A 72,089-nucleotide genomic window follows, 5' to 3' on the forward strand; every position below is an offset into this window, starting at 1 on the left:
TGACAGTAGTAAACTTTGAGTACACAACTAGTTTACATCTATGTTTTCAGTTTGTACCGCAAGCATGCTAAAAGTGAACTTATAGGTATACTGATAGTTTACTAATTAAATACTTTTTTTTATGTATTTTTAGTACACTTTGAAGTATAGTCTCAGTACACTACTAGTTTAGTAGATTCATACAGCATGTAAACTATATAAGTGAACTTTACATCATACTTTAAGTATACTACTATGTCCTTATTTAGTTATTAATTTGTATATATTCGGTTGTATGAATATCTGAACAAAACATCAAAAAAAAAATCTGCTGGTAAACAAAAACATTTGATTCTAGCTTCATGCATTCTTTTTTATAAACACTTGAATGTGAGTACATTTCATAAATAAAAAATAAATAAACAAAAAGCTTTTGAACAAAAAGCTAAAAAAAAGACTATTGATAATACTTAAAATGTAGATGGAGTTGATCAACAGCCCAAAGCTTGACAGTCATTATTTCCTCTTCATAGGTCAATGTTTTATTCCATAACGTTACACAGTTTTCCATATCTATGGTTTTGATGTTGTTTTCTGTCTGATGATTGTGTCAGATTACATGAGGAAGCATCTGTTGTTTCGGTTTCTTCTTCACTTGTGTTTTGGAAATTCTCTACAGAAGATGTGCAATAGCAGCCCTAGCCTATAACAATGAAAACACAGATTCTCAGAGCACAAATATATTTAGACTTTTTCCTAAGTGTAAGTCAAGTATATTAAATGTAATTTTAAGGTGACACACTGCAGGTGAATAGGGTAAAACAAACAAACAACAAAAAAAACCCCTAATAGTTATCCCCTTACTTACTTAGTTGATTGATTACATTGATAATTGCAAAAGAAAATTTTTGTATTACAAGTTTTCTAAAGTGTTAGGTTTAAATATGCAAATGAGGTATTATTTAATAATGTATGTGCTAATTTGCATGCATTTCTAGTACAAAAATCTAAACACTGGATGAAGTCCGTTTCAAAATTCTTGTTTAATTTTTTTGACATATTAGAGCCAGATGTTTTTACAGAGAGGATTTGGGGTATTTTGTCACAACATAATTCAAAAAAAAAAAAATTAGAACAGACAGGAAACACTATATATATATATATATATATATATATAGTGAAAAAAATATAAAAAATATATATATAAAAATATATTAAAAAAAAAAATATATATATATATATATATATATATTTATTTATTATTATTATTATTATTTTTTTTTTTTTTTTTGGGGGGGGGGGGAATAAAATGTTTAAAATCAAGCAAATTATATATAAAAAAATCCCTCTGTGAAAACCTTCAGGATATAGACAGGAATAAAAATGTGAAGTTTGGTGTGTGTAAGAGCTACTGAAGTGGAGATTTATGGCTCAGAGTAGGAGAAAAAACTCATTTTGAGAAAACAGCTTTTTAAAATATGCATTGTAATTGAAATCTATTGACACAAACAGATAAAGTGCTATAAAAGAAACACTGAACACTGTTTTTGGGGTGTTTTCTTTACACTAGTCTAAAAAAAAAGGCTTTATGAAAAACCAAAAAGTCCTAAATCTCAAACTTGACAGCTGTATATTTCTGAGAAGTACATAAAAAGTAGACTGAAAATATACTTTCCTATTTTAGTTGAAACGAAGTACTAATAGCATGAATAAACTACTTTTTCATAAGGGTCAGTCTGGGCTCATGTGGTTTTTATTTTATTCTGCAGGTCAGCGTTTAACAGCAATGTCCGTGTGGCATATGAGCTGCTGACGCAGGGCGTCCCGAGTCGTCTGAGCGGGCGTCTGTATTCAGAAATGCTGCGGTGTTTGTGCAGCGAAGGCGGTCTCTCGGGCTCCACCGCCGCTCCGCTCCTGCGCCGCATCCAGAGCCACGACTACGAGGCCGTGCCCTTCGAGCTCTTCCGGCAGGGCGTCCTGACCTGCGCGGTGTTCGCCGACTACATCCGTAAGTCTCAGTGTCTGTACGCGGCGGTGGCCAGTGCTCCGGATCGTCCCGCAGAGAGGACTCTGTGTCAGGCGGTGCTTTCCACGCTCCGTGAGGCTCTGGAGACGGCGGACGGCACCGACGTGGCACGATATCTGGAGGCCAGTGCCAAAATATCTCCTGCTAAAGTGGCGCAGGCCATGGCGGAGGTTCATCCGAGAGCGCAGCGGCAGGACGGTCCCACGATGGACGCGCAGGAGTTTGAAGACGCCGCCGCTGCGCTCTTCATCGCTCGAGTGCGAATCGTCACATGAAACCTCTAGGAGTTTTGCATGGGTCACTATTATTGAGAACGAAGCATATTGCACAAACAAGTAGAAAAAAAAAGAAAATGACATCCTAAACAGATCTGTCATATTGCATTCAAGTTTTTACTTTTAAGGCGAGACACTGCAGGTGAATAGGGTAAAAAAATTAACTAATAGCTATCACCTTGCTTACCCAGCTGATTGATTACAGTGATAATTGCAAACATTTTTTGTATTACAAGTTTTCTAAAATCTTAGGTTTAAATATGCAAATGAGCCATTATTTGATGAAATATGCGCTAATTTGCATACATCTCTAGTACAAATATCTAAACACTGGATGAAGTCAGTTTGAAAATTCTTGTTTTGACTGAATTATTTTTTTGACAGTCTCAAAACTTTCTCATATCTCATTTTGTCACTGCATAATTCAGAATAAACTTAAAACAGACAGAAAAACATGTATTTTTAACCATTTTTGTGGAATAAAATGCTATTATGTTTTATATATGAACAAATCCCTCTGTAAAAACCTTCAGGATATAGACAGGAATATACATGTCAAGTTTGGTGTGTCTAAGTGCTACTGAAGTGGAGATTTATGGCTCAGAGTAGGAGAAAAAACTCATTTTGAGAAAACAGCCTTTAAAAATATGCATTGTAATTTAAATCTATTGACACAAATAGATGAAGTGCTAGAAAAGACACACTTCACAGTGTCTTTTTGGTGTTTTCTTTCCACTAGTCTGAAAAAACACTTTATGAAACACCAAAAAGCCTAAAATCTCCAACTTGGCAGGTGCATGAAAAAGTGTTTTTGCCTGCAGTGTCTGCCCTTAAGTTATTGTTTCCACACTGCAAAAAATGCTTTTCTAGCTTAGATTTTTTTGTCTTGTTTCCAGCCAAAATATCTAAAAATTCTTAAATCAAGAAGGATTTTCTAGACAAGTAAAAATTATTTTCTTGTTTTCAGAAAAAACTAGTCAAAATTAAGTGAGTTTTTGCTTAGAACAAGCAAAATAATCTGCCAATGGGGTAAGAAAAAAAATCTTATTTCAAACAGAAAACAAGATTATTTTTCTTACCCCATTGGCAGATTATTTTGCTTGTTTCAAGAAAAAATGCATTTAATTTTGACCTTTTTTTCTGAAAACTAGACAATCATTTTTACTCATCTAGAAAATTTTTCTCGATTTAAGAATTTGTAGATATTTTGGCTGGAAACAAGACAAAAAGTCTAAGCTAGAAAAGCATTTTTTGCAGTGCAAATACATGATGCATTGTTCAAACATAGACGTTTTATAGATATTTAGTCTTGTTTTGTGGAAAAAAATTGCGAAAATAGAGGAGTTTATGCTTAATACAAGAAAGGACAAAAAAAATAAACTCTTGAAAAGTCTTAATTCATCCATCCACAAATTAAGACCTTAAAAATCTTTAATCAGAGCAGATTGTTTTATATTCATGAAGTAGTGGCATTTAATTTGGCATGTATTGCAAATAATCTAATTTTTAATTTTTAATTTAATTTAATTTAATTTAATTTAATTTAATTTAATTTAATTTAATTTAATTTAATTTAATTTAATTTAATTTAATTTATACATGCAATTTATTTGTTTGGTATTTTGCCTTGTTTTCCAGTATAATATCTAAACGTCCATAAATTTAGAATTTATTTACTGGAGAAATGACATATGAAGTCTTATATTCAAAAATGATCAATGTTTATGCTTAAAGAGTTTATGAGTTTATGCTTAAAAAAGCAAGTGAGTAGAGAGAAATAAACTTAATTAATTCTTTTACAAAATAAGGCCTTAAAAAGATCTTAAATGAGAATAGACGTCTCAAATTCATAATGTAGTGGCATGAAATATTGCATGCATTGCAAAAAAAAAAAAAAAAAAAATATATATATATATATATACACACACACACACACACACACACACACACACACACACACACACATATATATATATATATATATAAAATATAAATTTTTTTTTTGCAATGCATGCAATATTTAATGAAGTTCTTAGCAATGCATATTAGTAATCAAAAATTAAGATTTTATATATTTATGGTAGGAAATGTACAAAATATCTTTGTGGAACATGACAATTGATAATTTTGACCCATTCAATGTATTTTGGGCTAATGCTACAAATATACCTGTGCTGCTTAAGACTGGTTTTGTGCTCCAGGGTCACATATATGTAACCAAACATGTCCTGGCATTAAATATTGTATGTATGCATTGCAGTGCAAAAAACATCTGTCTCTGTATTTTTGGCTTGTTTTCTAATACTAATATCTAAACATCTTTAAATCAAACAAAACAAATAAAGTCTTGTTTTCTGAGAATTTATCGAAATTAAGTGAGTTCGTGGTTAAAACAAGAAACTTATTTCAAAGTGAAAATTTTATATTGGCAGATATTTGTTCTTTGGCATGAACTCACTTAATTGGATAATTTCTCAGAAAATAAGCTTTAATATCTTGCATGTTGATATAAGAGTTTTAAATATTTGTAATAACATATATGTAAATGAATGTATATCAATAGAAAATGTTATAAAATTAAATCGCAAATAAACACTAGATTTTATCACTGTCCAATGGAAACACCTTTGCTTTTTCAAAATGAACTTATATCTTAGCTTCTTTTTGTAAAAGCATGAAATATGTGTGATGAATTCCCTAAAACAATGGAATCGTGTATCTTTCAATGTGCATTAAAAAGGTTTTAAAAAGTCTTCATCTGTCCTTCCACAAACGAAACCCTTAAAAAGATCTTAAATCAGTCAGAAAGTCTTGCATTGATGGAGTCGTGGCATTAAATGTTGCATGCACTGCAAAAAATAAAATCTTTCTTTTGCCCTGTCTCCCAGATCTAAACATCCTTAAATCCAGATGTTTTAAGGATTATGAGATGCAAAAGTAAGATATCAAGTCTTGTATTCTGAGAAATGAACAAAATGAAGTGAGTTTATGTTTAAAACAAGAATCTGTTTTGATCTTGTTTTAATCATAAACTCATTTGTAGCACTTACTAAAAATAAAATAAGGCTTGTTTTGTTCTGTCATTTCGCATTTCGAGTAAGTGCATGTTCATTTAAGAGTTCTTAGATATTTGCAATGGAATACAATATTTGTAAGAAAATGTATTTATCGTTCTGACGGAAATGCATGTAGTTTCATGCACTTTGCTCATTGGCTTCAAAGTCAATCATGATTTTATCTTGTTTCTAGCTGAAGTCTAATTTCAGTTTGAGAAACCTCAGTTCAGGAAGTGTTTGCAGTTTATTTCTGTTATAGATATCTGAAAGTGTATCGGTTCCCCTTTCAGTATCCAGATGACGAACCACAGTTTCACAGATAACCATGCACCACACATGAACTCCTCTATCTGTTGCATTTACAATTAAAACAAAGTTAGGGACATTTTAATGAAAACAAATGCAAATGTGCACAGATAAATCATTCACATCCACACCACAAAACCAGTCTTAAGTCGCTGGGGTATATTTGTAGCAATAGCCAAAAATACATTGTATGGGTCAAAATTATTATTTTTCTTTAATGCCAAAAATCATTAGGAAATTAAGTAAAGATCATGTTCCATGAAGATTTTTTGTAAAATTCCTACTGTAAATGTATCAAAATGTAATTTTTGATTAGTAATATGCATTGTTAAGAACTTAATTTGGACAACTTTAAAGGTGATTTTCTCAGTATTTTAAATTTTTTTCAACCTTCAATTCCAGATTTTCAAATAGATGTATCTCGGCCAAATATTGCCGTATCCTAACAAACCATACATCAATAGAAAGCTTACAGGAATACATCTCAGTTTTGTAAAATGTAACCTTATGACTGGTTTTGTGGTCCAGGGTCACATATAACAATGAAAACAGATTCTCAGAGCACAAGTATAGCTCAAATATATAAAGACTTTTTTTAAATGTCGTCAAGTACACTTAAATGTAATTTCTAAGTACATAAAAAGTAGACTGAAAGTACTTTCCTATTTTAGTTTAAAAGAAGTGTACTAATAGCACACTTGAATAAACTACTTTCTTATAAGGGGATGGCAGAATATTATGTGCTCTTTTGTGTTTATCGCACATTCTGGGTGTGTTCAGTTTTGTCAAGATTGATGGAGCAGATAGCTTGATGAGCGAGACTGAGAGGAAATAGAGCTGCTGCAGTGAAACACAGAGGACGTTTGACTGACCTGCGCTCGCGCCATTAAAAGTAATGAGGGTCCATGTGTCAATAATTCAACAGGGCTTGAGTTACAGACACTCGTAGCGTCAGCGCATTACAGACCTGATGAGCTGAGAATCTGAAGCTGAGCTCCAGTCCACCCAAACAGAAGCGTTTGATGATTTACTCACCCTCAAGACTGTTCAAGATGTAGATGAGTTTATTTCTTCATCAGATTGTAGATCAATGTCTCACCAATGGATCCTTTGCAGTGAATGGGTGCCGTCAGAATGAGAGTCCAAACAGCTGATAAAAACATCACAATAATCCACACCACTCCAGTTCATCAGTTCACATCTGAAATCCATTATAACGTTTCCTCTAGTGAAAAAGTCCATTTCATGTTGTCTCTCACTTCAAAATCCAGCCACAAATTTGTTTAGAGTTGTTTTGGACTGTAAATGATGCTTGATCTGTGCAGATTTCTCTTCTGATTCAAAATAAAGGTGCTTTAAAAGGTTCTTCACAGCGATGCCATAGAAGAACCATTTTTGGTTCCACAAAGAATCATTCAGTCAAAGGTTTTTAAAGAACCATCTCTTACCTTTTTATAATCTGAAGAACCTTCTTTTGCCACAAATAACCTTTTGTTCTTCAGATGTTAAAGGTTCTTTATGGAACCATTTAGACAAAAAAGGTTCTTCTATGGCATCATGAAGCACCTTTATTTTTAAGAGTGCAGACTACTTTTTCACTGGAGGAAGCGTTATTTTGGATTATGGACTTTTATTTGAGTTATAAATGTCTTGATGGATTTGTTTCGGTTTTTGTCTTCTCCAGATGTTAACTGATGAACTGGAGTGGTGTGGATTACTTGTGGATGTTTTAATCAGCTGTTTGGACTCTCATTCTGACGGCACCCATTCATTCCAGAGGATCCATTGGTGAACAAGTGACAGAATCACACATTTTTACAAACCTGATGAAGAAACAAACTCATCCCAATCTTGGACGGTCTGAGGATGAGTAAATATTCAGCACTTAAAATTTTGCGAGCAGTAAAATTTTAATGCTTTTTAAAGGGATCTTTTTTTGCTCATCAAGGCTGCGTTTATTTGATAAAAAAATACGGGAAAAACTGTAATATTGTAAAATGTTAATGCAATTTAAAATAGTTGTTTTCTATTTTAAAATACTTTAAAATATAATTTATTCCTGTGATGCAAAGCTGAATTTTCAGCATTATTACTGCAGTATTCATAATCCTTCAGAAATCTTTCTAATGTGCTGATTTATTATCAATGTTGAAAACATTTCTGCTGCTTAATATATATATATTTTTTTTTTTTGCAACCTGTGATACTTTTTCTTTCCAGGATTCTTTAATTAATAAAATGTTAAAAATAACAGCATTTATTTAAAATAGAAAACTTTTGTAATAACAAACACATCATTCAAAGTTTGGGGTCTGTACATTTTTTGTCTTTCCTTCTCTCTTTGAAAGAAATTAAGACTTCTATTCAGCAAGGATGTGTTAAATTGATAAAAAGTGATAGTAAAGACTTATATTGTTAGAAAAGATTTCTATTTTGAATAAATGCAGTTTTTTTTAACTTGTTATTCATCAAAGACTCCTGAAAAAGTATCACAGGTTCCAAAAAAATATTAAGCAGCACAACTGTTTCCAACATTAATAATAAAAGTAATAAATCAGGATATCAGAATGATTTCTGAAGGATCATGTGACGCTGAAGACTGGAGTAACGGCTGATGAAAATGCAGCTTTGCATCACAGGAATAAATTATATTTTAAAGTATATTAATATAAAAATCTGTTAATTTGAATTGCAATAATATTACTTATTATTGAATTTTTGATAAAATAAATGGAACTTTGATGAGCATGAGAGACTTTTTTTTTTTTGTAAAATCTTACTGATCCCAAACTTTTAAGTGGCAGTGCACTCCTTTAATACTTCCTTAATGACAACATCCTCCAGGAAGTGACATCATTTATTGGAGGAAATCCATCAGCACAACATCAGTGAGTATATCAATGGATCTGATGAGTTTTGTAATGTTTTGTGGTTTGTCTCACTTTAAAACATTCATCCTGTTTGTTCAGCTTAAAGAAATCAGTTTGATGCAGAAAATGTTCTCATGTAAAGTTATAAAAGTTCTCACCCAAAGCTAAAAGTTAATCCTAAGAGTACAGGAGTGTTTGTGTTCAATTGAACTATGCTTAAATAACTAAAGACGATGCCAATCATGTCACAGAGCTCTTTAATTTTCTCAAAATACTTGTTTCTTTCCTTTTAATGTTCCCTGTCCATTTATTAGTTCTTGAAAGTGAGTCAGAATGTGACCCTGGACCACAAAACCAGTCATAAGGGTCATAGTTTTGAAATTGAGATTTATATATCATCTGAAAGCTAAATAAATAAGCTTGTTGGAATAGGACAATATTTGGCTGAGATACAACTATTTGAAAATCTGGAATCTGAAAGTGCAAAAAAAAAAAAAAATCAAAATATTGAGAAAATTGCCTTTAAAGTTGTCCAAAAAAAGTTCTTAGCAATGCATATTACTAATCAAAAATGAAGTTTTCATATATTTACAGTACATAAAAGTACATTTAAAGGGCTTTCAACCAAAAAAAAAAAAAAAGCTTTTCCTAACCTTTGTGACTTGTTTTCTTTTGCAGAGCACAATGGATGTATAATAGAGTACACTGATTAAAAAAATTAAATTGATCGTTAAATATGTAATGGAATGTTGCAATAAATTATAAAAAGTACAATGAAATGTAAGCATAATAAGGCTTGAAATATATTTATTTTTCACGTAATCTGAAACAGGATGTGAAATAACTTGAAAAACTCCTTTAAATGTATATAAAACAATATAACTTGAGCACAAAACCAGTCATAATTAAAAAAATACAAGTATTTGAAAATCTGAGAGTGCAAAAAAAAAAAATCAAAAATATTGAGAAAATCACCTTTAAAATTGTCCAAATGAAGTTCTCAGTAATGCATATTACTAATAAAAAATTAAGTTTTAATATATTTATGTAACGTGATCTTTGCTTAATATCCTAATGATTTTTGGCATAAAAGAAAAATCGATATTTTTGACCCATACTATGTATTTTTGGAGTCCAGGGTCACATATAACATGAAATAATTTAATAGATGATGAAATGTTGCATTACATTCAAGTATGAAATGTAAGAATGAATGAACAAATAATTATATATTTCATGCCACATCGAAAAAGATGTGAAAAACTCCTTAAAATGAAAAATCTCCAGAAATATGAAATGAAATACACCTTAAAACAATATAAAACAACTAAATATGTGACTGTGGACCATAAAACCAGTCATAATGGTAATTGAAAAAGCCAAATAAATAAGCTTTTCATTGATGTATTGTTGGGCCATTCGAAAATCTAGAATCTGAGTGATGAATGAAGTTCTCAGCAATGCATATAACTAATAAAAATGTATATTTATGGTAGGAAATGAACAAAATATCTTCATGGAGCATGATCATAAAAGAAAGCATAAAAGAAAGGTTGTGATATTTTCAGCTCACACATGCATTCATTAAATGACTCATTTTTTGCGGTCATCAACTGGAAAACTCATATCTGTGAGCAAAAGTATGTGTGCAAACACATTATGATGTATTTATAGACATTTCCTCTTATAATACTGCCACAATCAGCACTTTATTGCTCTTCTATCAGCATAAAAAAAGCACAGTGGCACTGTTTAAAAGAGATTTATTAACAAAAAACAAGATTGGAAATTATGAGCATATAAATTATAAAATCGAAATGATAAAAGGAATCATTTCTAGCGCATGGAAGAATCACGAATCTCACATTTTCACTCTTACTTCATCACTTACAGGCATAATGGGTTAAAATAAACTGTATCTAAAGCTACAGGAAAGCAGTTCAAGCTGTTTCCTCATATTTTGCTGTTCAATGCCGTTTATGAGCACAAGACTGTGACCAAAACAAATGACCAGTCCTAAATAGCAGAATTAAATCTGCTGCGTTCTCAAAATGCATATTTATGAATGACACCATGTTTTAACAAATTAAACGAACACACTCTTAAAAATAAAGGTGCTTTAAAAGGTTCTTCAAGCGATGCCATAGAAGAACCATTTTATGTTCCACAAAGAACCATTTCTTTCTTACTTTTTTTATAATCTGAAGAACTGTTTGTGAAACGTTCTTTATGGAACAATTTTCTTCTATGGCATCCTGAGGTACCTTTATTTTTAAGAGTGTAGGTCAAATGTCAGCACAAAATTAAAATGAAAAAAAGTTAAAAAAATTAAATAAAAAAATTTGCACAAGATACTGTTATTTATTAAATTACTTAAATTTTGTAGTGCATTTGTAATTTAAGCAGATTTTAAATTTTAGTCATTCAATAATCATAGTTGAATATAATATTTATTAAATGATCTAAATTGTGTCGTGCATTTATGACCCTGGACCACAAAACCTTAAGTGGCATGGATATATATTTGTAGGTCAAAATTATGCCAAAAGGATATTAAGTAAAGATCATGTTTCGTGAAGATATTTTGTAAATTTCCCATCGTAAATATATTTTAAATTAGTAATATGCATTGCTTACAACTTTATTTGGACAACTTTAAAGGTGAATATTTTTTTTCTTTTTTCTTTTTTTCACCTATTAAATTTTTTCATGTTATATTTAACCCTGGAGCACAAAACCAGTCTTAAGTTGCATGGGTATATTTGTAACAATTGCCAAAAATACATTGTATGGGTTAGAATTATCTTTTTTTTGGTTTGTTTGTTTGTTTTTTTCATGCCAAAAATTATTATATTAAGTAAAGATCATGTTCCATGATAATATTGTGAAAATTTCCTACTGTTAACATTTCAAAACTTAATTTTTGATTAGTAATATGCATTGCTAACAAATTTATTTGGACACCTTTAAAGGCAGCTTTGTCAATATTTAGATTTACTCTCAGATTTTCAAATAGTTGTATCTCGACCAAATATTTTCTAATCCTAACAAGCTTATTTATTATTTAACCAATCCTAAGCTTATTTATTCAGCTTTCAGATAATGTATAAATCTTTTTTTTTTGACCCTTATGACTGGTTTTGTGGTCCAGGGTCACATTTGTAATTTTTATATTAATTACAATTATATGTTTTTATAAAATTACATCAAATGCATTAAATTACTTACATTGTATATTGCATTTTTTTTTTTTTAAAGAATGTACTTCTCAAATAATGAAAATAACATTCTTTAATAATCCTAAAAACTGGCTTTAAAATAAATAAAAATAACAAAACAGCATATTATAATGATTTCTGAAGGGTCATGTGACACTGAAGACTGGAGTAATGATGCTGAAAATTCAGCTTTGCATTGCAGAAATAAATTATATTTTAAAGTATATTAAAATAAAAATGTTATTTTGTATTGGCAATAATATTTTATTACATTATAATATTACCTTTTTCTGTATTTTTGATCAAATAAATGTCACTTTGATAAGCATAAGAGACTAATAATAAAAAAAAGTAAAAAATCGTACTGATCTCAAACTGTTGAGCAGCAGTGTATTCCTTTAATATAACTTTCAATCTTATTATTCATTTGTAAAACCACTTTAGCAAATAGCACTTCCTTAAGGGAAGATATTTTGTAAATTTCCTACTGTAAATATATTTTTGATTAGTAATATGCATTGCTAAGAATTTCATTTTGCCAACTTTAAAGGCAACTTTCTCAATATTTAGATTTTTTTGCACCCTTAGATTGCATCTCCGCCTAATATTCTATAATCTTAACAAGCTTATTTATTAATTAATCTATCCTAAGCTTATTTATCCAGCTTTCAGATAATGCATAAATCTTTGTGTTTATTTAATTTTTTTTTATTGATATGACAAAACGTATGACTGGTTTTGTGGTCCAGGGTCACATTTGTAATTTTTACAATAAGTACAATTATATTTTATTTTATAAAATTATATCAAATGCATTAAATTACTTACATTGTATATTGCATTTTTTTTTTTTTTTATTACAGAATGTACTTCTCAAAGAATGAAAATAACATGCTTTAATTTTCTTGGTGCAAAAATGTAATTTTTGATTTTGTGTTGACATTAGACCACTATACAGCTTCAGAGACACAAACTCAAAGCAGCTCAATTGTTTTGACTGAAACTAAAAATTGAAGGGCTTTATTGCTTTTTAGGTAAAAACTAGCTGCTACAAAACCTCATCAGTGCACTTCAGGTCAAACTACAGTTTAATGCGTGCAGGTCTGCGCATAAATCTTTAACATCAGTCATAAAAGGCAATAATTGTGCTGAAATCACTTTTACAAAGGCGGCCCAGTTTAACAATGACCTTGATTTGGGGAAGAAACTTTAATTGCAATTGGCTCAAACTCAGCAGACATTCATTACAGTAAATATCACGCATCTCCTCCATGACTCACATCAAAACTGAAAGGTTACAGAGGTCAGAGTATACAGTGATGGATACTGGCAGACTTTAAAACAAGAGAAATCTGAAGAAGAGAGTGTGTTCATGTGGGCGCTGGAGGCAGCGGAGGAAGACCACTGTTGACCTGGAAGCGTGTTTCGTCTGATATCCCATACTGCTCCAGCGGGTCCTGCAGCAGATCAGAGAACATCTTCTTTATTATTACTCTCATATTGAGGCATTAGCTGCATTCATTAAGTTGGCTTGAGAAATGCTATTTAAACTTCTTCTGAGGCTAACATTTCTGACCGCTGCTCCTCCTACAGCTTTAACTCTACAAACTCCAAACTCAGGCCAGATCTTCAGACTGATCTGACTCCAGCTGCTGCATCTTTTCTAACTGATCCGACTTACGGTTTTCCTAAAAATGACCATTAAAACTGGGAGAAATCCCATAGATTTAGCAACGATGTTAGCAACGTGCTAATCATGCTAGCAAAAGGCTAGTAACTTGGTAATCATGCGAAAAACGTGCTAGCAACTTGCTAATCATGCTAGAATCATGTTAGCAATGTGCTAATCATGCTAGCAAAAGGCTAGTAACTTGCTAATCATGCTAGAATCATGTTAGCAATTTGGTAATCATGATAGAAACATGCTAGCAACGTGCTAATCATGCAAGAAAAAGGCTAGTAACTTGGTAATCATGTTAAAAATGTGCTAGCAACTTGCTAATCATGCTAGAATCATGCTAGTATCATGCTAACAACATGTTAATCATGCTAGAATCATGCTAACAACATGCTAATAATGCTAAAATCATGCTAGCAACTTGCTAATCATGCTAGAATCATGCTAGCAACTTGTTAATCATGCTAGAATCATGTTAGCAATTTGGTAATCATGACAGAAACATGCTAGCAACTTGCTAATCATGCAAGCAAAAGGCTAGTAACTTGGTAATCATGCTAAAAATGTGCTAACAACTTGGTAATCATGCTAGAATCATGCTAACAAGTTAATTATGTTAGAAACATGCTAGCAACTGGTTAATTATACTAGAAACATGCTAGCAACTTGTTAATCATGCTAGTAACTTGCTAATCATGCTTAAAACATGCTAACAATTTCGTAATCATGCTAGAATCATACCAACAACTTGCTAATCATGCTAGAATCATACTAGCAACTTGGTTATCATGCTAGAGTAATGCTAGCAACATGCTAATCATGCTAGAAACATGCTAACAACTTGCTAATAATACTAGAATCATGCTAGCAATTTGTTAACCATTCTAAAAACATGTTAGCAACATGTTAATCAAGCTAGAAACATGCTAGAAATATGCTAGTAACATGTTAATCATGCTAGAAATATGCTAGTAACATGTTAATCAAGCTAGAAACATGCTAGCAACTTGGTAATCATGTTAATCATGGTAGTAACTTACTACTCATGCTAGAAAAATGCTAACAACTTGCTAATAATACTAGAATCATGCTAGCAATTTGTTAACCATTCTAAAAACATGCTAGCAACATGTTAATCAAGCTAGAAACATGCTAGCAACATGTTAATCAAGCTAGAAACATGCTAGCAACATGTTAATCATGCTAGAAACATGCTAGCAGCATGTTAATCATGCTAGAAATATGCTAGCAACATGTTAATCATGGTAGTAACTTACTACTCATGCTAGAAAAATGCTAACAACTTGCTAATAATACTAGAATCATGCTAGCAATTTGTTAACCATGCTAAAAACATGCTAGCAAATTTGTTAACCATGCTAAAAACATGTTAATCAAGCTAGAAACATGCTAGCAACATGTTAATCAAGCTAGAAACATGCTAGCAACATGTTAATCATGCTAGAAACATGCTAAAAACATGCTAGCAACATGTTAATCATGTTAGAAACATGCTAGCAACATGTTAATCAAGCTAGAAACATGCTAGCAACTTGGTAATCATGTTAATCATGGTAGTAACTTACTACTCATGCTAGAAAAATGCTAACAACTTGCTAATAATACTAGAATCATGCTAGCAATTTGTTAACCATTCTAAAAACATGCTAGCAACATGTTAATCAAGCTAAAAACATGCTAGCAACATGTTAGTCATGCTAGAAACATGCTAGCAGCATGTTAATCGTGCTAGAAATATGCTAGCAACATGTTAATCATGGTAGTAACTTACTACTCATGCTAGAAAAATGCTAACAACTTGCTAATAATACTAGAATCATGCTAGCAATTTGTTAACCATGCTAAAAACATGCTAGCAATTTGTTAACCATGCTAGTAACATGTTAATCAAGCTAGAAACATGCTAGCAACTTGGTAATCATGTTAATCATGGTAGTAACTTACTACTGATGCTAGAAAAATGCTAACAACTTGCTAATAATACTAGAATCATGCTAGCAATTTGTTAACCATTCTAAAAACATGCTAGCAACATGTTAATCAAGCTAGAAACATGCTAGCAACATGTTAATCATGCTAGAAACATGCTAGCAGCATGTTAATCATGCTAGAAATATGCTAGTAACATGTTAATCAAGCTAGAAACATGCTAGCAACTTGGTAATCATGTTAATCATGGTAGTAACTTACTACTCATGCTAGAAAAATGCTAACAACTTGCTAATAATACTAGAATCATGCTAGCAATTTGTTAACCATGCTAAAAACATGCTAGCAATTTGTTAACCATGCTAGTAACATGTTAATCATGCTAGAAATATGCTAGTAACATGTTAATCAAGCTAGAAAACATGCTAGCAACTTGGTAATCATGTTAATCATGGTAGTAACTTACTACTCATGCTAGAAAAATGCTAACAACTTGCTAATAATACTAGAATCATGCTAGCAATTTGTTAACCATTCTAAAAACATGCTAGCAACATGTTAATCAAGCTAGAAACATGCTAGCAACATGTTAATCATGCTAGAAACATGCTAGCAGCATGTTAATCATGCTAGAAATATGCTAGCAACATGTTAATCATGGTAGTAACTTACTACTCATGCAAGAAAAATGCTAACAACTTGCTAATAATACTAGAATCATGCTAGCAATTTGTTAACCATGCTAAAAACATGCTAGCAATTTGTTAACCATGCTAAAAACATGTTAATCAAGCTAGAAACATGCTAGCAACATGTTAATCATGCTAGAAACATGCTAAAAACATGCTAGCAACATGTTAATCATGTTAGAAACATGCTAGCAACATGTTAATCAAGCTAGAAACATGCTAGCAACTTGGTAATCATGTTAATCATGGTAGTAACTTACTAATCATGCTATAAACATGTTAACAACTTGGTAATCATGCTAAAATCATGCTAGAAACATACTAGTAACTTGCTAATCATACTAGAAACATGCTAACAACATATTAATCATGCTGGAAATCATGTGCTACTCATGCTAGAAACATGCTATCTATCTATATCTATCTAGCTATCTATCAAACATTAAGCTTTTAAAACTACAGTCGTGGCCAAAAGTTTTGAGAATGACACAAATATTAGTTTTCACAAAGTTTGCTGCTCAGCTGCTTTTAGATCTTTGTTTCAGTTGTTTCTGTGATGTACTGAAATATAATTACAAGCACTTCATACGTTTCAAAGGCTTTTATCGACAATTACATGACATTTATGCAAAGAGTCAGTATTTGCAGTGTTGGCCCTTCTTTTTCAGGACCTCTGCAATTGGACTGGGCATGCTCTCAATCAACTTCTGGGCCAAATCCTGACTGATAGCAACCCATTCTTTCATAATCACTTCTTGGAGTTTGTCAGAATTAGTGGGTTTTTGTTTGTCCACCCGCCTCTTGAGGATTGACCACAAGTTCTCAATGGGATTAAGATCTGGGGAGTTTCCAGGCCATGGACCCAAAATGTCAATGTTTTGGTCCCTGAGCCACTTAGTTATCACTTTTGCCTTATGGCACGGTGCTCCATCGTGCTGGAAAATGCATTGTTCTTCACCAAACTGTTGTTGGATTGTTGGAAGAAGTTGCTGTTGGAGGGTGTTTTGGTGCCATTCTTTATTCATGGCTGTGTTTTTGGGCAAAATTGTGAGTGAGCCCACTCCCTTGGATGAGAAGCAACCCCACACATGAATGGTCTCAGGATGCTTTACTGTTGGCATGACACAGGACTGATGGTAGCGCTCACCTTTTCTTCTCCGGACAAGCCTTTTTCCAGACGCCCCAAACAATCGGAAAGAGGCTTCATCGGAGAATATGACTTTGCCCCAGTCCTCAGCAGTCCATTCGCCATACTTTTTGCAGAAGATCAATCTGTCCCTGATGTTTTTTTTGGAGAGAAGTGCTTCTTTGCTGCCCTTCTTGACACCAGGCCATCTTCCAAAAGTCTTGTCCTCACTGTGTGTCAGATGCGCTCACACCTGCCTGCTGCCATTCCTGAGCAAGCTCTGCACTGGTGGCACTCCGATCCCGCAGCTCAATCCTCTTTAGGAGACCATCCTGGCGCTTGCTGGACTTTCTTGGACGCCCTGAAGCCTTCTTAACAAGAATTGAACCTCTTTCCTTGAAGTTCTTGATGATCCTATAAATTGTTGATTTAGGTGCAATCTTAGTAGCCACAATATCCTTGCCTGTGAAGCCATTTATATGCGACTGCACGCATTTCTTTGCAGGTCACCATGGTTAATAATGGAAGAACAATGATTTCAAGCATCCCCCTCCTTTTAACATGTCAAGTCTGCCATTCTAACCCAATCAGCCTGACATAATGATCTCCAGCCTTGTGTTCGTCAACATTCTCACCTGAGTTAACAAGACGATTACTGAAATGATCTCAGCAGGTCCTTTAATGACAGCAATGAAATGCAGTGGAAATTTTTTTTCGGGATTAAGTTAATTTTCATGGCAAAGAAGGACTATGCAATTCATCTGATCACTCTTCATAACATTCTGGAGTATATGCAAATTGCTATTGTAAAAACTTAAGCAGCAACTTTTCCAATTTCCAATATTTATGTAATTCTCAAAACTTTTGGCAACACAACTGTACTTTAAACTGTTCAAACTATTTAAAACTTTTCCAAACTTTCTGGCCCAGCTTTCTCAAGCCAACTTATCTAGTTAACATCAATTCCCTCACCTTGCCGGTCAGTCGATGGATTTCTGTGCGATAGTGGACCAGGTTCCTGCGCATGAATTCGTAACTGTGAACAGAAGCGGATTAGAGTTATAAAGCAGGAAAGGTGCGTCACGATGGGAAACGTCAGCGACACACACCTGGCTTTAACGATGGCATCGATCCACTCCGCACACTGCTCCTGAGAATCACATTCGAACAAATACTTCCTCTCGGCCTCGTCCAGAAACACTGGGAAACAAGCGAGAGTGATGACAGCTTTCTTAAAACTAATTCGGCTGGTTTAAATGCAAACCAAAGACGCTATCGGTGTGACTGAAGCTGCTCTCACCGATGGAGAACGCATGATCGTCTTCTCTCTCCACGCGACACTGTTCCAACAGCAGAGCGCCGATGGGCTGAAAACACAAACGAATGAAACTCAAACTAATGTGATCATGATGCTGTTGAAATTCAGATCAGACGCTGATTCATACTCACCTCATCCTCATCGGTCCGAAAGTAAAACAGGAAATTAACAATCAGTTTCACTAGACGCCTCTTCACTACTGTTGTGGAAAACAGAAGAGAAATCAAAGTCACATTTATAGACTTTTACTTTTAGATTGTCTTTCAGTTGCTTCAGTGCACATTTAGTTAATGTAACACATTTTTATTCTCTACTGGTGTATCTTCATCTTATATCTGGCGTTTTTATAAAGGTTGTTTTTACGATGAATTCTGAGAAGAAGTTTATTGTTATTATTATTTTCTCTTCTTTTTTTGAGTGTCAAATTAAGCCCAAATGAAAAAAAGGGATTGGGACTTTTAATCTTCAGAATTTCAGAATGAAATGGCGAGAAAAAAGTCACATCAATTCTGATTTTTTTTCCTGTTAATTCTGCATTTACATCCCCACAGAATGAAAAATTAAAAGGGTAATTGTGATTTTTTTTTAATATCTCACAATTCAGACTTTATCACACAGTACTGATTTTTTCTCAGAATTGTGAGTTTATATATTAGTTCTGAGTTACAAAAAGACAGAATTTAGAGAAAAAAAGTCAGAATTGCAAGATATAACCTTGTAACATCGTTGCAAAACCTTGCAATTCTGACTTTATTAAATTTACATCTCGCAGTTCTGTTTTCCCCCACAGAATAAAAGATTAAAATGGTAATTATGATTTTTTTAAATTTCACATTTCTGATAGTGAGGAAAAAACAAAACAGAATTAATGGAAAAAAAAGTCACAAAACATCAAAATTCTGACTTTTTTCCTTTTTAATACTGAATTTACATCTTACAATTCATTTTTTTCCCCCACAGAATAAAAAAATTTAAAGGGTAATTGTGATTTATTTTATCTCAATTCTGACTTTTTTTCTCGTAATGGCGACTTTTTATCTCACAATTCTTATATTTTTCTCAGAATTGTGAGTTTATATATCAAGTTAGAGTTCATATCTTGCTATTCTCAGAATAGCGAAGAAAAAAAAAGGCAAAACCTTGCAACTCTGACATTTTCCTCTTAATTTTAAATTTACATCTCGCTATTCTGCTTCCCCCCCACAGAATAAAAAATTAAAAGGGTAATTACAATTTTTTTATCCCACAATTCTGACCTTTTCTCATAATGACTTTATCTCACAATTATCTCACCGATTTCTTAAAATTTCTCAGAATTATGAATTTATATCTCTAGTTCATCTTGCTATTCTCAGAAAAGCGAAAATAAGGGAGTTATGTGGGAAAAAGTCAAAACTGCAAAATATAACCTTAAGATTGATTAAAACGTCACAATTCTGACTTTTTTTCCTTCTTAATTCTGAATTTATATCTCACAATTCACAGTTTTTTACCCAACTGAATAACAAAATAGAAAAGGGTATTTGCTATTTTTTTAGCTCAAAATTTTTATCTCACAATTCTGATTTTTTCTCAGTGAGTTTATAGTTTATAGTTCACAGTTTTGAGTTCATAACTTGCAATTCTCAGAATGGCAAGAAGAAAAGACAGAATTTTGAGAAAAAAGTCAGAATTGCGAGATATAACCTGGGAATTGTGAGAAAAAAAGTCACGAAACCTCGCAATTCTGACATTTTTGAATTTATATCTTACAATTCTGTTTTTTTTTTTCATTTAAAGGGTTAAAGTTCATTTATTTTATCTCAATTCTGACTTTTTATCTCACAATTCTTATTTTCATCTCAGAATTGTGAGTTTATAATTCAGTTCTGAGTTCATATCTTGTTATTCTCAGAATGGCGAGACAAAAAAACGAATTTTGTGAAATAAAAGTAAGAATTGTTGATTATAATGAAAGCCTTTTAGTTCTGTCGCGTCAAAAAAGCTTCAATGATTCCGATGTGAACGCTTTAGTTTTCCCCTTTAACTTAAATAGTTTATTATTTAATTATAACAAAATCTCAATTTCTTGAAAGTTTAGTTTATTCAGACAGGAGTATACTAGTTTTGTTGCGACACAACAGCTTTTTTATTATAACATTTATCGTTAATGACAACGCTTTATGCAAATACGGCAACAACCAATAGGAATGCGCGTTGTGGATATCACGTGATCCGCCTCCTGATGCGATTGGCTACTGCAGCTGAGTACGAACACTAGTGACTAACAGCTGTACTCGAAATAGCGTACTACTTTAACCGATACTGTCATATCTTTACAAGACAGAAACAATACGAGTAGTACGCTATATGCGAATGCTAACATCACACTAATCATAAAATAGACAGTTCTATGGTTGATTTTAACGGTAGCGGTCTCCTTTTACACGGTGTTGTTTTATACAAACTCCACAGATAACCCTGAGCTCATGCGGATGAAATGTTCCCCGCTTACCGTCTCCTTTCTTCGGGCCTCTCATGCCCAGCTCAGCCGCTCTCTCTGAGGGCTGGCGGCTCAGGAACACCAGCTCCTTCTCGTTGAATCGCATCTTCAGCTCTCTGACAGCAGTTTCGTCGCATTAAAATGCATTTTTAAGACAATAAACTGCAGTTTTCCTCTCAGAATCAGCGTCAGATCAGATACTCCTCATCCAGACTATCAGTCATACTGCTGTCGTGTTCAGAAGCTCATCTGATCGCGTCCTTAATGGCAAATGAAGTGAAACAAACGTCCTAAAACTCACACACACCCAAACACACTGAGAGATGCAGGAACTGAACTCATGCAGACGAAAGAGGGCGCTGATTTACCAACTAAAACATATAACACATAAAAGTGTTTTTCATTTTTTTATTTAATCAAAAAACCGAGTTTATCAATTAAAATAGCGTTTTCATGATGATTTTTGCGGTTTTAATTTTTACTATTTATTATTTAGAAGTTTTTCTGCTCACCAAGCCTGCATTAATTTGATCCAAAGTACAGCAAAGGCAGTAAAATTGTGAAATATTTTTGCTATTTGAAATAACTGCTTTCTATTTGAATTTGTTTTGAAATGTAATTTATTTATGTGATCAAAGCTGCATTTTCCGCATCATTACTGCAGTCTTCAGTGTCACGTGATCCTTCAGAAATCATTCTAATGTGCTGATTTGCCATTCAAGAAATATTTTATTATTATTATTATCAATATCTAAAACAGCTGAGAACTTTTCAGGATTCTTTGATGAATAGAAAGATCAAAAGATCAACATTTATCTGAAATAAAAAGTTTTTGTAACATTGTAACATTATACACATTATACAAGTCAAACGCTCGAGTCAGTTTAATTTATTTTCTTATTTATTTTTTATTTTTAGGAAAGAAATAATAGAAATTAATACTTCAAAAGTCAAAAGTGATGATAAAGACATTTCTAATGTTGCAAAAGATTTCTGTTTTCTAGATAAATGCTGTTCTTCTATTCATCAAAGAAACCTGAAAACAATCTACTCATCTGTTTTTAACATAATAAAATGTTTTGTTATTGTTTTGTTTTTATGAGCAGCACTTCAGCATATTAAAATGATTTCTGAAAAATGATGTGACACTGAAGACTGGAGTAATGATGCTGAAAATACAGCTTTAATTACAGAAATAAATTAGATTTTAAAATATATTGGAATAGAAAACAGATACTTTTGTGCTGTAACTTTGTATCTTACCATATCAATAAAGTTGCGGACTTCAAAATAACAGGAACAGGAAGTGCATCATTCAGCGCGCATGCGCATTACTGCGGCGACGGCGGCAAGCGTGATTTGGACGTTAGGTAAAATGTTTTCACAATTAATTTATTAACTTGTACTTTTTAAAAAGAAAGGTCCGAAACATACCACTAAACTGTGCTTAAATCTTCTGAGCTTTCGGCGTTAGTTATAATTCGTTAAAAGTGGAGCGAATTAACTGAAAAAGTCGATTCGATTCAGTTCTTCACACACTAGCTGTTGTTATATATAAAAATAATGTATGTTTCTCTGTTTTAATCATTTTATTCGGAAAGTGTTGTTGTTAGTGACATAACGTTTTACTTCTAACGTAAACAGGATCATAGTATACACGTTTGAATTTAATTTATGTATTTTTTTCTTCTTAAAACATTCATTATTTATTTTGGTGGCTTTTTATTTATTTTTTGGTCTGTTTATCTATCTAACTTTTACAATTGAACAAGCTGTTTGCTGTAGTTTTCAGGCATCTTTATGTGCATATATATATATATACATATATACACCTTGCAGAATGTGCAAAACGTTCATTATTTTACCAAAATAAGAGGGATTTTACAAAATGCATGTAATTTCTTTTTATTTAGGACTGACCTGAATAAGATACTTCACATAAAAGATGTTTACATACAGTCCAGAAGAGTAAATAATAGTTGAATTTATTAAAATTACCCCGTTCAAAAGTTTACATCCCCTTGATTCTTACTACTGTGCTGTTACCTGAATGATCCACAGCTGTGTTTTTTGTTTAGTGATAGTTGCGTCCCTTGTTTGTTCTTCAGAAAATTCCTTGAGGTTCCACAATTTTGGGGGTTTTCCAGCATTTTTGTGTATTTGACAACAATGACTGTATGATTTTGAGATCCATCTTTTCACACTGAGGACAACTGAGGGACTCATATGCAACTATTACAGAAGGTTCAAACACTCACTGATGCTCCAGAAGGAAAACCATGCATTAAGAGCTGGGGGTGAAAACTTTTGAACGAAATGAAGATGTGTGCATTTATCCTATTTTGCCTAAATATCATATTTGTTTCATTTAGTACTGCCCTTTAAAAGCTACAGAAGATACTGTTTCATGTTTCCCAGAAGACAAAATAAGTTAAATTTACCCTGATCTTCAAATTTCAAAAGTTTTCACCCCTGGCTCTTAATGCATGGTTTTTCCTTCTGGAGCATCAGTGAATGTTGGAACCTTCTGTAATAGTTGCATATGAGTGCCTCAGTTGTCCTCAGTGTGAAAAGATGGATCTCAAAATCATACAGTCATTGTTGGAAAAGGTTCAAATACACAAAAATGCTGAAAAACCAAAAAATTTGTGGGACATTAAGGATTTTTCTGAAGAACAGCAGGCAGTTTAACTGTTCAGGACAAACAAGGGACTCATGAACAACTATCACTAAATAAAAAAAACAGCTGTGGATCATTCAGGTTACAACACAGTATAAAGAATCAAGAGTATGTAAACTTTTTTTTTTTTACAAATTGGACTATTTTCTCTAAATGTAAACATCTTTTATGTGAAATATCTTATTCAGGTCAGTACTAAATAAACAATAACATGCATTTTGTATGATCCCTCTTATTTTGCTAAAATAATTAACTTTATGCAGTTTCTGCAAGGTGTATGTAAACTTTTGACTGTTAATTTTTTATAATGATCAAGCTCGTCTCTTGAAGAAGACTATAAGAGTGTGCTGGCAGGACATTTTCAGTTCTGAAAGCACAAACCTCAAACTTTTTAAATTCCAGATGATTCTCTGTCATATTTCTGCCCTGTTTAAACACATTTTCCTCTTCTGTGATTTCAGGAGCAGCGGTGTGAGGACTGTGATCTGCCATCATGGATTTCCAGCACAGAGCTGGAGGAAAAACGGGGAGCGGCGGCGTCGCCTCCTCGTCCGAAAGCAACCGAGACCGGCGTGAGCGACTGCGACAGCTGGCCTTAGAGACCATAGACATTAATAAAGATCCATACTTTATGAAAAACCACTTGGGCTCCTATGAGTGTAAACTGTGTCTCACGCTGCACAATAATGAGGTATGAGCTCTGAGAGACGCTGATACACTTTACAAACGTTCATCCTTAACCATGATGCTCAATGTGTTTGTGATTTTCCTTTTTTCTAGGGAAGTTATCTCGCTCACACACAGGGAAAAAAGCATCAGACTAACTTGTAAGTGCATTTTTTGGAAATATGGTTATCAGGATGATGCTTAATGTAGAGGAGGAACTCATTGTGTTGCATGCTTTTTTATTTTAGAGCAAGACGAGCTGCAAAAGAGGCAAAGGAAGCACCAGCTCAACCCGCTCCAGAGAAAGTCAAGGTTGAAGTGAAGAAGTTCGTCAAGATTGGCAGACCAGGTTATAAAGGTCAGACTTGGTTATTTTTTAGTTGTTTATTAGATAGAAGTTAGTGTTTTCTTCTTCCAAATAGCGGATTTGCACTTACTGGCGATACTCTGATGTAAACGGCATGAATTGCATGATTAATGTACTACTGAATACGTTGTTCTGCTAATTTATGCTGTCTACACTCTTATAAATAAAGGTGCTTTAAAAGGTTCTTCACAACCATTTTTGGTTCCACAGAGAACCATTTAGTCAAAGGTTCTTTAAAGAACCATCTCCTTCTTACCTTTTTTATAATCTGAAGAACCTTTTGTGAAAAAGTAAGGTTCTTCATATGTTAAAGGTTCTTTATGGAACCATTTAAGGAAAACATTTTTTTTTCATGCACCTGTTAAGTTCGGCTTTTTGGTTTTTCATAAAGTGTTTTTTCAGACTAGTGAAAAGAAAACACCCAAAAGACACTGTTAAGTGTTTCTTTTATAGCACTTTATCTATTTGTGTCAATAGTTTTCAATTATAATACATATTTGTAAAGGCCAAGAGTTTTTTCTCCTACTCTGAGCCATAAATCTCCACTTCAGTAGCTCTTACACACACCACACTTTACATTTTTATTCCTGTCTGTATCCTGAAGGTTTTTACAGAGGGATTTGTTCATATAGAATTTGCTTGATTTTATACATTTTATTCCCCAAAAAAACTGTAAAAAATATGTAGTTTTCTGAAGGGACAAAAAAAATCCTTGTGTAAAAATATTTGACTCTAATATGAATAAGAATTTTGAAACTGACTTGTTTAGATTTTTGTACTAGAAATGTAAATTAGCGCATATTTAATTAAATAATGCCTCATTTGCATATTAAAACCTAACATTTTAGAAAACTTGTAATGTAAAAAATGTTTGCAATTATTAATGTAATGAAACAACTGATTAACTATTAGTTAATTTCTTTTACCCTCTTCACCTGCAGTGTCTCGCCTTAAACAAAAAATGTTCTTCTATGGCATCGTGAAGTACAGATTAGTGCAGGCCAAAACATGACAATAATTGATCATTTTCAGCTGCAATAATCAGCTAAATATGTAAGTTTCGTTTGGTTCAGCGGCATTGTTTCCATTCAGTCCTGCTTCATGAAAACACTATATATTTTGGTCTTGTAGGGACATAAAAGCAGGGTTATTTGGGGCCCCAGCTCAAATTTGATTTTGCTAATATTTATTCTAAAGAAAGATAGACAAAATGGCAATTTTCTCCTTAGATTCAGGGGGGTAAAAGAGACTTCAGAAAGATGGCAGAATCATTATCTTAGTTTTACACAGAGATTAGTAGCTCTAGTAGTAAAATCTGTTGACTTTACCAATCTTTGTTGCATTATGTGCCAATGGTGACCATTCTCAAATGTGGAAACTGCACTTTTCAAGTTTTTTCCCCAAAGTTTGCATGCCTGTAACTCAAGAAGTATTAAAGATATTTTAATGTCCTTTTAGATATTGGGTCTTAACAAACTTTCCTTTTGGCATCTTTATTTTTAATGCCCTATGAGATTCAGTTTCAGAGATATTGGAATTTCAATATGGCTCCAGGAGTAAATCAGTAAAATGTACACATTGTCAACGGTCAAAAAACAAATGTCGGACTTCCGGTGGCGCGTAAGTGAGAATGGCAGCATAAAATTTAGCTCTGACATCGGCCAAATACAATCCCCGGAATTCAAGTGCGTTAGTTCTTTATTGCAGAAGTTAAATTGAAGGGAAAAGAACGGGGATCAACATTTAAAATGAGGTCAAGTTCAAGAGGCACTAGAGAGAAAGAAGTTGAGAAGGGGCAGAGGGAGCTCGCCAACAAAGTCGGTCTAAGGAAAGATGGCGACATTGAAGAAGACGATGGCTCGGCGGCCGCGCTTAGCTCTATACGCAAAGCAGTGAGCGAAGCCATGACTAAAGGTATGATCGACTGGAAGTCGGAAATGAAAAAAGAACTTTCTGATTTCCGAGTGACCCTTCGGCAGGACTTAAAAGAACAGTTGGATGAGATGACGACCGAAATAAACCAAAAATTTCAAGACGTTAGTGTCCAAATGGAGGAAACTGCTCGTCGCGTGGACGATCTGGAGCGAAGCACGGCGGAGTCGGAAAGGTGGGACATTGGCGTTAAAGACACCCTATTACAACTTCTCCGTAACCAAAGAACACTTCAGTCAAAGCTGTCGGATTTGGAAGGCCGTTCGCGCCGTAATAATATTCGAATATACGGGGTGTCTGAGAATGCAGAGGGCTCATCTATGTCCTGCTTCATTGAGAACTTAATTAAAACAGAACTGGGGGATCTGTTGGAGTTGAATCAGGGGGATGACCTCGGTATCGAAAGGGCCCATAGAGCACTGATCCCTAAGCCCCCCGCGGGGATGCCTCCGCGTTCAATCGTTGTCCGGTTCCTACAATTTACAATGAAAGAAAAAATCCTGCACACAGCATGGAAGAAGAAAATCTTGATGGAGGGAAAAAGGGTGTACTTTGATCATGACTACGCCGAAGAGGTGCAACAAAAGAGAAAGGAATATGCCCCAATCAAAAGAGCGCTCCGGGATAAAAAAATCCGTTTTCAAACACCACTGTCTAAGATGCGTGTGCACTTGGATTCAGGTATCGTCACCTACAACAACGCTTTCGAAGCAGCGGAGGATCTGACCAAAAGAGGTATCGCGATAGGTCCAATTCAGCCGAGTAAGACGATAGGAGTCACGGAGGAGGACATCACGGGACTTCTCCCGTGGAGTGTATCTCGTAAGCGCCGAGGGGGGAGATCGCCTGAGTTTCGGGAATGTATCCGAGAGAAACTCAGAGGTTTCGAGAGGAAGCATAATGAGAACCTGACTGAAGAGAACTGATTGGTGTTTAACATCTCAGGCCAGACAGAATAAGTCAAGACGATGGGAATTTAAATAGTATCACCCTCTTTCAATATAGGTAACGTTACTCACACGAACTGGACAGAATGTTATTATGTTACTTTTGATAATTTGACCTCTTCAATACGATTGGCTAGTAAGAAGGGCTGATGCAAGCAATGCAGTTTGTGCCACAACTAATTTTTCTAGGTACTCACTAATACATTTCCTTTTCTTTTTTTGTTCGCGAATGAGGGGCCCCACCTAGTGGCCACTCCCCCTCATTGTCGCTAGAGGAGAAAATGTATCCTCTTGTTTGGAAGTTCAGTTTTGAAATTTACTTAGAAGTGTATGAAAGTTATGTGTGTTCATTTGTTCCTATTTACATATATTATTACTTGTGGTCTGGTTTTAAGGATGGGTTGGGTGCAGGTTTTTCTTTAAACAGAGAAAAATGTTTTTTCAGTTTTATAATATTTTATCCCTAAATGTAAATGGGCTAAACAATCCCATAAAAAGGAGTAAACTTATCTCAAAATTAAAGAAAGAGAAAATTAATATGGCATTCTGGCAAGAGACCCATTTATCTACCGATGAGCATGAAAAACTTAAGAACCGGGGTTTTCGTAATACTTTCTACTCTTCATGCAAAGATGGTAAGAAAAGGGGAGTCGCAATCTTAATACCGAACTCAGTTTGTTTTGAACTAGTCTCAGAAATAAAGGACAAAGCTGGCAGATATATTCTAGTTAAAGGTAAACTTGAACATAAGGATGTTACATTATTAAATGTGTATGCCCCGCCTGGGAGCAATACAGCTTTTTTCAGGAAGATTTTTGATTTAATAGTAAATGAAACAAGTGGTACTCTCATATGTGCAGGAGATCTAAATATATTACTAAATCCTAGGCTGGATGCAAGCAGTGGAGGAAGGAAAAGGTCTCCCTCTGAGATTATGGTGGGAAATATGATGCGTGACTTGGGTTTAATAGATATTTGGCGAGATGTCAATGGTACAGATCAGGATTTTACTTTTTACTCGGCCCGTCATAACACCTTTTCTAGAATAGATTATTTTCTCATGTTTGGCAAAGATCGGCATAGGATTAAGGAATGTAGAATAGGCCAGAGGGATCTTTCTGATCATTCTGGATTATATTTAAAGTTACATCTCGATCACGCCCCTAAAAAAACTGTATGGAGGCTAAATACTAGTCTGTTAAACAGTGATATATTTAAAACCAAAATGAAAGAAGAATTGAAGATATTTCTGGAACTCAATGATAATGGAGAAGTAAATCCAGTTATATTGTGGGACACAGCAAAAGCTTTTATTAGGGGGAAAATCATAGTTTACACATCTTTACAAAAAAAGTTAAAAGCTAAAAAGTTGTCTGATCTAGAAACAAAACTTAGAGAGTTAGAGCTGTTTCACAGCTCCACAAAAGATCCCTCTGTCCTTTTACAAATGAGACCTATAAAACAGGAAATTGACAAAATACACAGTGAGGAAGTTGAAAAAAAAATACGTTTTATGAAGCAGCGGTTCTATGAAGCAGGTCCAAAAGCAACTAAAGTGTTAGCCTGGAGGCTACGTAGGCAGCAGGCAGAAAGGGCAATATATAAAATTAGAGACCCTACGTCAAACATAGTTACCACAAATTTGGAGGGAATTCAAAAATCATTTGAAACATACTATAGATTACTATACACCCAACCTGAGAGTGCAAATAGGCAAGAAATTGAACAGTTCTTAAATTCGTTAAATCTTCCCACCCTAGGAAAAGTGCATAATGAAGAACTCACTTCAGAGATCTCAATGGAGGAAATAGATAAGACAATTACCTCTCTTAAATCTGGTAAATCGCCAGGTACGGATGGATTCCCACCGGAATGGTATAAGTCATTGAGGGAGCCACTACTTCCTCTGCTTGTATCTTGTTTTAACCATATTATGGTAGGAGGGTCTCTCCCCCCATCATGGGGGGAAGCCTATATCTCTGTAATTCTAAAGGAGGGTAAGGACAAGCTTGACTGCAAATCATATAGGCCAATAAGTGTATTGAATTCGGACTATAAACTGTTTACATCAATTTTGTCAAAGAGGATGGAAAAGATAATGCCATCCCTGATAGATTCAGACCAAACTGGGTTTGTCAGGGAGAGGCAAACCCATGACAATATTCGCAGATCCCTGCATATTATTGACTGTATTAATAAAAGGAAAAATAATGCAATCCTTCTCAGCCTAGATGCTGAGAAGGCTTTTGATTCCGTTGGCTGGGAATTTCTTTATCAAGTAATGGATAGATTCGGCTTTAGTAAAAAATTTATACAATGTATAAAGACAATATACTCAACACCAACAGCCATGATAAAGATAAATGGAAGCCTGTCTAATTCAATAGTGTTAAAACGAGGATGTAGACAGGGCTGCCCCATCAGTCCTTCCCTTTTTAATCTCTTTATAGAACCGTTGGCTCAAATGATAAGACAGGATGATGGGTTAGAGGGAATTGTTATAGGAGGAGTAGAATATAAAATCTGTTTGTATGCAGACGATGTACTGGTGACATTACAAAACCCAAGCTTAGGAGTGCCTTTGTTGATGGACACCCTAAAGTTATATGGGAGTTATTCAGGATATACACTCAATGTTCATAAAACTCAGGCTTTGACACTAAATTTTGTACCCACACAAGAATTAATAAATAAGTATAATTTTAATTGGAATTTACCACATATTCAGTATCTGGGCATATATTTACCAAAGGACTTATCCACTTTGTATACTCTAAATTATACCATATTAAACCAGAAAATGTACAGAGATTTGGACAGATGGACCTTGCTCCCCCTAGATATGGGTAGCAGGATAAGAGCTATCAAGATGAACATATTACCCAAATTATTGTACCTATTTACTGCGCTGCCAGTTGGGATCCCTCGTAAACAATTTAGAGAGTGGGACAAAAAAATATCTAGATTTATATGGAATAATGGGAGACCCAGAGTAAGATACACAGCTCTGCAATTACCAAGGGAAGTGGGTGGTATGGCACTACCGTGCCTGAGGGACTACCAGCTGGCGGCACAGTTGAGACCATTGGTTCTGTGGTGTTGTCCTAACTATACAGCAAAATGGAAGGATATAGAATTGTCTTTGATGGACACCCCTATACAATCAGTTCTAGGATGTTTAGAGCAGGTAAATGATATATTTCATGTAAGGAATCAGTGTGTGAGCCACTCAGTCAGAATGTGGAAGGAGGTGGTTAAACGTTTTAAGCTTCAAACGGAGGTTAAAGTATTGGGCTGGCCGGCCTATGATCCACACTTTACTCCAGCTCTGATTGACCATAGATATAAGATTTGGATCTCCCATGGTATAACTGCCCTTTGCAAAATTATATCAAACAGGGACCTGGATAGTTTTCAGAATCTATGTCAGAACTTTGCTCTAAATAGGCAAGACTTTTATCGGTACCTACAGGTACGGCATTTTTTTTGGACAGAGATCAGAAGCTCTAATGAGGGTGATTTTTCTAAATTAATCCAGATATTTATAGGTGCATATAAGGGTGAAAATATCAAAGGGGTTGTAGGCAAATTGTATGGTGCCATCTCTTCAATGAATAAAAACTCAACAGATTATGTTAGACAGAGATGGGAGAAAGACATGGGAATGGAAATACCAGAGGACATTTGGCTTCATGCATGGAAAACTCAGTGTTCCAGTACTCACTCATTGAACTGGAGAGATTTTGGTTGGAAATGTCTGATTAGATTTTTTATAACCCCCATGCAAAAATGTAAGTTCTCTGGGAGACAGTATCCTTGCTGGAGGGAGTGTGGTTCTGTACAAGCTGATGCAGCCCACATTTTTTGGTTATGTCCGCATATTCAGTGTTTTTGGGGCAGGGCGGGACAATTAATGTCTGAGATTATAGGTTTTAACATAGACGTGTCATTTCCCATTATGTTTTTAGGGGTTACTCCTGAGGGTTTGAATAAGAGTGACGTTTATCTCCTGAAGATTTTTTTAGTTGCTTGCAAAAAAGCAGTTACTAAATGTTGGCTAAAGAGAACCCCCCCCACTATGGACCTTCTTTTAAGTATTGTCAGTCAAATATGTTTCATGGAAAAAATGACCTTCTCTCTCCGATTACAGAAAGGTAAAGGGGAAAATTATTGGAGAAAATGGGATTGTTATTTACTTCAAACAAGCAATGGCTACTCCCACATTGCAACTTAATCCCAACCTGAAACAAATGTTTTCTGTTTTTCTTGTAAGACCACAGGTGATTGTTGTTGTTAATTGTTATCCTTTTTTTTTTTTTTTTTTTTTTTTTTTTTTGTTGTGATTGTGACTTTCTTAATATATATTCCTGTTTACGCAAAATGTACATGAAAACTGAAAATTTGTCAAAAAAATAAAGTAAAAAAAAAAAAAAAAAAAAAAACAAATGTCAGTTTGAAAAAATATGATCCTACTTTTGTTTTAATCGTGTAAATAATCGTGAAACTAGAGATGTAGCTTGTTTCTACTGCATTGAACATACCTATCTGAGTGCCATAAATATTTTTTTCCAAAGTGCCTATAATTTGAATCTAAGGTGAAAATTGTCATTTTGACCTCCCTCTACAAACTCAGTAAATATTCGTCCATGACATTTAATATTTTGGCTTTCATCACTATACATGTCTATCTTTCCTCCTGGTTGATTTGACATGGAATGTGTCACAGCAAGTATTGTGAAATATCCTTTCTGGAAGTGATTTTATGTCCATAGAAAGCACATTAAATGTAAGTAAAATGTCTACTTTTAAGGTTTTAGATAAGTTTATGGAGAATAAAATGTCAAAATTTGGTTGAAGTAATGTTACATTGTCATTCAGTGTAACACAATATTTATGTAATAATTCAAACAACATACTTATTCTGACTTGTACATATTAAATACATATTAAAATATATAAAATAAGGAAGCATATTAAATTTTGTGTTTTAGATGAGTAAAAAATTCTTACTGACAAATGGGCAAAACTTAGGATAGTGGCAAATTTTAAAAATGTAGAATTACAACTAATTAGTATTTGGGGTAAGAGTAATTTCTCTTTTAAAACGTAATAAATTGATTTTTGTTGTAAATGCCGGACAAGATTGACACTGAATGATGGTGGGTGGGTGTCTAATATAAATTAGGGAAAAAATGTTTGACATTTAATTTTTGCTCAGAAAAACAAAAACTAAAATGCAATGAAAAAAAAAAGACAACAATTTAAAGCAGTATTACACTTGTTTTTATGCTTATGTTTAAACCCGTTTACGTTTGACAGATATAAATTCACTTGTTATTAGTGTCTTGTCTAAAAGTCATTGATTAACAGTTGTACCTATTTTGTATTTTATCTAAAGTAACAAAACAAAGGGATCCAGAGGTCGGACAGCAGAGTCTGCTTTTCCAGGTAAATCCAGTCATTTCTGTCTGACTTTGAGCTGAATGCATGAATGAATGGTTGGTCTGTTGAGGGTTAAAATTGAATGTTTTTCTCATGCACTTTTGATCTGCAAACTGTTATTGACATAATAAACCATGTCCTGCTTTTCAGATTGATTACCCAGAGATAGCAGAAGGCATCGGGCCAAGGCATCGCTTCATGTCAGCGTATGAGCAGAGAATCGAACCTCCAGACCGTCGCTGGCAGTATCTGCTGTTCGCAGCCGAGCCGTACGAAACCATCGCATTCAAGGTCTGTCGATTAAAGCAACTATCTTAACTTAAGCTCTCATTCTTGAAACATTTATAAGAAATATCCGAAACAAAGTTAAAATGGAAATCAAATTAAATTTCCCTCTTGAAGGCCTGCAACTGTGCATTTTTTAATAGGAAATACATGGGTTTAAGGCGAGACACTGCAGGGGAATAGGGTACAAAAATTAACTAATAGTTATTGCCTTACTTACTCAGTCGATTGATTACTTTGATAATTGCAAACATTTTTTGTAGTACAAGTTTTCTAAAATGTTTAAATACTTAGGTTTAATTAAGGAACCTTATTAAGATGAGCCATTGTTTAATGAAATATGCACTAATTTGCATTTCTAGTACAAAATTCTTGTTTAATTTTTTTGACATATTAGAGTCAGATGTTTTTACAGAGGGATCTCATTTTGTCACTCTATAATTCAGATAAAACCGTGGGGCATTAAAAAGCATTAAATGTCATTAAATTGATTTTGCAAAAATTAAGGCCTTAAATGGCTTTAAAAAGCATTAAATTGTTTTATACTGGCATTAAAACTTTAGATAGTGTTGAAGAAGCAAATATTACCAATTTATCTTGAATATAGCCTGTATAACTAATAACAAAGTATGATAAACACGGAACCAGTTTGGTAATTGCTTCTGGCTGGTCCAAAATTGTGTGACACAGACTTTTTTGGAGCAGCCAATTTTAGCCTCTAAGATATTCTTGATGATATTGGAAATTTTGAAATCGGCAAACAAACGCTGACATTTTAAGCTGTCTCCTGATCCATTTCAAATTATGTTCAGCAGAGTAATATATGTTCATTGTTGCCTCATTGTAAAACCGCATGAAAAAATGCATTATAATATACACGCATTCATACACAGTTAGTTATTGGTTGCGTGTGGCATTAAAAATGTTAGAAATGGCATTAAAAAGGGCATTAAAAGGCATTAAATAAGATTTGAAAATTCTGCAGAAACCCTGTTAGAACAGATAGAAAAACGTTGTATTTTTTACCATTTTGGGGGGAATAAAATAGAGAAAATCAAGCAAATTATATATGAACAAATCCCTCTGTAGAAACCTTCAGGATATAGACAGGAAGTTTGGTGTGTGTAAGAGCTACTGAAGTGGAGATTTATGGCTCAGTGTAGGAGAAAAAACTCATTTTGAGAAAACAGCCTTTAAAAATATGGATTGTAATTGAAATCTATTGACACAAACAGATAAAGTGGTATAAAAGAAACACTTAACAGTGTCTTTTGGGTGTTTTCTTTCCACTAGCCTGAAAAAGAAAAAAACACTTTATGAAACACCAAAAAGCCCAAAATCTTAAACTTGACAGGTGCATGAAAAAACAGTTTTTGCCTGCAGTGTCTCCCCTTAAATTTACTGCAAAATTTCTGAAAAAAAAAAAAAATTGTGAGATATTTTTTGCCATATCACTCACCCCTAATTGAAGATATCGATTGACTTCCGCTATTTACATAATTTTATGTCAGCATCTGCTCTAGTGTTATAAATATCTCATTGATTTACATTCACAAGCAGCAGTATTTAATTATATAAATATCAGCATTTGCATCAAATTGTGTATTTTTGCTCAGTTTGAGTCTATGAATAAAATTTAATCAGTTTTTTCCTTTATATTCTCACTCTATCAGACCATATGAGCCATAAAATCCTTATATGTGACCCTGGAGCACAAAACCAGTCTTAAGTCGCTGGGGTATATTTGTAGCAATAGCCAAAAATACATTGTATGGGTCAATTTTAGATTTTTCTTTCATGCCAAAAATCATTAGGAAATTAATTAAAGATCATGTTCCATGATGATTCTTTGTAAAATTAAATTCCTACTGTAAATATATCAAAATGTAATTTTTGATTAGTAATATGCATTGTTAAGAACTTAATTTGGACAACTTTAAAGGTGATTTTCTCAGTATTTTGATTTTTTTGCACCCTCAGATTCCTGATATTCAAATAGATGTATCTCGGCCAAATATTGTCCTATCCTAACAAACCATACATCAATAGAAAGCTTATTTATTGAGTATTCATATGATGTATACATCTCAGTTTTGTAAAATTTAACCTTATGACTGGTTTTGTGGTCCAGGGTCACATATGATCCAAATATCAATTGTTTCTGTTGTATTTTCAGGTTCCCAGTCGGGAAATCGACAAAGCAGAGACTCGTTTTTGGACACACTGGAACAGGGAGACGAAACAAGTAAGAATAGATGGATGAAGTCATTTGTGTTTATCTTGGCATTTTCCAAGTGCTAAACACAACCTTGCTCTCCTCCAGTTTTTTCTGCAGTTTCATTTCAAGATGGAAAAAGCTCTGGTCGCTCCACCGGGTCAGGCAGTTTCGGTCGGCGTTAAACGTCCTCCTTCGCTCATCACCGGACTACATCCTTCTGCTGACTCCATGCCGCCTCCACCGCCTGGAGGGATACATGGAATGCCCCCCGGAGGCCCCATGCCCCCACAGATGCCCCCACAAATGCCCCCTCCAGGTGCCCTTCCTCCTCACCTGAGGCCGCCGCTGCCCTCCGACATGTAGCCTGAATGATTTCTGGGTTACACTTTATTTGAAGCCTTTATATATAATGCATTGCAATTGTAAAAGCATTTTAATGCATTAATTAATGCATCTCATGAATAATTGTAAGCACAGTTATAATTGTAACAACTTTAGAAAATATAATGTATTAAAACGCAAACAAACCCTTTAAATATGATCAAAATAAGCATTTTATCTTTGGTTACAGTTATTTCTGAAAAGATGTATATAAAAGAACAATCGTTTTATAATGCATTATACATAAAGGCTTCAAGTGTGGACACATTTATTTAGTTTTGCCCCTTTATTTTCATTTACGCCACCCTCTAAATCTGTAGTGATTTGACAATTGTGAATTTACACCGATGTTTAGAGAACAGATTTGACTCTGTGGGCCACAGCAGCCCTATCAAACAATGTTTAAATGTTATTTTATGCTTTTTTATTATTAAAGAAAATCTTTAAAGTTGACAGAGGTTGTGATTGTCTTTTCTTACTGTTCATCAGAAAAGAAATGTCATTGCAAGGAGGAGGTAAAATTAAGCTTTCTGATTAAATATTACAAGAACACCTTAAAAAGAAATTAAAATTATGTGCATGGGTAAATCTTTATATAATAAACTATACATTTTTCATAATAAACAGTAAAACAATTCCATTTCCCCAAAACTATGATGGCGAAATAATATTGTGATGACTGACTTTTATGTTCTTTTGCGTAATGTTTCTTATGGAGGCCTGTTTCTGCCACCGAATTAAAAATAAAAAAGGTAACTGTGGCTTTTTATCTCACAATCTGACTTTCTTCCTCAAAACTGAGATATAAAAGCACAATTGCAAGTTATAAAGTCAGAATTGCGGGACATAAACTCACAATTGGGAAAAACAAAGTCTGTCAATTCTGACAATTGCAAGTTTGTATTTTGCAATTCTGACATTTTTTTTCTCATAATTGTGAGACTTTATAACTGCAATTGCAAAGAAATTGAGAAGAAATGTTTCATTTCAAGTAAAAGGTAAATGCAGCTTTCTGATTAAATATGAATTAAAAAGAAAAAAAATAGATGTGCATTGATATGTCTTTATATGTAATAAATGATACATTTTTCATAAACATTGCATAATGAAACACTGCATAAACTGACTGATTTTTGTTTTATTTAAAAAATAAAAAAGGTAATTGCGACTTTTTACATCACATTTCTGACTTTTTTCTCAAAATTGTGAGATATAAATGCATAATTTGGAGTTATAAAATCAGAATTGCGAGATCTAAATTTGCAATTCTGATTTTTTTTGTCTATATTTCTCAATTTATATCACAATTTTGACATCATTTCTCAAAATTATGAGTTTATATCACACGGTTCTGACTTTATTTCTCAGAATTGCTAAAAAAAATTGCTTATCTCAAAATTTTGACTTTATAACTGGCAATTGAGTTTATATCTCACAATTCTGAAAGTGTTATAATGGATTATGGACTGGTATTTTAGTTAAAAACATTGATGGATTTGTTCCAGCTTTTGTCTTAAGATGTTAACTGATGGACTGGAGTATTGTGGATTATTGTGATGTTTTTATCAGCTGTTTGGACTCTCATTCTGACATTGAGGTGAGGACAATTTAATTTTTTGGTGAACTATGTAATATTAAAAACACACAAAAAACACTATATACGCTTTTAAGAAGCTTTACTTATGCACTGCATTACTTTCACAGCTTTGGCTTAAACATTTTAAAAAGACACATTGAAATGCTAATAAACTCTTGTTACTGAAACCTCTTGATCTCACCTGAGAGTAATCAATAAGTTCAGTAGCGTCTTAAACATGATATCCATCAGCTGTCATAATTGCAAAAAGCGCCATAAAAATCTCAAGGTTTACCGTCAAGTCTCTGAAAAATACAGACTTTACTAAGCAAAAAGCACCAAATTATACACATTATCATCAACTGACTAGAGAAGTGCATCAGGATCTGAGAGTGTCAAGAACATATCTCACCCTATAATCAAATGAAAACACATTTTGCTAAAGAAAATAAATCCATTTAGGACCATTAAGATTATTGTGCATTATTCTCATGACCATTCAAGCACATACGCCATCATGCCTTTTTTCTTTATGCACTGGCTTTTTCTTTCTTTATAGGTTTTTGCTTACTCTCTTTGGCTTGTTTCTTTGGTTTCTTGATCTTCTCCACATCCTCCTCCTCTTCTTCTTCTACTTTCTTGACCTTCTTCTTGATTTTCACCTCTTTCTCTTCTGTCAGTCTCTCTTTGGTCTCATCTATTTCATCTCTTCCTCTTCTTCTGCGCATAGTGAAATTTGTCCCTCTTTTCTTCAGGAGCCTGAGGTCCGGAAGGGTCCGGTGTCTGTGGCTCTTGGAAACTCTCCCGCGAGTCCCCCTCTTGGATTTGCCTTCATCATCGTCGTCCATCCACCAGAACAATGTGTCCCATAAAGAAGTGTCCGGCTAAGAGTAATTATTCAGATGTCAATAATTAATATTTTTACACATAGATGTTTTTCATGCCTAAATCACAGTATTTCCATAGTGTCCATGTTGGATAATTATTATTGACAGGTTCACTGTATATTACTTGTCTTATTACACTGCTGCTCTTCAAATAAATACATATTAATATTAAAAATTGATTAGAATTGAACTGTTTTGATACTTTTATCTGCACATTAAAATAAAAGTTTCCGCCACTAAGAAAAATAGTTACTCGCAACAAGACAAAAAAGGCAACAGTATTACAGTAATATCAATACTAAGCATTGTGAAGTCATTTTCGCTAATTTAGACGCAAGATGGTGCTAATTGTGCTTGTAAGAAAGGAAAAAATGTGAGTCCGCGGAGTGATACGACCCACGAAAAAGTAGCGCCGGGATTGGCCAATCAGAATGAAGCCGTTTTAATTCAAGTGTTTTCGTGCATGAAATGCAAGTGAAACGGTTAAAAAATGTGAAATTACTGTCCCTTTGGATAATAATTATGTATTGGATAATTATTATTGACAGGTTCAGTGTATATTACTCTTATTACACTGTTGCTCTTCAAATAAATATTAATATGAAAAAATTGATTAGATTTAACTGTTTTAATAATTTTATCTGCATAGTAAAATTAAAGCTTCCGCCACTAAGAAAAATAGTTACTCGCAATGTATAAAACAAGACAAAATAGGCAACAAATTTACAGTAATATCAATACTAAGCATTGTGAGGTCATTTTCGCTAATTTAGAGGCAAGATGGAGGTAATTGTGCTTGTAAGAAAGAAAAAAGTGCGAGTCCGCGGAGTGATACGAGACAGAATGAAGCCGTTTTAATTTAAGCGGAGCGTTTTCGCATGTCCGTCATTATGAAGAAAAATACAACTTTATTCGCTAAAGCAACTTCTTAACTATTATAGGCCTTGAGTTTGTATTATTCTCACCTCATGTGGTGTTATTTTCCCCTTTTTAATCACAGTGTGTCTGTCGTTTAGTGCTATGAGGTCTTCACTGACATCTTTACGGCCTCTGACGGCTTCTGCGTGAGGAGAAAACATCAGCCGTTTTAGAGCATGTTGTTTCTTCGTTACTTGAGAGTGTTTGGAGCGGTTTTGTCATTAACACTTGCCGTGTAATCTTTGTAAACCGGAACTCAGCAGCAGGATGGTTATGGCTGCGATCAGACACCTGTTCAGCGTCACACCTTCCCACGGCGTCTCGATCTGCGTCAGATTCTGGATGGACAGAGCTTTGCGTAACGACGGTGCTGGACAGATGGAAAACACAGGTGAGTCGTTCAGGTGTTACACAGTTTAATTTAAATAGGGTTTAAATATGATAATGGAAAGCCAATTTCATACTCGCTTATTTCAGTTAATGTCATAAAACTAGTGAGCCAAGTAGTAGTAATGACAGTGTCGTGTAAACAAAGCTTAGCATAGATCATTGAATCCTAATTAGACCAATAGCATCACATTCAAAAATGACCAACTAGTTTTGGTATTTGTCCTATTTAAAACTAGAAAATCGCATCTTTACATTTTCCGCTGGTCTTAGTACATGATATAACTGCAGAAGAGTCAAGTTTTAAATGGGACAAATACCGAAACTCATTGGTCATTTTTGAACGCGATGCTATTGGTCTATTAGGATTCAATGATCTATGCTAAGCTATGCTAAAAGTGCTATCGCCAGAACAGGAGAACGGCTGAAGGGAGTTCAAAGCGGTAAAACTCAACTTATTAACTCAGGGGGAGTTGGAGTTGGAGAATTAGCCTATTTCCAAAAAAAAGTGGAGTGTTCATTTAAATTGCATATCGTGAATCATTTGATTCAGATCGGGAGCAGGTTTGTGAATTTCTCGAATTGTGAATGATTCGCGATCTGCCCTCCGATTCTGTATCTAAAATGATGGTTTGCGAATCATTTGATTCAGATCGAAAGTTTGAAGCGTGAATCACGAATCATTTGATTCAAATCAGGACCTCAGATCGCGAATCATTTGATTGGAACTTCAAATCGCGAATCATGAATCATTTGATTTAGATTGTGGACTTTGGAGGGGGCTTGCGAATCATTTGATTTAGATTGAAAAATTGCGTATGATGAATCATTTGATTTAGATCGGGAGCGGGTACGTTAATCATTTCGCGCTCCGATTCTTTGAAACTTTGAAGCGCTAATCACGAATCATTTTATTTAGAGTTTGATCATTTGATCAGTTTTCGAAGCAGGTTCACAAATCTTTTGATTCAGTTCAGAAAAACTTTGGAGCGCGGATCACGAGTCATTTGGAGTGCGAGTCATTTGATTCAGATCAAAACTTTGGAGTGCGAGTCATTTGATTCAGCTCAAAACTTTGAAGCGCGAGTCATTTGATTCAGATTGAAACTTTGAAGCATGGATCACAAATCATTTGATACTATGGAGCGCGGATCCTGAATCTTTTAATTCAGATGGAAACTTTGGAGTGCGAGTCATTTGATTCAGATCAAAACTTTGGAGCGCGGATCACGAGTCATTTGATTCAGATCAAAACCTTGGAGTGCGAGTCATTTGATTCAGATCAAAACTTTGGAGTGCGAGTCATTTGATTCAGATCAAAACTTTGGAGCGCGGATCACGAGTCATTTGATTCAGATCAAAACTTTGGAGTGCGAGTCATTTGATTCAGATCAAAACTTTGGAGCGCGAGTCATTTGATTCAGATCAAAACTTTGGAGCGCGAGTCATTTGATTCAGATCAAAACTTTGGAGCGTGAGTCATTTGATTCAGATCAAAACTTTGGAGCGTGAGTCATTTGATTCAGATCAAACTTTGGAGAGCGAGTCATTTGATTCAGATCAAAACTTTGGAGTGCGAGTCATTTGATTCAGATCAAAACTTTGGAGTGCGAGTCATTTGATTCAGATCAAAACTTTGGAGCGCGAGTCATTTGATTCAGATCAAAACTTTGGAGGGTGAGTCATTTGATTCAGATCAAAACTTTGGAGTGCGAGTCATTTGATTCAGATCAAAACTTTGGAGTGCGAGTCATTTGATTCAGATCAAAACTTTGGAGTGCGAGTCATTTGATTCAGATCAAAACTTTGGAGTGCGAGTCATTTGATTCAGCTCAAAACTTTGAAGCGCGAGTCATTTGATTCAGATTGAAACTTTGAAGCATGGATCACAAATCATTTGATACTATGGAGCGCGGATCCTGAATCTTTTAATTCAGATGGAAACTTTTGGAGTGCGAGTCATTTGATTCAGATCAAAACTTTGGAGCGCGGATCACGAGTCATTTGATTCAGATCAAAACCTTGGAGTGCGAGTCATTTGATTCAGATCAAAACTTTGGAGTGCGAGTCATTTGATTCAGATCAAAACTTTGGAGCGCGGATCACGAGTCATTTGATTCAGATCAAAACTTTGGAGTGCGAGTCATTTGATTCAGATCAAAACTTTGGAGCGCGAGTCATTTGATTCAGATCAAAACTTTAGAGCGCGAGTCATTTGATTCAGATCAAAACTTTGGAGCGTGAGTCATTTGATTCAGATCAAAACTTTGGAGCGTGAGTCATTTGATTCAGATCAAACTTTGGAGAGCGAGTCATTTGATTCAGATCAAAACTTTGGAGTGCGAGTCATTTGATTCAGATCAAAACTTTGGAGTGCGAGTCATTTGATTCAGATCAAAACTTTGGAGCGCGAGTCATTTGATTCAGATCAAAACTTTGGAGCGTGAGTCATTTGATTCAGATCAAACTTTGGAGAGCGAGTCATTTGATTCAGATCAAATCTTTGGAGCGCCAGTCATTTGATTCAGGTCAAATCTTTGGAGCGCCAGTCATTTGATTCAGGTCAAAACTTTGGAGCGCCAGTCATTTGATTCAGGTCAAAACTTTGGAGCGCCAGTCATTTGATTCAGGTCAAAACTTTGGAGCGCCAGTCATTTGATTCAGGTCAAAACTTTGGAGCGCCAGTCTTTTGATTCAGGTCAAATCTTTGGAGCGCCAGTCATTTGATTCAGGTCAAATCTTTGGAGCGCCAGTCATTTGATTCAGGTCAAATCTTTGGAGCGCCAGTCATTTGATTCAGGTCAAATCTTTGGAGCGCCAGTCATTTGATTCAGATCAAAACTTTGGCGCGCCAGTCATTTGATTCAGATCAAAACTTTGGAGCGCCAGTCATTTGATTCAGATCAAAACTTTGGAGCGCCAGTCATTTGATTCAGATCAAAACTTTGGAGCGCCAGTCATTTGATTCAGATCAAAACTTTGGAGCGCCAGTCATTTGATTCAGATCAAAACTTTGGAGCGCGAGTCATTTGATTCAGATCAAAACTTTGGAGCGCGAGTCATTTGATTCAGATCAAATCTTTGGAGCGCGAGTCATTTGATTCAGATCAAAACTTTGGAGCGAGAGTCATTTGATTCAGAACAAAACTTTGGAGCGCGAGTCATTTGATTCAGATCAAAACTTTGGAGCGCGAGTCATTTGATTCAGATCAAAACTTTGGAGCGCCAGTCATTTGATTCAGAACAAAACTTTGGAGTGCGAGTCATTTGATTCAGATCAAAACTTTGGAGTGCGAGTCATTTGATTCAGATCAAAACTTTGGAGCGAGAGTCATTTGATTCAGAACAAAACTTTGGAGCGCGAGTCATTTGATTTAGATCAAAACTTTGGAGCGCCAGTCATTTGATTCAGATCAAAACTTTGGAGCCTGCCTCGCAATTCATTTGATTTAGATCAAAACTTTGGAGCGCCAGTCATTTGATTCAGATCAAAACTTTGGAGCGCGAGTCATTTGATTCAGATCAAAACTTTGGAGCGCCAGTCATTTGATTCAGAACAAAACTTTGGAGTGCGAGTCATTTGATTCAGATCAAAACTTTGGAGTGCGAGTCATTTGATTCAGATCAAAACTTTGGAGCGAGAGTCATTTGATTCAGAACAAAACTTTGGAGCGCGAGTCATTTGATTTAGATCAAAACTTTGGAGCGCCAGTCATTTGATTCAGATCAAAACTTTGGAGCCTGCCTCGCAATTCATTTGATTTAGATCAAAACTTTGGAGCGCCAGTCATTTGATTCAGATCAAAACTTTGGAGCCTGCCTTGCAATATATTTGATTCAGATCAAAACTTTGGAGCGCCAGTCATTTGATTCAGATCAAAACTTTGGAGCGCCAGTCATTTGATTCAGATCAAAACTTTGGAGCTTGCCTCGCAATTCATTTGATTTAGATCGGAATGAATATAGAGATTTTTGGATGAACTCTGAATAAGGAAAATAGAGGTTTATATGGAGGAAAAATCATATTGCAATTTTTTTTTTGCATTCTCTTGCAAATTGACAGGAATTAAGTTTTTCCTCCCATAGCAGTTTCTTTCTTTATTTATTTAACTATCATTGTGTCCCTTTATTATAAACACTGGTTTTCATTTCTGTTAATTGTTACAGTTAGTGATAAAAAAAAAGAACCTTAGAAATAATATTTCCAAATATTTTACACATTTATGTATATTTTTCACTGTATAAATTAGATTTTCATACATGAAAAACATTAAGCTGTCTTTTAAAATTTAGGATAGGGGTTCAGATGGAAATTCAATTGAATTAAATTGATTCGGGATTGATTATAATTTAATTTACAGAATAACACTACTGACACCTCTACTGATGAAACCAGCATAAGATCATTAGGAGACTTAGGCGGGTCTGGTCTGATGTGGTTTAGTGTATGCAGTTACCAGGAGGTACATTTAATTACTTCATAATTTCTATAGGATGTTATTAGTTGTGAGTTATCTTGCATATGATTGACCCATGTAACTGTTGATAGGCTAAAAATAAAAAACAAGTGGTGGTCAAGAAAAGAGTGTGGATGAGCATGAATTTGTGTTTTGCAGGCGACCCGGGTGACATACTGGCGCTGGAGACCGGATGTTCCCGTGGAATCATCTTTGGGACCTGCTGGACGATTGGAGCTTCCTGTAGGACACAGAAGGTTTATTAATGGAACGGTAAGCGTCTGTGTTAGAGGTCATGTGCAGATGGTTTGCCTGCGTGTGATGCTTTAAACAGCAGCATGATCTCCAGCTGTCATGTGATATTAGACTCACCTCTCGCACCCTCCTCTGAGCGTACATCTCTAAAAACAACAACAACAACACGTCAGACGCACATCACAAACAGCTTACTGATGAATCAATACATTCTCAGTCATTTTAATGATTAAAAATGCAAGTTAACCTTATAATCTGTTAACTATGATCAGTAAAAAATACGTTAGATTTAACAAACAGTGGAGGTGATGTTGTACAATGCAGTATTATAAATATGTAGGAAATGGATTGCCTTATTTACTATAAAAACATATTTGCAAGGAGAAATTGCTTGCATTTTTACAGTAATATTGTTAAAGCTATGTATTTTGATAATTTGAATGATCGTCACATTATTATCTTTAGCTTTGCAAAACACTTTTAGGACTTGTTTACTCGTTTAGATTTTTAATGAAGTGGGACCAGATTTAGCTGTAGTTTGATCAAAAATAAATTATAAAAACTTTGTTTTTATGTTTTGTTTTATATATATTATTATTATTCATTGTTTTATTTTTTCTATTTTCGCTTGTTTCTCACAGGGATAAAACTGAAACTAAAATTAAAACTATTAATTATTTTTTTTTAAATTTCTTTAGAGATAAAATATAGTTGCCAAAGCAACATTTCACATTTGTAATTTATTTTAACTTGATGTACTAAAATCGGTTAACTTTAATCAATACAATGGAATCAATGTTGTACAATGCAATACTATAAAAATGTAGGAAATTGTTTGCCTTTTAATTTACTGTAAAAACCTATTTGCCAGAAAAAAAAATATATTGCATGCATTTTAACAGTAATATTGTTTTTTAATCATTTTAATGATAGTCACATTATAATCTATAGCTTTAAAAAACTTTTTAGGTGGATTCTAATAATTTTTTTAATGAAGTGGAACCAGATTTAGCTGTAGTTTGATCAAAAATAAATTATAAAAACTGTGGTTTCTTTTATTTATTTATTATCTATTTTTCGCTTGTTTCTCACAGGGTTATTATCATTAAAACTGAAACTATTAAAAAACAATTTAATTTCTTTAGAAATTAATTTCTAAATAAAATATAGATGCCAAAGGAATATTTCTCACTTTAATTTAGTTTAACTTGATGTACTAAAACCTGTTAACTTTAATCAATAAAAATACATTAGATTTAACAAACAATGGAAGTAATGTTGTACAATGCAATACTATTAAAATGTAGGAAATGGATTGCCTTATTTACTGTAAAAACCTATTTGAAAGGAGAAATTGCATGCGTTTTTACAGTGATATTGTTATTTTTTTTAAATAATTTTAATGATAGTCACATTATAATCTATAACTGTAAAAACCTATTTGCAAGGAGAAATTGCATGCAATTTTATTTTATTTTAAATAATTTTTGGGTTTTAGATGTTGTTTATATATAGTTTATTTATTATTAATATTATATTTTTTCACTTGTTTCCCACAGGGTTATCATTAAAACTGAAACAAAAATTAAACCATTAAAAAAAAACTATTTAATTTCTTTAGAAATAAATTCACTGAAATAAAATATAGTTGCCAAAGCAACATCTCTCACTTTAATTTAGTTTAAAGTAACTAAAAATGAATAACAACTACTTGAAGTTACTGTTAAAAATAATTATATACAGTGTATATATATATATATATTTTTTTTAATTAAAATGAAAACGAAAAATCTAAAAATAAAAACTGATTTAAAATATTACCGCAAACTATAATAGTATTTTAATAGATATAAATGCTAGTTAACCTGTTAATTAATTCATTTTAGGCAGTGAAAATAATGTTGATTTAACAAATAATGCAAGTGATTTTATTGTACAATGCAATACTATAAAAAAGTAAGAATAAATTGAATTATTAATGGTAAAGTCCTAAATACAATATTAAACATGCATGCACTTTTAAAGTAAAGTTGTTAAAACTGTGTTTTTGACAGTAAGAACTGCAAGTCACATTATAGTCAGTAGCTGTAGAAAGAGCTGTTGGCCGGTGTCATGTTGCTCGGGTCTGTCAAGGTTATTGTGATGTATTATTAGACTCTCTGTTCACTTTAACACCACAAATAGTGTGGATGCTTTCAGCCCCGATCTTAATTTAGAAAGAGCACTTTGATCCCAAGACATCTTGACTCCTGAGGCTTTATAATTGAGTTTGCAACAGAAGTACAGGATAGAAACATGCTTCCACCTCCACAATCACTGCTCTGCTTGTTTGTATTTGCTCATGTTTACCTGCTCTGGCTCCTGTTCGCACTTGTCTGATAGGTTTCTGAGGAGGAACTTCTTGCAGTGGTTTACCAAGTTCTTCCTCAAATGTCTCAAAGGTGCTTTCGTCCATAGCTCACCTGAGAAACAAGGTGGATTTTGAAAGCTGGTGGCCACATAAATCTCTAAAGAAATCCAGATGTGTGCTGAAACTTCTCAAACAGCAGAGGTAAATATTGTAAGACGTGCAGACAGGCAGAAAGTTATAAATACTTGATCTTTTCAGAGCCTCATCACGCTGGCAACGCAGTTCATGACGCATTAAACATCTCAGATAATTAAACACAGACACCGTGAAAGAAATTAAAACACATTGTCTTGCTAAGTTCTAAACATAAATGATCAAATGCAACAAAGAATTTCCATGTTTAAGCTTCATGCATTATGCAAAAACAGCTATAGTAAATATTTTTGTTCACAGCATATTTTTATAAAAATTCTTTAGACCTGTAAGTGATAATTAAAAAATTTAAATTTTAAAATCTCTTCTGCTCATCAAGGCTGAATTTATTTGATCAAAAATACAGAAAAAAACTGTAATATTGCAAAATGTTATTACAATATAAAATAATGGTTTTTATTTTAATAAACTTTAAAATGTAATTTATACCTGTGATGCAAAGCTGAATTTTCGTCAGCTGTTACTCCAGTCTTTAGAAATCATTCTAATATGCTGATTTATTATTAGAATTATCAATGTTGGAAACATGTTTTTTTGGAACCTGTGATTATTATTATTTTTTTGATTATCAGGATTCTTTTATGAATAACTAGTGAAAAAAAAAAACAGTGTTTATTCAAAGTATAAATCCTTTCTAACAATGTAAATCTATGCTATCACTTTTTATTAATTTAACACATCCTTGCTGAATAAAACTATTAATTTCATTCAAAAAATAATAAAAATGTAATGACCTCAAGCTTTTGAACAATAGTGTATATTGTTAGAAACCTTTCTACTTTAAATAACTGCGGTTCGTTTTAACCTTTTATTGATCAAAGAATCCTGAAAAAAGTATCACAGGATGCAACAAAAATATTAAGCAGCACAAGAATGATTTCTGAAGGATCATGTGACACTGAAGACTGGAGTAATGATGTTGAAAATGTAGCGTTGTATCACAGGAATAAATTTCATTTTAAAATATATTCACGTAGAAAATTTAATTCACGTTATTTTTTAAATTGAAATTACATTTTTTTTCTGTATTTTTGATCAGATAAATCATTGATGAGCATAAGAAACGTCTTTAAAAGCCATTAAACTATTTTTACTGATCCCAAACTTTTAAAACTTTTAATAAAGGTCTGGGAAAAATTTCTGATTAAATAAAAATAAATAAATAATGTTTTCATTCAGTGCAACACAATATTTGTGTCAAAATTCAAACAACATGCATATTCTGACTTTATTCTGACACATTTTAGTGGGTATCTTCTGTAAAATGTATTATATTTATTTTTTGCTCAGAAAATCAAAAACAAAAATGCAATTAAATTAAAGAGAAAACTTTAATTTTTTGGGGGGAAAAACAAAAACAAGTTAAAGCAGTATTACATTACAAAAAAAATTCTTATTAAATATTTTAGAGCATAACATAATTGTAATTAAAATAAAAATCCAGATAAACAGCTGGAGAAGTAATTTACGTTCATTAGTCCGACAATGTAGAAACCCTGTAAATCTTATGACCAGTTTATTCATTACAGTTAGTCATATTTTGTCAAAAAACAATGGAAAATGCTTTTTTTACTTCATGCTATTTCCTGCTCATTGTGAAAATGGTCTGTATCTCACCGTGTCCAAACAATAACTGTCCTTAAATATCCACAGAGTCCGTCACACACATCAGAAGCACCAAACGCCTCATCCAGCAACTAGACGTCACCTTTGACCCCTGTAACAGTGTGGCTTACCTGCATGGAGGTGAGCAGGAGACCCGAGGAGGAGCAGACGGAGAGGACGACGGTGTGAGAGAGCTGGAGCATGTGTAGGACACACACACACACACACACACACACACACACACACACACACACATATGCTTTTGACAGCCACGCACAGGTGCAGCAGAATGAAGCCGTGCCATTACAGGACACTGATAATTCCCTGGGATGAAGTGTGATTTATTTAGGAGGCGAAGGCTGACTGTCAGAAGTCTGTGCATTACAGCAGCATCTGAAACATGCATCCCAGAATACTAAACAATGTGAATCAAAAGTAAAAGAATAGTTTGTGTTTTTGGTCAAATCATTGATTTATAGTGCTTTCTAAGTGATAGTTTAAAAATTCTTCACGATGCCATAGAAGAACCTTTTTGGTTAAAATGGTTCCATAAAGAACCTTTAACATCTGAAGAACCTTTCTGTTTCACAAAAGGTTCTTTGTGGTGAAAGAAGGTTCTTCAGATTATAAAAAGGTATGCAAGAGATGTTTTTATTATTTTTTTTTTTTAAAGAACCTTTGACTGAATGGTTCTTTGTCGATCCAAAAATGGTTCTTCTATGGCATCGCTGTGAAGAAACTTTTAAAGCACCTTTATTTTTAAGAGTGTATTTTTATGTCATTTAGTGAGGATTTGATGACTTGTTTTATTTAAGAATTTCATTAATGGAATTTTTTCTTGGGAAAATGTAGGTTTTTCTTTCAAATATCAAACTGAAAAAGCGTAAATAATTGCTTTTTTGTATTTGGGTCAAAGGCATTAAGATGTCCACTTCCAAAAGTGATTTTATGTCCATAGAAAGCACATTAAATTTAAGTAAAGTGTCTACTTTTAAGGTTTCAAATAAGCTTTTGGAAAATAAAATGTCAAAATTTGGTTAAAAATAATGTTTTCATTCAGTGCAACACAATATTTATGTCATAATTCAAACAACATGCTTATTCTGACTTTATTCTGACACATTTTAGTGGGTATCTTCTGTAAAGTAGGGTAAAATGTATTATATTTATTTTTTGCTCAGAAAATAAAAATAAAAAATGCAATTAAATTAAAGAGAAAACTTAAAAACAATTTGTAAACAAGTGTAATACTGCTTTAACTTGTTTTTCCAAAAAATTTGTTTAAAATTTTGTTCGTCTTTGACCCATTTGTTGCAAGAAAAATATTATTAAATTATTTTATAATTTTTCTTGAAGTTTTATTAATATTAATTTTAATGTCTGCTACTCTGAGTCTGCCATGTTAATAGTATTTGCTTTTAATGTGGTGTTTAATATATATACTTTAATTTTATAAATATTTTATAATGTGTAAAAGTTAATCAGAAGATCTGTCTATCATGTGCATGTCATATTTTGCTACAAAATCAAAAGTAAAAAATTAAATACAGCAGTTATTTAAAATAGGAAGGTTTTCTCACAATATACACTACTGTTCAAAAGTTTGGGGTCAGTACATTTTTATTCTTTCTTTAAAAAAAAAAAAAGAAATCGATACTTGTATTCACCAAGGATGTGTTAAATTAATAAAAAGTGATAGCATAGATTTACATTGTTAGGAAAGATTAATATTTTCAATAAACACTGTTCTTTTTAACTTGTTCATCAAAGAATCCTGAAAAAATAATTACAGGTTCCCAACATTGATTCTAATAATAAATCAGCATATTAGAATTATTTCTGAAGGATCATGTGACACTTAAGACTATTTAGCAGAAAAGCAAACCTTAGGACTATTATAATTTAAGACATTATTTTTTCAGTCTTACTTCATCATTTTGAAAGGAATACAGCAGCAGAAACATCAGTAAGTATTATTAATATATTTTATATAATTGTTTGTATTGTCAGAATGAAATTAATAAAATATTGTATATGCTTTATTTTATATAGTTTAATTTTGATTATTTTAAATCCAATGCTGATTCTGCAATGTTAATAGAATTTGCTGTCGATATTGCATGAAATGAATAAATAAATAGTCACAAAACCAAAAAAATCTAATATCTTGTAAAATATTCTATTTTGCATTATAAATAGGACTGTTGGAATTGTTTTGCATTTTTTTTCATGATGATTAAATGCATTTCCAGTTCATCCTCGATCAGGAAGTGACATTTTGGAAGGAACATTGTGCAGACATCAGTAAGTATTATTAATATGGTGTTAAATAATATTTTTATTTTATATATATTTTATAAGTTTAAATGTTGCATGTCGTATTTTGCTAGAAAATCACAAGTAAAACATAACATTCATTTTGCAGAAAATGAAACCTATAAGACTAGATTTTTATTATTATTATTATTTTCATCAATTCCTTCATCTTCAGGAAACCAATGTTTTTGCCGCCGACCTTCGATGATCCAGTTCATCCATAATAATAAGCAAAAATTACTCAAGATAATCTAACATTTGTTTTTCTTTTTTTATTGCTGAAGAGTTGACATTTTTCTCCTGCGGTCTACTGTACAGACGTGAATTTACTTTTCTCTAAACCTGAGGCTTTTGGTTTAAAAAAGGGTTTGACATTTGCCAAAAATAGAACTTTTTATATTAAAAACAAACAAGCAAACCCTGCCCAGATTTAAAAAGTAACGCAAAAGTAACACAACGCATTACTTTTCATAAAAAGTAACTAAGTAACGTAATTACTTACTTTTTTAGGGAGTAACTCAATATTGTAACGCATTTCTTTTAAAATGAACTTTCCCCAACACTGACTGTTAATGTGTGTATTGCACAGAGCAAGAGGGCCACTCAGAGACGAACACTAGAGGACGCTGTAACTTCAAAAACGTCTTTGTAAATGATAGTGGGTTTGCAAAGGAGAAAAACATGGAAGCATTAAATCTGCAGATCAACAAATCTGCCCTGAATTTGACTGTGAATTCTCTTTAATCTCATTTACACCAGCTGTAAGAGAAACAGAAGCTGATGAACATGAGCTGAATACCAAAACCAGCTCTCTTTGTGTATATTAACACATTAGAGGATTATTTTGGAGGTAATAGTGGAGTGTCTGCTATTCCTCTGATACCACAGGTCTTCCCAATGGCAAGAGTTGCATCATGACCGACATCTAAAGCGGCGACTGAAGTGTCTTTCTCTCCTTCATGGCTGATTTGATTGCGATTAGTGGGTGAGACGGACTGACAGTGTGTCCCGACTGCGCAGCCGAAGAGCTTTCAGCTGTCTGCTCTCATTAAATGCTCTGTTAGGAGGGTGAGACAGTATTTCAGATGTTGCAGGAGTGGAAATGGCGTCTCCGTGTGACCTTTCCCCGCTCAGAACGAGTCCTCGCTGTCAGCGACGTGCTTTTAGTGTCTGATGTTAATGCTCAGGTGGTGCAGACGGGTTTATGCTGCAGGACGGCCATGAAATCTTCAAGAACGATGAATGTTCAGTTGTTACTTGGCATTTCGCAGAACCTTCTCAACTGGCAGAACTCTTCTTTATTAGTTTAGACTGACCTCCGTTAGACTATCACACCACAAATGTAGATAAAAATATATATATTGCCGTAATACTTTTTAAAGGAGACCTTTTTGCTCATCAAGGCTGCGTTTATTTGATTAAAAATACAGAAAAACTGTTATATTGTGAAATATTAATGTTAATATTAATATTGACAATTTAAAATAGTGGTTTTCTGTTTTAAAATACTTTAAAATCTAATTTATTTCTGTGATGCAAAGCTGACTTTTTTTCAGCATCATTACTGCAGTCTTCAGTGTCACATGATCCTTCAGAAATCATTTTAATATACTGATTTATTATCAATGTTGGAAACAGTGCTGATTAATATTTGTATTGCAATCTGTGATACTTTTTTCTCAGGATTCTTTGATCAATAAAAGGTTACAAATAACAGCATTTATTTAAAATAGAAAGTTTTTTTCAATAATATGCACTACTGTTTGAAAGTTTGGGGTCAGTTTTTTTTTTCTTTCTCTTTTTGAAATAAATTAATACTTTTATTCTGCAAGGATGTGGTAAATTGATTAAAAAAGTGATAGTATTCTTAGAGATTTTTAACTTTTTATTCATCAAAGAATCCTGAAAAAAGTATCACAGGTTCCAAACAAATGTTAAGCAGCACAACTGTTTCCAACATTGATGATGAATGTAATAAATCAGTATATAAGAGTGATTTCTGAAGGATCATGTGAAATAAATTCTATTTTAAAGTATATTAAAATATCAAGCTGTTATTTTAAATTGCAAAAATATTACATAATATTACTTTTTTCCCCTGTATTTTTGATCAAATAAATGGAACTTTGATGAGCATAAGAGACTTTTTTTTTTTAAAAAGCATGAAAAACTTTTGAGTGACAGTGTATATATAATACCATTTTCTCTAGAAGGGCTTCTTTTTGAAAATTAATATACCAAAAAACTTTTTGGCAATTTTGACTCAACCTGGTTTTTGAGATGTTTTTTTTTTTTTTCTAAATCAAATTCAACAATTCCTCAACCCTCACCAACACATCAATTGGATTGCATCTGTTCTAAGTAAATTATAAAATTAAAAATGTGACAATAGCCCCGGTTTTTACCATCAATGAAAGCTTTAAATTCTTAAGAAGAGCTTTCACTCATTTTCACAGCTTTACGTAAAAATATACACTAGGTTGGTAAGTTAATGTTTATGAAAAGTCTCCCTTGCTCACCAAGGCTGCATTTAGTTGATTAAAAATACATCAAATTTGTAGAAATTGTGAAATATTATTACAATTTAAAACAGCCGTTTTCTAAGTGAATATATGTTAAAATGTAATTTATTTCTGTGATGTGCAGCTGAATTTTAATTTTATTGAAATTTAATTCTAATATACTCAATTGCTGCGTAAAAAACATTTCAGACTTACAGTTGAAGACAGTTGTGCTGACCAATATTTTTTGTAGAAAACTCTTACAATTTATATTTCAGGATTCACAGACTAATAGAAAGTTCAAAAGAACAGCCTTTATTCGAAATAGAAATCTATTGCAACATTATAAATGTCTCTACTGTCGCTTTTGATCAATTCAATGCATCCATGCTGAATAAAAGTATCACTTCTTTTCTTATCACCTTCTTTTTCAATCTTACTGACCCCCAAACTTCTGAACAGTGATATATATCTGTCTGAATCTATTTCCAGGCGCAGACGCAGAGGGGTTGGACTGCTCTCATGCGCACCTGAGCGATCATCAGTAATAGTCTCTCTGCTAACAGTGACCTGAAGCCCAAACAAATGATCTTGAGTCTTAAAAGTGTTTGAGGTCTTTTTGAGCCGTGGCCAGTGTTTAGTGGAGGGTAAGAAAGTGGGCTATCGTCGCCCAGGGCCTCTCAATGCCCTAAATACACCAACACAAGTGAAGCTACAGCGGGTCTGTGCTGGGAATCGCCCCGCTTTATTCTCTGTAAAAAATGACACTGTTTTTTTGTTCCTCGTAAAGGACACACGCTGAGCGCTCAATAAACCAGACCTCGTCCCAGGACACAAGACTGCGCAGATGGGCTGCAAAGCGCTGTGATCTTTGGCAAGGACAAGGAGCCGGATTGGAGCAGAGGTACGGCTCTATGGCTTTCTGGAGACACATTCTGGATGTAGTAGAAGGCAAACATGACATTTGTGTGGTACAACGGCCTTTCTCATCATTTCAACACTTCAGTTAGATTTAGAAATGTGTTCATGTGTATTTTTGAGGCATGCTGTAGGATCAGTCTTTCTACAGAATTGGTACAGAGTTGGAAATGTATTGGGAAAAATGTGTTTTTCCAAAAAAAAAAAAAAATTGTATTGCAATTTCAGAAAGTTTTGGAATATTTGTCATCTTCCCGAATTTGTCACTACCAAAACACAGTAATAATATTTTGATTAGAAGGGTTATATTGACCTATTAAGATTTTGCTTGCATCTAGATTGTAAATATATGTGACCCTGGACCACAAAACCAGTCATAAGGTTAAATTTTACAAAACTGAGATGTATTCATCATATGAAAGCTCAATAAATAAGCTTTCTATTGATGTATGGTTTGTTATGATAGGACAATATTTGGCCGAGATACATCTATTTGAAAATCTGGAATCTGAGGATGCAAAAAAATCAAAATACTGAGAAAATCACCTTTAAAGTTCTTCAAATTAAGTTCTTAACGATGCATATTACCAATCAAAAATAACATTTTGATATATTTATAGTAGGAATTTTACAAAAAAATCTTCATGGAACATGATCTTTACTTAATTTCCTAATGATTTTTTGGCATAAAAGAAAAATCAATAATTTTGACCCATACTATGTATTTTTGGCTATTGCTACAAATATACCCCAGCGACTTAAGACTGGTTTTGTGCTCCAGGGTCACATATATATTTTTTGCTATTTTATTAATTTTTTTCAGAGTTTAATTCATAACAATTACATTTTTAACAATATTTCAAGTGTAATTTATGAGATTTATTTTATTGTGAATGCAAATTTGTTTTCGTAAAAGGCATATTTCAAAGTTATGGATTTACACTACCGTTCAAAAGTTTGGGGTCAGTAAGACTTGTAGTAGTCTTTAAAGAAGTCTCTTCTGCTCATCAAGGCTGCATTTATTCGATTAAAAATACAGAAAAAAACCTGTAATTTGGCAAAATGTTTTTACAATATAAAATAATGTTTTTTATGTTAACATACTTTAAAATAGAATTTATTCCTGTGATGAAAAGCTGAATTTTTAACAGCGGTTACTCCAGTCTTAAGTGTCACATGATCCTTCAGAAATCATTCTAATATGCTGATTTATTATTAGAATGATCAATGGTGGATAATATCAACAGTTGTGCTGCCAAATATTTTTTGGAACCGGTGATTTTTTTAAATTTTTTTTTTTTTCAGGATTCTTTCATGAATAACAAGTTTAAAAAGTACAGTGTTTATTCAAAATATATATTTTTTTATATAACAATGTAACTTATTTATTATTAACTTTTAATTATTAACTTAATACACCCTTGGTAAATAAAAGTATTAATTTCTTTAAAAAAAAAACAATAAAAATGTACTGACCCCAAACTTTTGAACGGTAGTGTACATTGAACCAATCGTTATCGTAACATCTTAGTTCATAGTAAACTTTTATTTTTTGACAAAACATCCCATGTGATGCTTTAGTAGTGACCACATTTTTAACTCTCATACGAAAGCACTACTAAAACAAACTGAAATACCAAAAAATTGCATAACTGTACCAAAATATTGTTTATTTCCCCAAATATGACGATTATTTGTTATGTGTCTAGTTTAAACCAGTCTCGGCCAATAGACTAAAACATAAACTGTTTTGGTAGTGGCATGAAAAATGTGGGACTTTTTCATAATTTAAGTAAAAAAAAGTGAATATTTTAATGTATACACACAAATAGTAACTTATGTACATACGTGTGTGTGTATGTGTGTATTTATAGTCAATATATAATGTAAAAAAAAGTAAATGAATTAAATTAAAAATGTGACAACTAGCCCCTGTCTACACTCTAAATTGTTAAGAACAGCTTAATTGATTATTTAACTCATATTTTCCCAGCTTTATGAAATATGCTTTTGATTAAAAATACAGTAAAAACTGTAGAAATTGTGAAATATTACAATTTAAAACAGCTGTTTTCTAAGTGAATATCTGTTCAAATGTAATTTATTTCTGTGATCAAAGCTGAATTTTCAGCATCATTCCTCCAGTCTCCAGTGTCACATGATCGATAATATGCTTAATAGCTATGTAAGAAACATTTCAGATTATTACCGATGTTAAAAACAGTTGTGCTGCACAATATTTTTGTGGAAACTGTGATAGGTTTATTTTTCAGGATTCTTTCATAAATAGAGTTTTTACTTCAATTTTCATAATTTACAAACAAAATCTAAACGTTTTTTTTTTTACTTCACTTTTTTAAAAGGATAAAAAAGGTACTTTTAAAAACAACAATGGGAAAAAATACAAAAATTATTTCAATATCATTTTCATAAGTTGAAATTTAGGGGTTAGGATTCGGGACAGCCACCTTCCAATTGAAAGTACACAATAAATTATGATTTTTTTATATATATATATATATATATATATATATTTTTTTTTTTTTTGGTTGTGAGTTTCCACCAGTTCTGTAGAATGACCCTTCTACTGTCAATAGTCTTCATAGTTTTTGTTCAATAACATCTAAGCTTTTGCTGTGATATTTTTGCAATAAATCACACTTGCTTTTTATTTTTTATTTTTACTATATTTGTATATAATGCAGTTCATAAGTATAACGAACTATCCAAATATTTATTGGCCCACTGTACATTAGAATTTAATATTTTTATTCACCATTAAATTGTGTAAGTCACAGTCAAGGCATTTCTGATATTACAAATTTTGATTTCTATTTCAAATAAATGCTGTTCTTTTAAAGATTTTATTTATCTGTAAATCCTGAAAAATAAAATATATCACAGTTTTTACAAAAATAACTTTGCTAATAATCAGCAATGTTTCTCGAGCATTAAATCAGCATTTCTGAAGGATCATGTGACACTGAAGACTGGAGTAATGGTGCTGAAAATTAAGCTGCACATCAAAGAAATAAATAACATTTTTATCATAGATTCACATAGAAAATGGCTATTTTAAATCTTAAAACATTTTACTGTTTTTACAAAATTTTTAATCAAACAAATGCATCCTTGGTGAGGAGAAGAGACTATCAAAAACATAAACGGTAGTGTAGGTGTAATTCTACCGGATATTTTTCCATAATGACTGCAGTGTGTAATAAGCAATTTATTTTTTGGAACAAGGACAGAGTGTTTTATTGCACACATCTGCCATTTAACATGAGTGTAGCATCTGTTTATATCGGCAGTCATTTTGAGTCGTTCTGAACTTTCTTGTGATCTCATTTCCTGCATCTGTGAGCTCAGATCTGATCATCTGTGAATTATAGATGCAAATGCATGCTTTATTTTAGAAAAAAACCAAATGATTTATCTTTAATGTCCGAGTGCTACCTTACATTTACTAATGAAAACATTGGAAAATAATTAGCAGTGTTCGCAAAAGTCAATTTCTCACACTTGATGTAAGATTTGAACTTTTATGAAGTTGTTTTGCTTGTGTTACAGACGCTTGGAGTGATCAGATGCACCAAATGAACATGAATTTAACAGTAACAAACTGTACAAATGCTACGGTAACAACCTGTGAAAGGGTTAACTGTAAGTTCCCCTTCTATATACGGTGAAAAACTGTGTTGGACATTATCAGTGTATTACAAAGGTTAAAAACAGATTTCAGTGTTTCAAAAGGTTGGTACATTACCATTATATCAGTTAATGAAATTACGGTATTTACCTGTAAATTTAAGTGAAAACCGTAAAACGTGAAACATTGCTACCGTATTTTTTACGGTAAACTTCTGGCAACCACAGCTGCCAGTATTTTACCGTAAATTTTATGATTTTTTGTTTTTAAAGTGAACCACAAAACTGGTTAAAAATCTAATAGATGCACATTAAAGGAAGACCCCGAGCCATATCTGTGGACCAGAAGATCATCCAGAATGCCTCAGCATCATACTGGTGAGTTTTGCACAGGCGAACATCACTCACTTAAAAAAAAAGAAAGATGTAAACATATAGTTGTGTTGTGGTTCAAATGGAAATCTTGCATGTTTGGGTCCATGGCTGAGCCTCAGGCAGACGTGTGTTCATACAGTATGCTTTCGTATAACAGCCTGTCCATTACACACACACACACACACACACACACACACACACACACACACACACACACACACACACACACACACACACACACACACACACACACACACACACACACACACACACACACACACACACACACACACATATATATGTTTGAGTAGGATGGAAACTATGTTTTCAGACATTCAAACTCAGGCAGACTGACACACTGCAAAAAATGCTTTTCTAACTTAGACTTTTTGTCTTGTTTCCAGCCAAAATATCTAAAAATTCTTAAATCGAGAAGAATTGATTAATTAATTTAATAAAAATTATTGTCTAGTTTTCAGAAAAAAAAGGTCAAAATTAAATGCATTTTTTCTTGAAACAAGCAAAATAATCTGCCTATGGGGTAAGAAAAATAATCTTGTTTTCTGTTTGAAATAAGATTTTTTTTTCTTACCCCATTGGCAGATTATTTTGCTTGTTCTAAGCAAAAACTCACTTAATTTTGACTAGTTTTTTCTGAAAACAAGAAAATAATTTTTACTTGTCTAGAAAATCCTTCTTGATTTAAGAATTTTTAGATATTTTGGCTGGAAACAAGACAAAAAGTCTAAGCTAGAAAAGCATTTTTTGCAGTGCAGAATAAATGCTAGCGATGTACAAATACGCTCGCATACATTCCCTGGAGTCGATTCCGTAAAGAAAAGTTCCCTGAGTTTCCTGTTGAAATTTTTATCAAGGTGTTTCAACTACAGGAATACAGTACATCAATGTAACCATGGCAACGTCTCCAGCAGCGCTCTCTATAAACTGACTTCTGAGAGCTCATAGATGTGTGTGTGTGTGTGTGTGTGTGTGTCACTTTAGGTTGGACTGTGACTGACGTGCACAGTGTGAGAGAAAAAATGGATATCTCAGACATTTCCAATAGGAAAGCCTCTATAATTCAGCTGATTTACAGAAACCAGTGTGTGGTTTTATTATAGAGGCTCTGTTTATAAATCCAGCAAGCTGACTACCTAGAGTCCTAGACAGTATTTTAAGGCACTGTAGACGGTCTCCCGATGGTGTTCTGAAAGGTAGGCGGCATAATTATTATGCTGGAGGAAAAAAATCAAGGCGTAGCTGCTATATTTTGCCTTTGTAGCACTAGATGCTCTTTAAGTGTTTACATTGGCAGCAGATGCACAACTTGCTGTTGATGTTAGATTGTGTGACCAAAATTCACCTGAGGAGATCATTACGAGGTTGTGCATGTAAATTATACATTAATGTGTAAAATATACAAATGATTTTTGTTTACGGTTTGAATTTGAATTTATTTATTTAAGAAGGGACAGTACATACTAATGAACATTAGAAAATGTAAGTATGTGAGAGTTAGACAAAGGCTAATTTACATCCCTTGTCCCTTGGCAGATAACAATTTAAAATGTTTCCGATCTTAGTAAGTGCGTTTTGACATCATTAGCCCTCAGCTAGGAAACGGTTTATATTTCCAGTTAGTAAAAAAACAAAAAAAAAACAAAACAAAAAAAACATTGTTGCATTATTTAAGATGATACTACCCTTCTAAAATGATGTAGTCGATAGTGTGTAGTAAGAGAGCACATTGTGTGTTACACATTCAAGCCGAACATTACACAAAAGTATTTTCTGTTCACCAAGGCTGTATTTATTAGATAAAAAATACAGTAAAAACTGAAATATTTTACAATTTAAAATGGCTGTTTTCTATGGAAGCCAGTTTCCAGCACTAAATAAAAAAAAGTAATCACTGACTTTTGAGAACTGAGATATAAACGCACAATTGCGAGAAATAAAGTCTCAATTCTGACCTTTTTAACGCAATTTGTATCTCGCAACTGACTTTTTTCTGAGAATTATGTCATATAAACTCGCAATTCCTACTTTTTTTCCCTCAGAACAGTGAGATATGAACTTAGTTGCAAGTTATAATGTCAGAATTGTGAGATAATCAGAGAAATAAAGTCAGAATTGTGAGAAATAAAGTCAGAATCTCGCAATTGTGAGTTTTTATGTGAATTACGTCATATAAACTCGCAATTTTGACTTTTTTCTCAGAACAGTGAGTTATAAAAACAGTTGTGAGTTATAATTTCATAATTTGAGATAAACTCTCGCAATTTTGACTTTTCTCGCAATTGTGAGTTTGTATCTCGCAACTGTGACTTTTTCAGAGAATTACTTCATATAAACTCGCAATTCCTACTTTTTTCCCTCAGAACAGTGAGATATAAACTTACAATTGCAAGTTATAATGTCAGAATTGTGAGATAATCAGAGAAATAAAGTCAGAATTGTGAGAAGTAAAGTCAGAATCTCGCAATTGTGAGTTTGCATCTCGCAACTGAATTTTTCTGAGAATTACGTCATATAAACTTGCAATTTTTACTTTTTTTTTTCCCTCAGAACAGTGAGATATAAACTTACAATTAAAATTTTAATGTCAGAATTGTGAGATAAACATACAATTGTGAGAAATAAAATCAAAGCAAATAGTGCAATATGATTTGTGGTGCATTCACAAGTAAAAACATTTGTTACGTTTTTATTAAGTTCTTGTTACATGGAGTGTTTATGAGAAAGTGTCTGTTGCATTTAAAAGAGAGAAGAGTGTGTAGTACATGTTCAAGCCGAACATTACAAAAAGTCTTTTCTGCTCACCAAGGCTCTATTTATTTGATCAAAAATACAGTAAAAACTGTGATATATTTTACTATTTAAAATAGCTGTGATCTATGAAAGCCTGTTTCCACCACCACCACCAAAAAAAAAAAAAAAAAATTGCGACTTTTTATCTCACAATTCTGACTTTTTTTTTCTCGCAATTGCGAGTTTACATCTTGCAATTCAGAATTTTTTTTTCTCAGAATTGCATCATATAAACTCGCAATTCTGACTTTTTTTCTCAAAACTGTGAGCTATAAACACACAGTTGCAAGTTATAAAGTCAGAATTGCTAGATATAAAGTCAGAGTTACAAGATGTAAACTCACACTTTTTTTTCTCATAATTGCAAGTGTTTATCTCTCAAATGTGACTTTTTCCCCTCAATTGTGTCATATAAACTTGCAATTCTGACTTTTTTCTCAGAACAGTGAGATATAAACACAATTGTGAGTTATAAAGTCAGAATTGCGTCAAATAAACTCAAAATTGCGACTTTGTATCTTGCAATTCTGACTTTTTTTGCAATTGCGATTTTGTATCTCACAAATGTGACTTTTTTACTCAGAATTGCGCCATATAAACACAATTCTGACTTTTTTCTCAAAACTGTGAGCTATGAACACACAATTGCAAGTTATTAAGTCAGAATTGCTAGATATAAAGTCAGAATTACAAGATCACAAAACTCACACTTTTTTCTCACAATTGCAAGTGTGTATCTCTCAAATTTCCCTCACAATTGTGTCATATAAACTTTGAATTCTGACTTTTTTCTCAGAACAGTGAGATATAAACACAATTGTGAGTTATAAAGTCAGAATTGCGTCGTATAAACTCACAATTGCGACTTTGTATCTTGCAATTCTGACTTTTCTTGCAATTGCGATTTTGTATCTCACAAATGTGACTTTTTTTACTCAGAATTGCGCCATATAAACACAATTCTGACTTTTTTTTCAGAACTGTGAGATATAAACGCACAATTGAGATATATAAAGTCAGAATTGCTAGATATGAAGTCCTAATTGTGAGATGTAAACATTATAAATGTCTTTACTGTAATTTTTGATCAATTTAATGCAGCCTTGATTAACAAAATTGTTAATTCCTTTTTTTTTTTTTTTAAATATGTTAGAATAATCCAGTCTGTGTAGCAATAAATTAATATTAATTCACAAATGCTTTTAACATGCATTTCACATAGAGCAGTTTGTATAAAACCACCCAATGCATGTTGTAAAACTCAGTATAATAATCTATAACTCTGTATTACTCTGACAGATTAAGTACGGCTGTTAGAACAGAAGTTGAGAGATTCAGTGCGGTTTGTCAGAACAAAACTTTATTTCTCCAGACCGCTGGAGTTTGAAGGAACAGAAGCTTCTGTTCTGATTCATATTTCATCTGCTGGTTGAAGATTTAGGTCAATATTTAACGTCACGGAAACGTCATTAAAATTCACAGACTGCAAACAGGGATTTAGGAGACGAGGAGAGGGTGTGTCATTGAAAAGAACATGAGGAGAGATAGATAGAAGATATTAAAAAACATTTTTTTTGGGGTTGAATCTCAGAAGAGAATGTGTTCAACTCATATTTCAACCTCAAATCCCCTCTCAAAGAAATTATAATTTTAAGCTTATGTTTTAATTCTGAAATTCAGCCTGTCATGTTTATTCATATCAGTTTTATTATCATTTCATTTTGCAGTGAACTGTGACTTATTTGGACAGCTTTTGAGATTCACTCTTTTGAGTATGGTGCCATGTTTATTATCGCAAATTAAGTACCATCTAAAGATTAGGGATGCTCCGAAATGAAAATTCTTGGCCGAAGCCAAACAAAATGAAACATACTGAACATGATTTTTCGTGTTTTCCCCCCCATGTAATTTGCCTCAATTTTTTTTCACCATTGCATAAATTAAATAGCCAAAATGTGCTTTTACAGTTTTGTCTTGCTTATCAAAAAAAAAAAAAAAAAAAAAAAAATTACAAAACGACAATTTAAAAATCTTTACTGAACACTGAACATTTTTAACATTCTAGAAGACATTATAGCCTACAAACAAAGCACAATTTAACCTAAAATTAGTTAGTAAAATAATATTCTTTGGCCATTTTAAAGACTTCTTGAATCAGGCACGTATTTTAATGTACAAATAAATGACGCCTTACTGAGCAAAGGAGAATGTTAGAATAAATGTATTAATAGAGCTGTTGTAATGATTATCATCATTTTGGTCTTTTTTTATTTTATTTTACAGAACAACAGTAAAATTACAAAACTAACATGTTGACTTTTATTTTGGCGTAAACCCACAAGAAGACCTCAGTACTACTTTTTGCTGACAGAGGCAGATTTATGAATGATTCTCATCTTTGGGCTTTGAACCCTGGTTAAGGAGCTGCTGCTGCGCTGTCAGAATAAATACAATTGGTGCATGTATTAGACAACGTAACGTTCTGTAGTTTATTTACTAATGGAGGATTTCAGTCATCATACAGTAACCAGCAACAACCGACATTTCTCTGCTCATGGAAGTCATGCAATGCGCTTCTAAACAGTCTCTCGCTGTTGGTGCTGTTTGCTTATTCAGAATAATTTTAGTTGCAGAAGATTCGGTGCATCCCTACTAATCATTAGTAATCATTGTAAGGGGAAATAGAGAAAGAATGGGTGAGGCTGTGTGTTGAGTCTCTCAGGTGTGTGTGTGTGTTTATGGAAATTGAGTGAAGTTTGTCTGGTGTTATTGGAACAGCCAGAATGATGGAAAGTCACAGACACTCAATAATCTCTCAGTCCTCAGACGTGTGAGATCGACTCTGGAATGACTGTCAGTTTACAAAAGCGCTTCTGTTAGTGACTCTGTTCTGACACCTAGTGCGCTGCCTGCCTACCTAGACAGCATTTTAAGGCATCATAGCTGCCCTCAGGACATTAAGGTTGTTCCAAAAGATAAGATGCCTGATTTTCCCCAAGCAGAATCAAGTCTCCTGTGTGCTTTTTTTTACTAAATGAACACTAAAAGAACATACTGTAAAAACAAAAATGACACATTTGATTCATATTTAACGCGAAACATCACTTTGTTGCTTTTTGTATTTTCATATTTTTGAATTTCATGTTTTACAGTATGCTCTTTTAGTGTTCTTTTGTTAAAAAAAGGCTGTAAGTGGCCACTATGACTACATTATTATTATTATTATTATTATTATTATTATTAATTTTCTGCAGGTCTTAAAAAATCTTAATTCGCCCTTCCACTATTTAAGGTCTTAAATCAGAGGAGGAAGTCTTAAATTGAAAGTCACAGCAATAAATGTTGCATTAACTGCAAAAAATGAGCATTTTCTAGTGTTGTCTTGTTTTTCAGCATAATTATCATCCTTAAATCAATAAATATTATCTTAAGATACAGAATGAAGAATTTATGTCTTGTTTTCTGAGAAATTGAACAAAATGAAGTGAGTTTTTGCTTAAAACAAGAACAAATATCTGTCAATGGAGAATAAAAGCTTGTTTTTCCCTTCAAATTAAATAAATTTTTCTGAGCCTGTCGACAGATAAACTCAGAAACTCAGAAAACAAGACTACTTCTGTCATTTTGCTTCTCAAGAAAATGTATCTTGTTTTAAGACTCTTTAGACATTTTAATTGGAAAACAAGACAAAAACACTGATGAAGAACATCAGAAGGTAAGTTCTTTAGATATTTTTGTCTTTGGGAGCAAACGTATTCAAGCCTTCTATTGTTTTACATTTTTTATTTTTGTAAAAAATTAACAAATATGAAGTTGCATTTTCAAACTTTGAAGTATTGCTAATACAACTCATTGTGTGAACATACTGACAAATTGTGATCCTGTCAATTTATTACGTAAATTGTCTTTACTTGGTCTTAAAATGTTGTATGTTTAACTTCATAAAATCTGCAGAAACCCAAAAATATAATAAAATCAATCGCCTTTTTACATTTTTCAAGAGCAAATGCAAAAATAAAGATATTTTTGTATTGAATAGCATCATAAATTAGAGAAATATTGAGATATACATTTTTTGCTATATTGGCCAGCCCAACCTGAAGGGTTGCCAGGTCCCAGAAAATATTCCAACCCAAAGCTTGCACAAAACCTGGCCAAAAGGAATGAAAACTAGCCCAATTTTTGCCCCGTCCAATCACAGCTGACAGCATCTTTATTTCATTAGTGCCCTTTAAAATGATTTTGATTTTATTTATTATGTTTTGAATCTTGACAAGACTATTCTTGAAATCATAACAATATTTGTTCCATTTCATATCAGTATTTATCAGAATATTCATTTACCGTTAATTACGGAAGGAAATGCTTTGAGAACCAATGAGACTCACTTTATTTTTCTGTAGATTCTGTGTTTTCCATATTAATTTATTTGTGTTTCATCATTGCCACTTCATTTATATTGTCATTTCATCATCGTATTTTCACCATTGTGGTTTTGTATGATTTATACAAATTTATAAAACGAAAAATCCTGTCTAAAAGCTTTTGAAATTTAGCATTTTTATTCTTGTCAAGAATGACAAAACTCTGTTTTATATCAAAACATGGATGGAAAAACATTTGGCTAATAATTATTAGCCTATTATTTTGAGACTAATGCATTTTACTGTATCATTATCATAGAAATATATTTCAGTTAAAATTTCTTCAGATTTGTTGTGAAGTTTTTCAAATGATACAGTGAAAAGCTCTCTCTCAGAGATGCTCTGGAAATAAAATTCATAAAGTGTGACGCAAACGCAGAAATCACTGAGCTTCACGTGTGTTTGAGTTTGCCTGGATGGAAACGTTAACGTTACTTTCGCTTTTGAAAAGAAAAGCGCCGATCCCGATCTACATATGCGTCTATGTTCGTGCGAATTATTCGTGATGCAGCTTCATCACAGCAGAAGTGAGTATAAGGGTTTTTATGCAATGGTTGTGAATTCCCTTTCTTAATAATGTGCTAGTTAGAAAGTTTCAGAGCTAAATTTGGCTAAAGTAAACATTACGGCTCATCATCCCACGGCAGAGAGGGGCGGGGCGAGCAGAGCTCATTAGCATTTAAAGGAACATGCAACAGAATAGCTCGTTCTAAAAAAGCTGATTTTGACAAGGTAAAAAGAGTGTTTTTTACACTACCCTTGAGCAATTTTAACCAAAGTATGTTATAGACTCATTAAGATCCTAAAGAAATCATATCAACGTGGAAAATGGGCATCCAATGACCCATTTAATATGTGTACGTCTGGGTGAAACCTGCGTACTAGTTGATGATGTGACATCTGCCCACTCTCCATTCTTAAGTTGCCAGGTGTACATTTCCAAGTATAACACACATTAGTAAAAGGATCTATTTTCATTTTTATTTGTCTATAGATACACTTTGGACGACAAAAAACCCAACCTGTGGGTCTGAAATTTTTCCCACGACTGCATTTTCAAAATAGCCTAATTGTGCTGGAAAACCATGGCCCTGGCAACACTGGGCTAGCTGTGTAGTGTTCCACATCAGTCATTTTAGCTGTTTTGTTTCTTTTTCAGTGTTTTTTTAAAGCAACTGTCAAGTTACAAGAAGTTAAACTTTGGCGTAAAAAATAAAAAAGTATCCCAGGACACCTGCGGTCTTTTCCATTCTGCTGTGCTGCATTTAGCTGTTTAAAAACACAAGAACACATCCTGTGTGAACGGCCCCTTGGAAAGCAGTAGACTGTGAGAAGCTCACTGGGGTTTGGAACGGATCCAGTGTGTGTTTGTGTGTGTTTAGGGGTTGTCAGCATTGAATGAACAGTGTGTGTTTTTGCACGTTGTGTTCCACAGAAACACCCACACACAGACATCCATTAAACGGTAAGCCAAGAATGAAATCAAAAGACTCTGAAAATCTTCCCCTGCTGATATAGAAATTACAGCCTCGGGTCTGTTTACCTGCTCCAGATTCACAGATTAAGCCTCAACTCGCTCTGAATCTCAATAACGCCACTTCGTCAGTCAAAGATCAGAGGCGGAGTTTCCCTTTTGCATCACATCGAAAACGACAAGGTATGTTTATGCACTTTTTAATACAGTATAAATCACAGGAAACATTGTAACACATGATTGAAAGTTGATTGATTTTTGTGTACAGCCAGCAGAAAACAAGATGTGCTGATTGTAATGACGACAGCAAATGAAGTCTACACGAAGTCAAAATTGATTATTTGCTTTTCCACAGCTTCTCCAGCCACTTTATTTCCTCATGCATTGGAAATAGGATGATTTTAGTATCAAATGTGACCCTGGACCACAAAACCAGTCATAAGGTTAAATTTGACAAAACTGAGATTTATGCATCATATGAAAGCTCAATAAATAAGCTTTCTATTGATGTATGGTTTGTTAGGATAGGACCATATTTGGCTGAGATACATCTATTTGAAATCAGAAATCTGAGGATGCAAAAAAATCAAAAAGACTGAGAAAATCACCTTTAAAGTTGTCCAAATTAGGTTCTTAACAATGCATATTACAAATCAAAAATTACATTTTGATATGTTTACAGTAGGAATTTTACAAAAAATCTTCATGGAACATGAACTTTGCTTAATTTCTTAATGATTTTTGTCATAAAAGAAAAATAAAAAAATTTGACCCATGCAATGTATTTTTGGCTATTGCTACAAATATACCCCAGCCACTTAAGACTGGTTTTGTGGTCCAGGGTCACAAATGTGGGAACTCTTTTATTTGAGATATTTAAAAGGCTGATCAAATCCAGCTTGTGATGGTTCGAGTCTCTGGCTTTCTAATTTAAAGGATCACTCCACTTTCAAAATAAAAATTTTCTGGTCATTTATTCACCCCCATGTCATCCAAGATATTCATGTCTTTAAGTCGCAAAGAAATTACGTTTTTTTTTTTTTTTTGAGGAAAACATTCCAGGTTTTTTCTCGATATAGTGGACTTCAATGGTGCTCAACGGATTGAAGGTTAAAAACGCAGTTTCAGTGCAACTTCAAAGGGGCTCTAAACGATCCCAGCCAAGAATTAAGGGTCTTATCTAGAGAAACAATTAGTTATTTAACTGTTATTATGATACAGTTAGGGTATGTCAAAAAAACTCATCTCATTTTCTCCTCCTACTTCAGAATCATCCTACATCACTGCAGAAGTGTCGACCCAGTTTTTACAAAGTAAACGTTCAGGGAGGGTCAAACACCCTGTACAAAAAGCTAAAACAGCGATGTCGGGTGATTTTGAAGTTGGAGGAGAAAATGAGATGGGAGGTTTTTGACATGTCTTGAACCGAGTACACAGAGTACGCATTTGTACATTAAAAGCAGTATTACACTTACTGTTTTTAGACCCTTATTACTCGGCTGGGATCATTTAGAGCCCTTTGAAGCTGCATTTAAACTGCATTTTTAACCTTCAAACTGTTGAGCACTATTGAAGTCCACTATATGGAGAAAATTAGTTTTTTTTTTTTTTTTTAACTTAATTTCTTTGCTACAGAAGAAGAAAGACATTCATATTTTGGGTTACATGGGGTTGAGTAAATTATCAGGAAATTTTAATTCTGAAAGTGGAGTAATTGTTTAAATTGTCTTTTGTTTTAAGTTTATAACCCTCAAATAACCTGTTTTTGCACTAATGCATTTTTGTTTAAGAAAGTAAGTGTAATACTGCTTTAAATTGTTGTTCCAAAAAAAAAAGTTCCCTCTAATTTGTTTTTCTGAGCAAAAAATATATATAAATTTTTTCCTACTTTACAGAAGACACCCACAACATTTTCATTCAGTGTAAATAGGTAAATAATGTTATAAATACTGTTCAGTTTTTTGCACAGACCGATCATTTTGTGTTTTAAGACCTCTATTTATCGCCACGAGCCACAGGGTTTAATTTGGTTTTTGTCTGTGTATGTTTTCTTTACTCTTAAAGATTTGGTGCCCATTGACTGCCATTATATGACTGACAGACATCAATGGTTTGAGTTAAAAATCTTGGTCACCTACATCTTGGATGCCCTGGGGGTAAGTAGATAAACATCATATTTTCATTTTTGGGTGAACCATCCCTTTAAAAGACTAATTAATTCCACCCCGAATACTAGTTGGTTGTAATTCAACATTTTTAAAATTTGCCACTATCCTAGGTTTTGCCGATTTGTCAGTAAACATGTTTTAAATGAGCAAAACATAATAAAATTTAATATGCACCCTTATTATTTTATATATTTTAATATGTACAAGTCAGGATAAGCATGTTGTTTGAATTCTTACATAACTATTGTTACACTGAATGACAGTGTAACATTATTTTAATCAAATTTTGACATTTTATTCTCCATAAACTTATTTGAAACCTTAAAAGTGCTTTCTATGAGCATAAAATAACTTTTGTAAATTTCTTTTGACACGGACACCTAACGTCCACATACAAAGATGGAAAATTTGCTTGAAATTCAACATCCCATCCTCTGCAGTCAATGGGTGCCGTCAGAATGAGAGTCCGAATCAGGAGAGAAATCTGCACAGATCAAACACAATTTACAAGTCAAAACAGTCCAAAACAGCTCTAAAAAAATATGTGGCTGTATTTTGATGTGAGAGACAACAGGATATAGACTTTTACACTGAAGAAAAGCTTTTTATTGATTATTTTAGCCAGTTTGAAGTTAAAAATGGGTTGGTTGGATGGATGACTGGTTTTAGTAGATGATGGATTTGTTTTTGTCTTCTCAGGATGTTAATTGATGGACTGGTGTGGATTATTGTGATGTTTTTATCAGCTGTTTGGACACTCATTCTGACGGCACCCATTCACTGCAGAGGATCCAATCTTGAGCAAGTTATGGAATGCTACATTTCTCCAAATCTGATGAAGAAACAAACTTGTCTATACTCTAGAAGAACCCGTTTTGTCTAAATGGTTCCATAAAGAACCTTAAACATCTAAAGAACCTTTCTGTTTCACGAAAAGAGGTTTCTTCAGATTATAAAAAGGTATGAAAGAGAAGAACCTTTGACTGAATGGTTCTTTGTGGAACCAAATATGGTTCTTCAATGGCATCACTTGAAGATGAACTATCTTCAACTATTCCCTTAATGTTGATGTCTTGATCTTCCACTGAGTGTTTAAGATCAGATATTACTTTAGTTATAAATCCAGCTATATTCACTTGCTTCAACAGTAGTAAAACTATCAGATGTCATGATGGAACAGACTTTATGTCCTGTATATATCCAGACGAATGTGCCACACACACAGCAGCGGTGGGCTGATGAAACAGTCTTGCGGGTGTTTGAAAGTTCACAGCAGCGCTGGAGTGATTCTCAGCACCCGCTACATGAGGTTGAACGCGCGGGCGACGTGACTCTTTTACGAATGCGTCTACAGCAGCCGCGCACACGCGCAGTAAGTGGGGAAATCAGGGCGTTAAACATTTTGAAGTGGGCTCCTGACTGTTTGACTTTGGTTGGCAGATTTTAAATTGCATCTGGACCGGTGGGAGTTTGGTCGTGTTGCCATCAGTGGATTTGCTCAAAATCATAGATTACATTGTCAGGCACCTCACTGGGTGCTCTTCAGCCTGCTGTGTGCAAAGAATATTATTGGCACAAAGAATGTTATGCAGACGACTCTCTACTTTATATGCGACGTGATTCAGACACGCAGGCCTGCAGTGAAATAAATGTAATGATGTTATTACCTGTCGGACAGACGATGCAGTGACATTTACAGTCTGACCCGCGTCCCATTATGGGGTTTCACATGCTGTAGAAGGTAAATCTTTATTTTCTGAAGAATATTTGAATGACACTTGACTGTGCAAAAGCGTTACTATTTTATTTCAGATAGTTGCCAAGCAAATGAATTTTTTTTTACCTTGAGGTAAAATAAACAGATAAAGAATAAAAACTTTGAAATTAAAGGCCTGGAAAACCCTTGAAAATAATATTCCTGAAGAGGTACTTATTTTGGAAAGACAACATTTTTTTTGCAGTAAGCACATATCTTTTGATGCAAAGTTAACACTTTTCAACTTATGTCCTATTGAACTGTCAGCAACTGAACTGCAGTGCTTAAACTATTTCAGATATAGTGCATTAAGCTACAAACTCGATCATAATGCACAATGTTTTCATCTAACATGTGTTTGGAGCTGCAGCCCGTTATTCTAATGGAATGTTGCACTAGTTAGCAGTAAACCGGTTACCTCACCTCGATATGTTCGTAGATATGTGTTGGGTGTTATCTGAAATAAAAATGTTGACATTTTATTTGTAAACATCTTTTTTTGCTTATTTCAGTTAATGTCATAAAACTAGCGAGCTAAGCCAGTAGTTGTATTGACAGCGTCATGTAAAAATGGCTAAAGACGCGAAAAGCAGAGGAACATACAAAGGGAATCAATTGAGCGAGTCATTTCCGCTGGAACCACTCTGATTAATTCAAACTTGTGACTCTTCGATCATTCAGTTCAAGCGATTCACTAGCAAAAAACTGATCAAATTAAAAAAGCCATTCATTTTTTAATTTCGCCATCGCTTGACATGATTTTAAAAAGCACGTAGGCTATAGTGATGAAACAGAAGCTTTTTGAAACTCAGAATCAGTTAAACCATTGCGTCGCGAAATGATTCACTGTTTCGAAGCGCTTCAGTCGGATCGCGTATCGCAAATCATTTGATTCAGATCAGAACTTTGGAGCTCGGATCGCTAATCATTTGATTTAGATCGGAACTTCAGAATGGCTTCATTTCGCAATTTAAATGATTCGCGATCCTCACTCCGATTCCTGATCTGAAATGGTGGTTTGCAAAACTTTATTTAGATTGGGACTTTGGAGCGCAGATCGTGAATCATTTGATTTAGATCGGAACATCAGAGTGAATTTGTAAATCGTTTGATTCAGATCAGAACTTTGGAGCGCGAATCATTTTATTCAGATCGATTC

General features: G+C 33.5%; 3 protein-coding genes and 1 long non-coding RNA gene across 4 annotated transcripts in view; 2 read left to right on the forward strand and 2 right to left on the reverse strand.

The window, feature by feature from the left end:
* The window catches only part of tpgs1 (tubulin polyglutamylase complex subunit 1), a 3,367-nt gene extending 1,075 nt beyond the window's left edge, over positions 1-2,292 (forward strand). The window contains exon 2 of the mRNA XM_073849859.1: positions 1,749-2,292. Within this exon, the coding sequence (XP_073705960.1) occupies positions 1,749-2,280 (532 nt within the window). The 3' untranslated portion in view covers positions 2,281-2,292. The remainder of the gene's footprint in view (positions 1-1,748) is intronic.
* Positions 2,293-13,089: 10,797 nt separating this feature from the next.
* plekhj1 (pleckstrin homology domain containing, family J member 1) lies at positions 13,090-21,288 on the reverse strand. The gene is made up of 6 exons (XM_073849705.1): positions 20,986-21,288; positions 18,623-18,690; positions 18,474-18,540; positions 18,283-18,373; positions 18,146-18,209; positions 13,090-13,187 (listed from the first exon to the last, which is right to left on the reverse strand). Exons 1-6 carry the CDS (start codon positions 21,077-21,079, stop codon positions 13,101-13,103), a joined length of 471 nt encoding a protein of 156 aa, XP_073705806.1. The 5' UTR covers positions 21,080-21,288; the 3' UTR covers positions 13,090-13,100.
* Positions 21,289-22,299: 1,011 nt separating this feature from the next.
* On the forward strand, positions 22,300-35,909 carry LOC141344417 (splicing factor 3A subunit 2-like). The gene is made up of 8 exons (XM_073849305.1): positions 22,300-22,343; positions 24,115-24,344; positions 24,434-24,480; positions 24,568-24,677; positions 32,964-33,013; positions 33,158-33,298; positions 35,469-35,537; positions 35,616-35,909. The coding sequence occupies exons 2-8, from the start codon at positions 24,147-24,149 to the stop codon at positions 35,871-35,873; spliced, it is 873 nt and encodes a 290-aa protein (XP_073705406.1). The 5' UTR covers positions 22,300-22,343; positions 24,115-24,146; the 3' UTR covers positions 35,874-35,909.
* Positions 35,910-44,293: 8,384 nt separating this feature from the next.
* LOC141343934 (uncharacterized) lies at positions 44,294-48,758 on the reverse strand. The gene is made up of 4 exons (XR_012356799.1): positions 48,671-48,758; positions 46,721-46,833; positions 44,489-44,517; positions 44,294-44,357 (listed from the first exon to the last, which is right to left on the reverse strand). It is a non-coding gene; the product is annotated as an uncharacterized lncRNA (long non-coding RNA).
* Positions 48,759-72,089: the final 23,331 nt, after the last annotated feature.

This window comes from Garra rufa, chromosome 10 (assembly GCF_049309525.1).
Source record: "Garra rufa chromosome 10, GarRuf1.0, whole genome shotgun sequence".
NCBI classification, from domain to species: Eukaryota; Metazoa; Chordata; class Actinopteri; order Cypriniformes; family Cyprinidae; genus Garra; species Garra rufa.

Coding starts and splice junctions, on each gene's coding strand:
- plekhj1 (XM_073849705.1), bottom strand. CDS start 21,079: ATGCGATTCAACGAGAAGGAGCTGGTGTTCCTGAGCCGCCAGCCCTCA. Junction 18,691..20,985: donor AGGCCCGAAGAAAGGAGACG/GTAAGCGGGGAA, acceptor TTTCCACAACAG/TAGTGAAGAGGCGTCTAGTG. Junction 13,188..18,145: donor TCCATCGACTGACCGGCAAG/GTGAGGGAATTG, acceptor GATCTGCTGCAG/GACCCGCTGGAGCAGTATGG.
- LOC141344417 (XM_073849305.1), top strand. CDS start 24,147: ATGGATTTCCAGCACAGAGCTGGAGGAAAAACGGGGAGCGGCGGCGTC. Junction 24,345..24,433: donor TCACGCTGCACAATAATGAG/GTATGAGCTCTG, acceptor CCTTTTTTCTAG/GGAAGTTATCTCGCTCACAC. Junction 35,538..35,615: donor GGAACAGGGAGACGAAACAA/GTAAGAATAGAT, acceptor GCTCTCCTCCAG/TTTTTTCTGCAGTTTCATTT.